The sequence below is a fragment of the Micromys minutus genome, assembly GCF_963924665.1.
Source record: "Micromys minutus genome assembly, chromosome: 9".
In the NCBI taxonomy this organism is placed as follows: Eukaryota; Metazoa; Chordata; class Mammalia; order Rodentia; family Muridae; genus Micromys; species Micromys minutus.
The window spans coordinates 67,465,396-67,523,636 of NC_137978.1; the positions used below are offsets into that span (position 1 = coordinate 67,465,396).

General features: G+C 44.2%; 4 protein-coding genes across 10 annotated transcripts in view; 3 read left to right on the forward strand and 1 right to left on the reverse strand.

Annotated features, from left to right (window-relative positions):
- The first annotated feature begins 998 nt into the window (after nucleotides 1-998).
- On the forward strand, nucleotides 999-16,022 carry UBE2J2 (ubiquitin conjugating enzyme E2 J2). 4 transcript variants are annotated; one of them, XM_080920933.1, is made up of 8 exons: nucleotides 999-1,301; nucleotides 3,221-3,383; nucleotides 5,863-5,993; nucleotides 8,391-8,431; nucleotides 11,922-12,024; nucleotides 12,110-12,248; nucleotides 13,089-13,169; nucleotides 13,874-16,021. In XM_080920933.1, the coding sequence occupies exons 2-8, from the start codon at nucleotides 3,348-3,350 to the stop codon at nucleotides 14,156-14,158; spliced, it is 816 nt and encodes a 271-aa protein (XP_080777059.1). In that variant the 5' UTR covers nucleotides 999-1,301; nucleotides 3,221-3,347; the 3' UTR covers nucleotides 14,159-16,021. The 4 variants fall into 4 exon arrangements, with proteins under 4 accessions (XP_080777059.1, XP_080777060.1, XP_080777061.1 ...); XM_080920934.1 differs by having other exon boundaries at nucleotides 999-1,151; XM_080920935.1 differs by lacking the exon at nucleotides 3,221-3,383 and having other exon boundaries at nucleotides 13,874-16,022.
- A 1,385-nt stretch (nucleotides 16,023-17,407) lies between these two features.
- Nucleotides 17,408-22,272, forward strand: C1QTNF12 (C1q and TNF related 12). Of its 4 annotated transcripts, none has more exons than XM_080922185.1 (8): nucleotides 17,408-17,544; nucleotides 20,181-20,297; nucleotides 20,411-20,540; nucleotides 20,632-20,783; nucleotides 21,245-21,353; nucleotides 21,526-21,616; nucleotides 21,742-21,831; nucleotides 22,064-22,272. In XM_080922185.1, exons 2-8 carry the CDS (start codon nucleotides 20,220-20,222, stop codon nucleotides 22,188-22,190), a joined length of 777 nt encoding a protein of 258 aa, XP_080778311.1. In that variant the 5' UTR covers nucleotides 17,408-17,544; nucleotides 20,181-20,219; the 3' UTR covers nucleotides 22,191-22,272. The 4 variants fall into 4 exon arrangements, with proteins under 4 accessions (XP_080778311.1, XP_080778312.1, XP_080778309.1 ...); XM_080922186.1 differs by having other exon boundaries at nucleotides 17,463-17,535; XM_080922183.1 differs by lacking the exon at nucleotides 17,408-17,544 and adding an exon at nucleotides 17,957-18,348.
- A 22,705-nt stretch (nucleotides 22,273-44,977) lies between these two features.
- B3GALT6 (beta-1,3-galactosyltransferase 6) lies at nucleotides 44,978-48,152 on the reverse strand (the record flags this gene model as incomplete). Its single annotated transcript, XM_080921636.1, has 1 exon — nucleotides 44,978-48,152. One exon carries the CDS (start codon nucleotides 48,150-48,152, stop codon nucleotides 47,175-47,177), a length of 978 nt encoding a protein of 325 aa, XP_080777762.1. The 3' UTR covers nucleotides 44,978-47,174.
- Nucleotides 48,153-48,471: 319 nt separating this feature from the next.
- SDF4 (stromal cell derived factor 4) overlaps nucleotides 48,472-58,241 on the forward strand; it is a 16,451-nt gene continuing 6,681 nt past the window's right edge. Inside the window, exons 1-4 of the mRNA XM_080922026.1 lie at nucleotides 48,472-48,578; nucleotides 51,589-51,921; nucleotides 54,405-54,541; nucleotides 55,663-55,776. Of these exons, the coding sequence (XP_080778152.1) occupies nucleotides 51,599-51,921; nucleotides 54,405-54,541; nucleotides 55,663-55,776 (574 nt within the window). The 5' untranslated portion in view covers nucleotides 48,472-48,578; nucleotides 51,589-51,598. The remainder of the gene's footprint in view (nucleotides 48,579-51,588; nucleotides 51,922-54,404; nucleotides 54,542-55,662; nucleotides 55,777-58,241) is intronic.

A 58,241-nucleotide genomic window follows, 5' to 3' on the forward strand; every position in this document is an offset into this window, starting at 1 on the left:
TGTGTGTGTGTGTGTGTGTGTGTGATTTATCTCACCAACATGAGAACAAACTTTAGCATTCCAGGAATACATCAGTGAGGCAGGAGTGTGTGAATGGAAAACTGGAGCAGTCTGGATATCTATCAGCCTCCTCAGCCCAGATTCTCCAGCTGTCAGGGTCCAAACTAGTATTCAAAACATCCCTACTGGCAGCCTCCTGTTTCAGCACAAGCCAGATAGTCTGGCCAAATGACCAAGCTGTACCGCCTCCCCTCCCCAGGGCCAGGAAGGAGGTTGAGGGAGAGGGAAAACCCGTCTTAGAGCAATGTCCTCGAGCATAATGATGGTATTCAGGAAGGAACTGAGTGGAAAACTTGGTTCGGAAACACAGGAACTATTTTTATAAGGACGGCTGCCCCCAGGGCTTGGGGGCTGTTGCGGGTTTGGAGTGCGGCATACGCCTATGCTCATCAATTGCGCTGTACAGAGGGGTCTTCGTGGCTAGAGGGGCAGCGAGGGAGGGTTGAGTGAAACCCCAGGACCGGAGTTTAACTGCGTAAAGAGCAGAGAAGAGTGAATCCTGGGCCAGAAAGTGGCCGGTGGTCCTAATCCGTGGTGAACCCATGGGTCATATTTTCTCTGGGCCTGTCCTCCCAGACTGGCCCGAGATTTGGGGTCCGGAGCACTGCAGGATTTTTGCAGCCACTTACTAGTTCCTGGAGTGCCGGCCGGACAGTATTAAGTCTCGGGAGCGTCTTGGAGGGATGAGGCAATACTAGCTCAGTTCCCTGAAACAGGAGCCACAAAGCTCCCGGAGCTATTCTCCAGTGCGCACGCGTCAGCAACCCTTTGCGCAGTAGCGGGACGCAACTATAGCCTTAAATCCCAGACTAACCCGATACACCTAGGAACTGACAGTGGAGCCCGCCACCAAGCTGTCTGGAGAAGTGCTTCCACCAGCAAACAGCGTACCGGAAGCGGAAGCGGGCCTAAGCCGACCCTTGAGCGGCCATCTTGGAAGCTGAGCGGCTGTAGCAGGGGAGAGGCTGCGGCGGGTGCGGTGGGGCTAAGTCCCAGAGCGGGTGCGGCTCACGGCGCGGGGCCCACTCTTCCGCACCCTGCTCTGGCCTCGGCCACGGCTAACCTGAACGCTGCAGCGGCCTCAGGGAGAGGTGAGCGCTCGCGGGCAGCGCGGGGCCTTGGGCCGCTCGTTCGCCCCGCCGGAGCCGGCTGCAGCGGCGGGCGGGGACTCCACACGTCGGGTCCTGTTCGTTACGTCGCCGGCTGTGCCCGGACCCCGAGCGTCCCTGCGCGGACCCGAGGTCGGTTACCGAGGGCGCTTGGGGTTCCTGGCTGTGGTTGGTCCATCGGGCAGGTTAGGGATTTGGTTTGCTACGCGGCAGAATCTCCCACGAAGAGGCCTTTTGGTTGGTGCACTTGAAGTACTTTGAGGAGGAGCCAGGCTTGATCTTTAAAAACGTATCCCGTGAGTTTGTGTTGTGCGGTGGTAGCCGTTGAGTGTTTCCTTTCATCTTGAACAGTTAGAATCTCAGACTGCTTAATAAACCTCAACAGGAACGAGTATGTCCACAGTTATGCCCTTGAGGGTAATATAACAAAACCTTTGGCAGTAAGAGTGGGACGTGGGCCTGGAACAAGACCTTGCCCGTTTCGGGGGTCCGGGTGAGGACGGTCGATGCTTACTGTTCACCTTTGCTTATGCGGACTCTCAGCCAATGACCTCACTTCCTTTTTAGTGTACATCACTTAGGTGTATGTTTAACCTAAGTCAAGTTGTCAACATTTTATCAGATCCAGATAGACCGACTAGGAAGAGATAAGGTTACACAGTCCATTGTAAGTTCACAAGTGCATAAGCATATACCTTTTTGTAAGTAGTGGTACAAGGCTTTATTCGTGCCAGGTGTGTGTAATGGTAATGTAGCTTTAGGAAGAAAAAGAAATTTTAGGATTTTATTTAATTAGAAAACCCTGCGTATGTATGATCCTCAGCCAGAGATAGGTCAAGGTCCTAGAACTTGAAGTCATTACTCTACACATCATGGTCTCCCTGTACTCAGTGTCAGTTCAGTTATCACATGTGTGTAAGAAAGTGGTGTTGTGGCTGTTTTTATGAGCCTCTGGCCTCCTCCAGCCAATGAAGTAATCCTAGAGAAGGTAATACTCCCTGAAAATCCTGGCCTTTTGTGTGTCATGTACCCTTCTGATTAGCCAGGCCAAGGTCTTATTCCACACCTAACCTAACCTGTGTGTCCAAAAGAAAAAAGAACTACCACCTTGGCACAGTGATGAGGGACTGAAAAAAGACTGTTAACCCTGCTGGTGACTGGCTGCTTCCTGTCACCTTCCATCCCCTAGGAGAGCCATGAAAAATATTGCTGTTCTGCCTGAGGTAAAGGAGGAGCAGTTAGGGCAACAGAATCATAAGTATGAATTTATGAATTAGAAGGATGATTTTATGAATCATAAATATGATTTTATGTGCTTAACAGCAAGTTTGAGTCTGGAGATGCAGCTTAGTGATAAAGTTTAATTTCCAGTGCTGAAAGGAAAAACAAGTTAATTGGATGCCTTTAATATCAGTACTTGGGAGGCAGAGGCAGAGGCAGGAGGATCTTTGAGTTTAAAGTCAGCCTGGTCTACACAGTGAATTCCAGGATAGCCAGAGCTATGCAGTGAGACCTTGTCTCAAATAAAAAAGGTAGTTTCTCTATGTAACCCTGGCTCTCCTGGACCTCACACCTGTCTCTGCCTCCTAAATGCCAGGATTAAAGGTGTATTATTCCACTACACTAAGCTATTTTTTTTAAGACAGGAAGATGTATGATATTCCTGGCTATCAGGCTGTATAGCCTAGGATGGCTTTGAGTTTATAATCTGCTTCTACCTGCTGGGATTATAGATAAACACCAACCATGCTTTACTTAGGTGGTGCCAGGGATTAAACCCAGGTCTTCATGCATTTCAGGCAAGCACTTGACCAGCTGTGTCACATTTATAACCTGGCACAACTAACTGCTGGCTTCCTGTGTACATCCACTGACTTTGATTATGCATCCAATCTGGTCACTTAGCTGAATCAAATACTGTTGTGTTGGAATTACTCAATGAAGTTACTTTTTACATGTTTGGAGTATTCACTTCAGGGGTGAACATAAGAGAAAGAAAAGGCTTGTAGTTTTGCTTGTGGATCATTGGATATTGCTTTGTTTCTTACTAGGTGCTGGGCAAGTTGAGCTCTCTGGCCCACATGGCATCTGAAGCTAAGAACTTGGGGACAATGCTTTCTGGAAGCATTTCTTGGCCATGCTGGACTGTAACCTTGTTCCTGGTGTGAGCATTCTTGGATGCATCAGGCAAAAGCCCTTGATTCTGCCAGAAAGGTTTTTGTGCACTACACTCTTAGACCATGGGGGGGGTGGTGGGGCTGTGGGTGGTGTGGTGGTTGGTGGTGGTGGTGGTGGTGCGGTTGTGAGGTTGTAAAGGATAGGAAAGGAGGCATTTGAATAGGGAAATCAGAGAGGCTCTTGATGGATATAGCTCAGAATAGGTAGGGAAGGATGTAGGTGTATTTTCCACCAGTCCAAATTGGACTGGGAAGGTTGGGTTTTGTTAGGTGCTTTGAAAACTAGGTCTAGGTGGGTTTATTTTTTTAAGGGTTTGGCAGAAAAACTGTTGCCATTTATCTGCTGTCTTTGTTGGGGAGTAGATGGTAAAGTGCATTGATATTAGTGTGCAAGAAGAACTGAAGTGTGAGGAGCTTGGAGGGTCTTGTAGTTGACAGGAAAGCTTGTGTTCTTATGGTTATTGGGATGAAAGGACATGAATAAGTCATTGGGACTCTTTCAAACATTCCCTCCCCTGTTGAGAGGCCACATGGGCACCTTTGCTGAGACTGTCCATGAGGGATTGTGGTAGATAACCCTAACCAAGCCATTCCCTCTGTAAGCCCTGAGGGTACAGAGTAAGCACATACCTTGCAAGCCCTGGTAGTCATGAGATATCAGTATTGGTGGAGGAGGCAGATACAGCAGTCTGTGGTGATGGTGTCTACTAAGAAAAGTTAAATGTTGTTAACTCTCAAATAATATGTATAAGCAAATATTGAAGAAAGTGAAAGAACATATGGCTATTTGCTGGGAATAATTCATACAAAGGCTAGGTTTATCTAGCTGGGAGATCATTAGCTGTTATTGATGCTTGATGTTGTCTAGAGTCATGGTTAAAATGATCAGACAGCACTGTGTGAGACAAGTTAGGATAGGCTGACCTGGTGATGGTGGGAGGAGGCGCAATGGAGAAGTCTGGGCGTCCAGTGTCACAAAATAAAGCTATCAGTGTCTGCCCATGTCCAACTGCTCTGTTATAGCCAAGCTCATCTATTTTTTATTTAAATTTAAAATAAATATATTTATTTTGGCAGTGGGAGGTATATGCCAACGCACATGCATAGAAGTCAGAGAAAAGCTTGTAATGACAGCTTTCCTTCTGCCATATAGATCCTGGGAACTGAATTCAGGTCATCAAACTTGGCAACAAGTGTCTTTACCCACTGGACCATCTCACCAGCCTATTGTCTTTTTTCTAATTTGTATATCCCCAAATGTCCCCATCAGTCATTTTAGACTAGTAGTGTTCACACTTGTAGAATTGTGTGTGTGTGTGTGTGTGTGTGTGTGTGTGTGTGTGTGTTTCTGTCTTAAACTATGAGGAAAGAGAACAAATAGGAGCTCTTCTGATTCTGGCCTAGTCCCTTCACACTGTCTTTGCCTCATCTTCTGGGGTAGAGCTGAGGGGTCTGAGTTTGTCTCTATCTCACTATGTAGACTGGGCTGGCCTCAAACTCAGATATGCCTGCCTTTGCCTTCCATGCTTTACGATTAAAGATGTACACTGCCACATCTAGGTGGTCTCTTCAACAATTTTTGAGTTTTATTTATTTATTGTTTGTGGATGCACGTGTTCATGTCTGTGGACACATGTGTGAAGGTCAGAGGACAACTTGCAGCACTTATTTCTTTTCCTTCTGCTATGTGGGTTCCGTGGAACAAGCTACTTTCATCAGTCTTGCCTGGCAAGCACTTGGACTTATTTCCTGGGATACCTTCAAAGCTGCAGTCCCTTCTTTTTAGCATTTTCATGGTTTCCCTCCCTGTATATATTCTTCACTGCTGCCCTATGTTGAGACTCCAGAGTGACCTTCTTAATAGAACGTCCTAAGTACTTTAAGGCTGGTGCCTAAAACTCTTGAGATTCTGGAAGTTTGGCCTTGTCTCTCTGGCTACTCTTGTCTTTATGTCCTTTATTGTGTTTGAACTCCTACTTTACATGTGATTAAAACATGCCTTCTCTGCCTAGTCCATGTATCTAGATCTCTGAAAGTTCTTATTATTTAATTTCTTTAGCCTCACATTGTCTCTGCCCCCACCATTGTTACTTGTGACCAATGATAAATGTATAACAGGGCCAGAAGGGCCAGTGGTATTCACTAATTTTCTGCATGAAATGTCCATCATTGAGGTGTTGCTGATCTTTGGAGCTTGTGCAAGCTGGCTTTAGTATGCCTACCCAGGTCCCACTTGAATGAAATGTCCCATGTAAATTCTTGGAGGACTGTAATGTAGTTTCATGGTTCTTTCTACCTTGCATCTGTGTTAGATGCTTGGTATCGTGTTACATAAATGAAAGTGGTGGTGGTGGTAGGGGCATTTAGACAAAGAACTGAGGGAAGGACTTGATGGTGGGTTGGCTGCAGAAAGGGAAGCAGAGGTCATCTCAGTTGTTTATAGTAAGGAAACCATGTGTCTGTTTTGTTCTTTGTAAATAGAGATGCCCTTTTTTTCTTTTTTCTTTTTTAAATAGATGAGCAATAACAGCAATAAGAGAGCTCCAACAACAGCAACACAAAGGTTGAGACAGGACTACCTTCGAATTAAGAAAGATCCAGTGCCTTACATCTGTGCGGAGCCCCTCCCTTCAAATATTCTCGAATGGTAAGACTACATTCCTGCTCACCCTGCACTGTAGTCACTCTTGCAGGTTCTATAGTGGCAGATTCAGTCTGGTAACTCCTCAGCTGTGGATGGATACTTGAAAGGCCTGTCAATACCTTGGGCTTTGCAATGAATGTCATGTCAAGAATATTAGAGAGTCTTGCTTGACTTAGGTTAGTGCTAAAAGGAGAAATCTTCTACTCTGGAGTAGTACTTATTGTAGGCTTTGGGTATATAAATCTCTCAGATGATGCTCAGGTACATTAGGGTTAGGCTGCGTTTTGCTTTTTGACACTGGGAATTAGCTGTCTAACCTGGGAACATCAGTAACAACATTGACATTAACCCTTGACTCTGGTCTAGGCTGAGTGCTCCTAACTCTTGAGCTAACAGTGATAGAGCTTGTGGAAAACATTTGGTGCATGGTAGTTCTTTTGGTCCATTAAAAATGTAAAGTCTCAGGCATGGTGGCACACATTAATCCCAGGACTTGGGAGGCAGGTAGATCTCTGAATCTCTGAGTTTGAGGCTAGCCTGGCCTACAGAGTAAGTTCTAGGACAGCTGGAGCAACACAGAAACCTTGTCTTGAAAAACCAAAACAAAACAAAAAGGGTAGAGAGTCAAGAGATTTTATGTTCTCCGTAGAGATACTCATTACCAGCTTTGAGAAATGCAGTACAAGATTTGACTCACCAGAAAGAATTTCTTACTGGGTGTGGCACATATCTTTAATCTCAGCATTTAGATGGCAGAGACCAGTAGATCTCTTGAGTTCTGGGCCAGCCAATACTGTGTAGTGAGGTCCTATTTTTTGTTTGTTTGCTTGTTTGATTTTAAGAAGATATTTCTCTTGCTTTGATGGATTTGATCTTTTTAAAAAATGCTTTAATACTTTTAGAATTTTCCAAATCCAGAGGAAAAAGTTTTTCTGATTTAAAAAGAAATATTTTGCAGTTTGGATGTTATTGATAGAGAAAATGCGGGAGGGACCTTTTCAGTGGCATTAGAACTAACCTTGTTCCAAAGATGAAAATTATTAGATATGTGCCACACCCTAGGAGATAGTTGGCTGATATGGGGACAAGTTTCATTGATGGGTTACTGTTACCTGGTTTGTGGTAATGAAACCTTTTTTTAAAACTGTATTTATTTAATGTACATGAGTACGCTGTCGCTGTCTTCAGACACACCACAAGAGGGCATCAGATCCCATTACAGATGGTTGTGAGCCACCATGTGGTTTCTAGGAAACTCAGGACCTTTGGGAGAGTAGTCAGTGCTCTTAACTGCTGAGCCATCTCTCCAACCCAGGAATATCTTTGTTGTATGTAGAATACCTCTTTATGTGCTGGTTATAGGTCTCTTAAGTCCAGCCTTCAATTTGATTATGTGCTAGGAAGGACTTGCTTGAGATTTAAATTAAATCAATTTTTTATTGCACTTATTGTGTTTATGGGGTGGGCACATGTGTGCCAACACATGCGGGGAGGTCAGAGAATGGTTTGGGGAGTCGGTTCTCTTGTTCTACCTTATAGGATTCTGGGAATTAAACTCAGGTCATCAGATTGGCAGTATGTGCCTTTACCCACTAATCCATCTCAGCAACTCTCACTTAAGATTTGCTAGAATGAACAGATCAAAAAAGCAACAAAGGGAAAGAGTTATGTGGGGGGAAGTTCATAGGAGTGCAGACAGAAGCATTTGGATTTCTGACCCTGGGCATTTGCTTAAAGCATACTTAGCTCCCCAAAACTAAGCTTGGACAGCACATGTGATATGTCACTGAAGAGGGTCATTAGGCACTTACTGTTCAGGTTTGTAACTTTGGTTTTTCACTCTAGCCTCTTTGTTCCCAGAAAAAATGAATCTGAAATTGAACTATTATTGAATAAATGGCTAGACCGATTACTAGCTAACTAGCTCATATCTTAGTAACCCAGTTTATTCTAGTCTAAGTTCTATAGGTTAGATACTTACTTTTACTTCTCAGGTTTATGTATCTGTCTCCTCCAGTATTAGGGCGAATTTACCTTGCCTGTCTCTTTCCCAGGATTTCCCTCCTTTGGGAACTCTCACCTATTTCCTGCTTCAGTCCATTGGCCATGGACTTTTTTTTTTTTTTTTTTTTTTTTTAATTGACCAGTGATGCTTCCACACAGCATATAAAGATTCTCTCTACACAGGTTCTGTTTGAGTGGCCATTAGTGTGTGCCACTCACTAAAACACCAAATCCTAGGAGAGGGATTCAGCATGAGCTATGATGTGTTTGTCCTCTTTTTATTAGGATTGTGGGCATTGCCCCCAAACTGCAATGTCAGGTCTTTTGTGAGAATTCTGTACTTTTAGAGAATTTATGGTACACAAATCAAGTAATTTGCTTCTCTCTCTGTGTTAGGCATTATGTTGTCCGAGGCCCTGAGATGACTCCTTATGAAGGTTAGTAGAAAATATCAATCATTTCCTTCAATGTAAATGACAGCCTATTTTGGTTATGTAGTCGTTAAATTATATTTACTTGAATCTCATCCTCTTAAGTCCTAGAAATGTTTGCTTGTTTTGGTTTTGTTAGACTGTTTGTAACCATCTGCATTTCACCAGCCTCTTATGTTGGTTAGAAATGGAGAAAGATTTTTTTTTTAATGAATATGGGTATTTGCTTGTGTATCATGTGTGTGCCTGGAACCCATAGAAAAGGGGGTCAGTTTCTGGAGTGCTAGATGATTGTGATCCACTATGTAGTTGCTGGGAATTGAACCTAGGTCCTTTTGCAAGAAGAGAGTGCTCTTAATTGCTGTGCCATCTCTCCAGCCCAGAGAAAAACGGATTGGAATAGACATCCTTCTGTTTCCAAGGCCAAACCCCACCAAAGAAATTTTTTTCTACATACTTTTTAATGTCAGAGTAGACTTTGAGCTAAACAGAGGCATGTGAGGCTTAGGATGGTCCTAAGAGTCTTTATAGGACCTATCAGGGCCTTACTTCTCTTTGTTGCTTTCTAATGTTGACTTGGTGGCCTGATCCCTCAGGTTATCAGATACCACTAGAGTCCTCAGTGATTTTGACAGATCAGTCCTTGAAACTGTCAGCCAACAGATTTCTAGGGTCTTATGGCAAGATTGACGTCTCAAGTCAAGCCCAGGGTGGAGTGCTGACCAGATGGGTATTACCTCTGCTTCTAACCATCAGACCTAACTTCAGATGGCAAAAGCAGTAGGCCTTCACCTAGTGGAAATCTTGTAGAACACTGAAATCCGGGTCTGTGAGGCTCTGGGTTACATTCTTAGCACAAACAAAAAGAAAAAAAATAAACCTATTGTTTGGAACATTTGATTGAGTGCTTGGGTGGTGGTTGAGAATAAAAAGGGTAAACTCTTTCAGGTTAGTTCTTTAACAGGTTTTTCTTTGGACCAGGAACCCAAGTTTTGGGGTAATTTGTTTTGGAGAATGAGTCTGCAGGGAGTATGGGGGAGATCTTCGTGTGCATCTCATGATGATGGTGCTGACACCTGAATTTGCCTGTGCCCCATAGCAGCAGGGTGTGGGTGAAGTGAGGAAGGCATACAGGCTATGAGTTTCTAGGAGTCCTTGAAATTCCTTTTGGTCAGTCTCTAAGAGACAGATGGGCTTCCAAATAGTTGGTAAAAAAATAAATAAATAAAACGCTTTTGTGTTTGATATGCATGCATATATAGAAATGAGTCATGGTTATCTCTAGTGGGATACTATGGTTATTACTTTGAGTTTTGAAATTATTTTGGGTTTTGTTTTTAATTTTTAAATATGTTTCAGTATGTGTGTATGCACACATAAGTATATGTATGTGGCACTGTTTATATACAGGAGCTCATAGAGGTCAGTAGAAGTGTTGGATTCTCTGTAACTAGAGTTATAGACGGTTTTTAATAGGTATATAACCAAACCCAGGTCCTTTGCAAAAGCAGTAGGTACTTTTAACTGCTGAACCATCTCTAGCCTGCTTTTAAATTTTAAACTAAATAGCATTTAAACACTATGTGACAAGATCTCTTGTAGCACCAGATCAACCAAGGTTTGCTGATGTGGGAATGGGCTAGAGAGAGTAGCTCAAATCTGTATTAGCAGAAAGCCTTGGCAATTACCAGATCTTGCCAACTCAACCCTGGCCTATTTCCTAGTCTTTAGCTCTAGTGTCTTAGCTGTCAATGCTGGTAACCCCTATTTTTCCATCTTTTTATCCTCTTCTGTATCATATGTAGGTATGGTCCCTCAAGGCTGCCAGTTTACAGAACCTCTTTTCTGCATCTCCTCAGCTGTCCTTTCTCAATGGGACTTATCTTTGGTAGGAGTATAAGGAATCCTTGTCTTGGTCAAGAGCTTTGATCAGTCCTCAGTTTCTTGTCCTCCGGTATGTGTTGCTGTTGATAACTGCTTTTCTGATGTGCTCTTTATTCTTAGTTTTTGAGCTATTCTGTCTCTTCCTCCTTGTCTTCCTAGTGGCTCCTCTGCAACTCCACATTTTTGTCCTGAGTTCTATGGCAGTCCTATACCTAGTGCTCTTGGACATACCCATCCCAAGAATATAAAATTGACATCCTATGGAAAATTTGTTAAAAATTTACCACAAATTGTGGAGTTAATGTGATCCTATTCATGTTTTAGGAATGTTAAAGGCTTACTCTAAATTTTACAGGAATGGACAAAGGACCTAAAGTAGATTTTAAAAAAAAATGCATCTATGGTTTTGTGTTCTCTGGGTTTCTGTTTCTAGACTTGGGCCATGGCTATGCTTGTGGCCCCTCCCTCATAGATTCTTTGTGCTCTTCTTGGGTAGGCTTGTAGAGGTCCTTTTACTGACTGTCCCATGGCAAGAATGGCCAGTCGTGATTTGATTTCTGCGTGGAGGGTCTGTTTTGCTGTGATCATTTGTTGAAAATATTCCTTATGCTTTCAAGGTGAGACCTTTGGCTACTCATAAACACTGGGTATTCTTTGTAATTTAACCTGTGTCTTAAGTTAGGGATATATATCTCAGTGGTAGACTTCTTGCCTTAGCATGTGCAAAAGGCTCTAGGTCTAATCACCAGCATAACCTATCAGAAAATAAAAAATGTGTATTTATACACAAAGCATCACGTGTGTGGAAGCTAGAAAAGGGTGTAAGGTCTCTCTTCCATTTGAGACAGGGTCTCCCTGACCCTAGAATTCTAGTTTTTCTGCTAGACTAGTAGCCAACTAGCCCCAGCAACCTTCATTGCTGGAGTTGCAGGCATACATGAAACTATACCATCTTGTTTTGTGGGTTCTAGAATGAAAACTCTGATCTTAATACTTGCATAGCTGGTTCTTAATTTCTGATTCATCTCTTCAATCTTCATTTGTGTTCTGTGAGCAGTTATCTGATGTCCAGTGGCTTGTTGTTTCCTTATCTAATTTGCACTATGATATATGTTGTGTATATGTCACCAAGCTCACACCTGACATCTGTTCTTGTGGTCCTTTTCTCTGAAATGCAAGTGGTGCTTCTCACTTTTCACTCTTGGAGACAAATGCCAGTGCTAGGGACCAAGTGAAGTGGTGGAGAAGGCAGGGACCTGTAGCAAGTTGTCTTCTGATGACTCAGTTCTCAGTAAGGGAAGAACATGAAGAGCTATATTTGCTCTACAGCTGTAGTGGGACAAGTGATAGTTATAGACTCCTTGGGTATAGGTGTAATAGATGAAGAGTTAGATATTGGGGACAGGCTGGACAATATGTGTTGGACAATAGCATAAGCCCTGGAGAATAAAGTCAGTAGTTGGTTGAGCCTGTAAGTCAGCATAGGAAGAGGGTAGTGAGAGACTATGGGCTTAGGATACCAGCTAGAAACTGGGTAAGGTTGGTGGGAGTTGAGAAACAGTTGTACTGGATATTGACAAGGCTAATACATTTTATTTTTCTTTTGGTATAGGTGGCTATTATCATGGAAAACTAATTTTTCCCAGAGAATTTCCATTTAAGCCTCCTAGTATTTACATGATAACCCCCAATGGAAGATTTAAGTGCAACACAAGGTAAGCTTCCTGGTGATGCAATGCTTTGAGCTGTCTGTGCTCATGGGAAATGTGCATTCTTGCTTACAAAATCACTTTCTTTCAGGCTGTGTCTCTCCATCACAGATTTCCACCCAGATACATGGAATCCAGCGTGGTCTGTCTCCACCATTCTAACGGGGCTCCTGAGCTTTATGGTGGAGAAAGGCCCCACCCTGGGGAGCATAGAGACGTCGGACTTCACGGTGAGGTGTGGCAGCGCCTCGCCCGGGGCCTTGTGGCACTGTGGCCTTTAACCTTTCATCCTGGGTGGATTCTGTCCTAAGACATGGGACAGTTTTCTCTTGAGCAGGTGGAGGCTATATTGGCCTTTTACCAACCAGTTCCCTGTTCCTGGGCACATTGTAGAAATATTTCTGCTTTGGCTGCCTCAGACCATTGCTCTTGGCCTCATCTGTGTCCAACTCTGCTTTTGTTTTTTTGCTAAGCATCACTGATACTCCTGTACTCCTCAGGAGACTTTGTAAGGCTTGATGAGGGGACATAGAACACTGCTTCTTTTATTTCTCTAATGTTTAATGTTAACTGATAAGAAAATATCAGTAGCCTTCATAAGTAAATAGCCTTCATAAGACTAATTTTTGGGAAAAGAAGTATTTTTAAGTGTTTTCTATAAATATTGACTACATGAGTCTGTTTTGAGATTTTGTTTTGCTTCAAAATTAGGCTGTTAGGATCTCATTATTAGCATAGGGTGTCTGTAGAACAGGCTGGCATTGAATCTGTAGTGATTCTCTTACCTCACCCTCCTACATGCTGGGGTTACAGGTGTGTACCACCACATCCAGCTCTTTAGATTTTTTTTTTTTTTTTAAAGTAAAGTTAGCTGGGCAATGCTGGCTTTAATCTCAGCACCCAGGAGACAGAGGCAGGTGGATCTCTGAGTTTGACGACAGCCTGGTCTACAGAGTGTGTTCCAGGACAGCCAGGACTATATACAGACAAATTCTGTCTGAAAAAACAAGCAAAACAAATTAAAATTAGCTTTGTGGCTGATAATTCCCTTTTTTTTTTTTTCTTCCTAGAAAAAACAGCTGGCAGCACAGAGTCTAGTGTTTAATTTAAAAGATAAAGTCTTTTGTGAATTATTTCCTGAAGTTGTGGAGGTAAGAAAGCAAAAGTTGGAACTTAGTTTTGTCTTCCTTTATGTTAAAAAACACTTCCAGTTTTGATTGTTTCCAAAGAGAAACTGTTTCTGTGTCTACTGCTGTGTTCCTGTAAGTGTTGTAGAGGGATTGTAGGTGCTCCTGGTTGCTGTAGGACATAGAGGGGTCTGTGCTGGGCATGCCTCCAGATGTGCACACTATTGAAAGACAGAACTAGCTCTTCTCCAGGACCCTACAGTGCAGGAAAGACAGAGCCTAGGGCTGGGGGAAGACTCTGAGGAACATATACAAGTGTTAAGGACTGAGTCGGTTCCCACAGAGGTATGAAGCTTGCTAATCAGTGGCCATCCCTCAAGGGATCCACTATCAGTGGCCAGGAGGTATATCAGTTGCCTCCTACAACTGCTGGGCATGTACTGTGTCACAAGTGTTCTCTGGTCTGGGCTGGACAGTGGTGTAATCCTTGATTGCTCATCATTACTCAGCATTGCTGCCACTTGGCTCAGGCACAAAATAGTAATTTTAATACCTTGCTTGGTTTCTTTACCTGTAAAATGGGATGAAAGGCTATTTTCAGATTAGGATGTCATACAGAGGAATGGAGAAATATGTTCTGGGTGGTAGATCTGAGCTTATAAAAACTTGAGTTCTGCTCCTAAATGAACAGGTTAAGACAACTGAGGGTTTTTGTGTTTTTCTCTCAGGAAATTAAACAGAAACAGAAAGCACAAGATGAACTAAGTAACAGGCCCCAGAATCTTCCTTTGCCAGACGTGGTTCCTGATGGGGAGATGCACCGTGGCCAGAATGGGATCCAGCTCCTCAATGGGCATGCACCTGCTGCTGGCCCAAACCTTGCTGGGCTCCCACAGGCCAACAGGCATCACGGACTCCTGGGCGGCGCTTTGGCGAACTTGTTTGTTATAGTTGGGTTTGCGGCCTTTGCCTATACAGTCAAGTACGTGCTGAGAAGCATAGCACAGGAGTGAGGTTCACAAGCCACAACCTACAGTTGCTGCTGAGGGACACAGGGGCCAGAGCTTGATGCAGGCGTAATGGACAATGCTGCTGAGCACAGGGTGGCCTGCCGGACTCCTGGGCTTCACTTTTTAAAAACCTTAAAAAGAAAGCAAAAACCAAAATGTGATCTGGAGGAGATTGGAGGTTCTTAACTTCCACTTGAGGTTGATGTGGACTGTGCCACTCATGCTTTGGTTTTATTGCTTATCTCCTGTGTTGTCTTTTGAACCTGTTTTGTTTGTTTTGTTTTGTTTTGTTTTTCATCTTATTAGATTTGGTCACTTAAAAATATAAAACTTTAATGCCTATCAAATACTCTGCGTGTGTTCTTAGTGGAGGAGCTGAAGGCCTCCTGGTGGGGCTAGTGCTGCAAATCTCCAGTGGGGCTAAGTGGTCTGGCTGGTAGTGGCTGTAGGTGGGAGGGTCTAGGAGAGAACTGGTTTGGTCTCATTGTAAAACTTATAAGAGAGAAAGGACCCACACAAAGTGCTAGTTCTGTTTTCTGTTAAGGCAGAAGAATCAACTTGTTCTCTGACCACAAAGTGTTACACTTAGAACAGTGGCTGAGGACTGCAGTGAAGGCTTGGATGTTGGCTCAGTTCTCTGTTCTTTCAGCTCCTTTGAGTGACTGAAAAGGCCAGAAGCCAACCTCCTATGTTGGCAGACAGTGGAGAATTCAAGACTCAGTGAACTGGGTCTATGAATTTTGATGCTTCTCCAAGTTCTTTCATTTATCTCAAGGTAGACTACACCATCCTTTCCAGGTGACCTATGTTAGATGTTGATCTCTATAGATCATGGAAAGGGAAACTGCCCAGAAAACACACCAGATTTAAGTAAGCTGGTAAGCTTTCAGCTTTTAGTCACTTGCCTCCCTTATGGCTCTCCTCTCTTTGGTATTGTGCTTAATGTATCTGCAGTTGTTATTTGGGAGAGCTGGTATTTGTAAGGCACCAGGTAGAGTTGGTGACATTGTTTGTATTGGGCATCAGTCATCACCAGGAGCTCCAAAAAGGTTTCTAAGCCCACCTCCTTTCAGGGGTCAATGGTAAAGCTGAAGTGCACTCATGTGATCATCTTTAATTTAGCTCTGTAATTTATAACTCTCTCCTGAAATGTGAATAATGTAGCTGTCCTGAAAATTCTTTAGTTATACCTTTGTTCTTAATTCCACGTTGTGTTAATGTTCCTTCCCTGGTAGGGTCATTCCCAAGGGTCATGCCTGAATCGAGGGGAGATTATGATGCTGATTTCAAAAGGTGGATTGACAACCTATGGCTGGACCTGTGCAGCCTTTGGCTAACGGCTGAGAGGTGTCTATGCATGGTTGTAATGGGTGGAACTCTAAAGACATTAGTTCCTGGAGTTCTCCGTTGCATTTAGGTAACTTCAGTATCAGTTCCCAATTCTTGTTTTCTGAAGTTCTTGTAAGACAGAAAATTATCAAATCTAATTCTCTGAACTTTCAGCTTCCCCCATCCCCTACACACACTTTTGTGGGAGTTTGGGGGTTTCAAGACCGGGTTTCTCTGTGTATCCCTGGCTGTCCTGGAACTCAATTTATAGATCAGGCTGGCTTCCATCTCAGATCATGCCTTTGCCCTTCAAGAGCTAGAGTCCAAGGTATGGGCCTCCACTGTTCAGCTGAAATCTCAACTTTTAACAACACAGAATGAAAGAGAAAAATCTTAGAAAGTGCTTGTTCTCAGGGTAGGAGTAAAAAGCGGCCCGTTCTTTGACCACAAGGTGTCGCACTTGGTGTATGACTGAAGAGTGCTGTGAAGGCTTGGCAGGTTAGCCCCAACACTCCTCCCCTCTTACCCTACAGTATTCACAGTGTGTTGCGTGCGGTGACCCCAAATAAAAGGTGACCTTTTTTCCCCATTGGCTCAAATATGTCTGACCTTATTGCCATTTTTGGGGGGGAAGTCGCTGATGGGGGTGATTGGCACCTTGGTCTGCCCCCTCTATTAGATCTTCCTTGTATAGATGAAAAGTCTCTTCCAAAGCTCACATTCTATTGCTATTTAGAGAGGGGCATCTTGGAAGGAAACTTATCCACTTGGCCACCTTTGTTCTCTCCTGAGAAAAGGAACTCTCAGGTAGACTTTGGGAATTTTTTAACAGGGCCTCATGTAATTCAGGCTGGCCTGAACTTACTGTGTAGCTGAGGCTGGCCTTTACTACTCCTTCTGCCTCCTAGATGCTATTATTTTAGGCCCCAGTGGCCTTTGGGAATTTAATTATAGAATGGGTGAGAAGGAGGAGCATCCATGCATAGTGAGCCAGTAGGTTCCTATTGAGCTGTTTTCTTCAGGGCTGATCCTCCTGGGGGCCACCTTGGTCAGGGTTTTTGTGAAACAAAGTAGGATCCTTTTGCTTATTTTCCAAGTTGTTTTTGGGAGGGAGATGTTGAAGCTGGAAAACTGGAAACTTGAGTCAAACTCTAGCCACAAAATGAGGTCCACACTGTGGTATCTCTGACAGGGCAAGTCTGCTTTTAAACTGCCTGAAAGACAGAGCTGGGGAATCTTATCACTCACACACACACACCCTCATACAGGTGTATCAAATCCTATCAGGGATCAAATGCTGCTACTCCTCATCATTCAAAGTGATCTCACAAGTAAACATAAAGACCAGAGGCCCTTTTGAGGGCATACATTGACAGTATATGTGAAACACTCCCAAGATTAGCTCCCGTTATTCCTGGAGGTGACAAGTTGCCTGGAGCCAGGGGCAGAGGGATGAATACTTCCCTTACATTCTCCCCTACCCCTGCTTTATTTGCTAGGCTTTTCTGACTGTGTGTGGCCTGGAGCTGGGATGGCTTGCTTGATTACCTTTCACACTTTTTTTGGTATGAGAATTGAGGAGCTCTATTCTAGAACATTCATTCTGTTTACCAGGACCCATACCCACTGGGACCAACCAGTGTGTTTTGGGGATGCAGCTCCAGTTCCTTTATAGAGGAGTTGGAACCACTGCCTGGCTGTTTTTAGCCTCTGCTTTTACCAGTTGGAGGTCATCTGGTCATTGGGAATCCTGGCCCAGTCTCACAGGGCCATAATCACTGAGTCCAAGGTACTCATTGGCTTGGCTTGTTCTTAGCTAAACAACTTGCAACTTGAAGGTGATTCAGAAGGACCTTTCTCTGGAGACCTGACAAATGTCACTCATGAGTACTGGAGAGGGACCAGTTCTCCCTTGCAGTGTAACCTGGGCCTGTGCTAACCGTAGAGGACAGGCCTAAGGGACTGACAGTAGAGTGACAGACTGTAGAAGTTGGCCCTGTGTCTGTCGAAGAGTCAAGATAGCACCAGCCTCTCCATGCTGTGCCTAGTAGGTCAGCCTAGTAAGTTGGGAGTGGGTAAGGAACCAGGTAATGAAGATGTCCTACTTTTCCAGGGCCCTTTGTTGTGGCTTAAGGTAGGGGCTGCTTCTGGGCCTGAATGAGATATGGGAGAAAGTCTGAGAGATTTTATACAGCTTCCTAAATTGAAGGAATCACTTGGATTCACTTCCCTGGAGGTGTGGGTATGAGGGATGCCACAGAGAGTTAACAACTCCCAGCTCCCACTGCCAGCTTAACTAAATAGAAATCCTGCTGAGAGGAGACCAGAGACTGGGCTGAGAAGATGCAGCCCAGCTCCTCCCATTTCCTTAGGGATGATGGAATAACTGGTCATAGGGGTCCCGCCCCTGTCCCGCCCTGCCCCGCCTTCCATGCAGTGTCTGAGTCCTCCCTTTGGAGCCTGAGAGGCCTAGGAAGGAAGGAGGTCTCTTTTGGTGGCAGGGTTGCCGGCAAGGGCACACTGAGCAGGAGGATAGGTCGGCAAAGACGAAAAGTTCTGGCTCCTCCTGCAGACATGCACCAGCGGCTGCTGGGCTCGTCCCTGGGCCTCGCCCCCGCGCAGAGGCTCTAAATGCCTGCCGCTGCCCCCATGAGAACACTGGCCGGGGCTCCTATCCCTAAGCCTCTGTTTGCGGAGACTGAGCCATGTGGGCCTGGGGCTGGACCGCTGCAGCCCTCCTCTGGCTACAGACTGCAGGAGTCGAGGCACGGCAGGATCTCAAGAAGCCTCGGCAGCTGGTTGTGCGAGTGGATTCCCCCAATATTACCACATCCAACCATGAGGGATTCCCAGGCTCCATCAAGGTAGGCAGAGGCTGGGAAGCATGTAGGTGTGCAGCTTCTAGGCACAGCGTCAAAGCTCAGACTGTCCTCCTACCTCGACAGCTCTGCTCTCCTCTTTCCAGGTTGCACTGCATAAGACCTTGACCACTGGTCGTGGCTTAGAATTTGCTGCAGTCAGGACAGGGCCTGGTCTGTGGGGGAACCTCTCTCTGGTGGGTCTGAGAAGAGGGACACCTAGTGGGGCAACAGTTAACCCTTTGAAGCCTCAGTGTGCTTTTTAGCAGTCTGATGTCATTACATATAATTGCTATCTCCGGTGAGGGTGGAAAAGGACTTCGGGAATCCTGGTAAATGAATGGGTTACCTTATGTATCTTAACTCCTAAGTAGGCAGTAGCCTGATTAGCCTGTCCCCTGTGCTTTCCATGAGTTCTGTGGTAGTGTCATCTGCTGTGGCATCTTGCATGCAAAGCACCCTGTTTTTAGAGTCCTTTAGAGACAGAAATCTCCTGAACACTAGTCTCAGAACCCCTACTGCTGCCATCCTATGGGCCCCCAGGACAGGAAGGGAAACGGCTCTTACCCAAACAGGATTCTCCTGGCTCTGAATCTTTGGCCCTTGCATCCCTCCTTCCTAGGGTGTCTGCGTTGGCTAGCTTGGCTGCCTCTCAGCCCACATCAAAGCACATCAACCCTGAGGCCCCATTTTCCTGATAGGCAGAGTGAGCAGAGCTGAGGGAGTGTAAGATGTGGGCTGGTTCCTGGGCGGGCAGAGGGGAGATTATGACCACTCATAGTAGGAACTCCTGCAGGTGTTGGGTCCTGACTAACCCTCCTTAGAGATACTAAGAAAGGGAGGTTGTGTCCACCTAGTTGATTGGAGGCAGTTTTTTCACTCCTGCCCTGGGTTGTCTTTCCCAGTATATAGGAGGACAGCAGAGTTTGAGAAGACATTGGCAGGGATAGAGCCTCTGTGAACTCACTTTGCAGGTGCCCCTGCTATTTGTGCTGAGGTGGGGCTTGTTCTGCATCTCCTGCAGCCTTTGCCCTTGGCTCAGCAGTGTCTGACTATGTTCTCAGTGCTAAGGGGTCAGACACCCGATAGAGAATTGTGGTGCATTCATTCATATGTTCTTGCAGCTGTCCCTGGATGGGACCTGAGGCGGAAGCAGTGTTTGCAAGTCCTTTCTAGCCTACTAACCTATCTGGAAGAGAACATCTTTGTTTCTGATTAGGATCTCCAGTAGCCACTCTAGTTTTACGGCTGACCCTTGTCTTACTCCTGTCAATGAAGGCAGGAACACTTGGAACAATCAGTCTGTCACAGCTAGGCTAGTGGCTGCTACACTCCTGTACATTCCACACACTGCTGACCTGACATACAGAGCTTCACATCCTACTTGTCCCCAGACACCAGGCATACTCTCTCCAGCCATATCTGTGTGTCTATAGCTGCCTAACCTTATTTAAAGCCATCCTCTTGTTAGAGATACATCAGGCTTGCCCCAGGAGTACATTATGCTCTTCTTCATGGGAGCAGGGCCAGAGGGGTCATGGTCATTTTCACAAAGGCCCAAGGTACTTTAGTATCAGATTCTTACTTTCACAGAGGCCCAGACCTCACCTTTCTATTCCCCTCCCCTGCCCCCAACACTGACACTCCTGGGGACATCTAGATTCTGATTAGGGAGAGTCCCTTTGGGCCATGACCTGAGTTATTCCAGTGATGTCTTCCTGTGTGCCTGAATCTCCTACTAGCTTGAAGTTCACAGACATCTGTCAGGTAGGTATATTAGGATAGAGACCAGGGGGCCTAGTGGTCGATACACTAGCCTTGCTTCTCTGGCTTTTCAGCCACCAGAAGCCTCTGGACCTGAGCTCTCAGATGCCCACATGACATGGTTGAACTTTGTCCGCCGGCCAGATGATGGGGCCTCTAGAAAACGGTGCCGTGGTCGGGACAAGAAGTCGGTAAGGCCCTGAGCTATGTAAGACCAGCCCTGAATGGGTTCCTTCAGGTTCTCAGCACAGGGAAGGGGGGCAGGGGGCTCCTATTCAGATTCACTTTCTTTTACCTCTTCTAGCGAGGCCTCTCAGGTCTCCCAGGACTCCCAGGACCCCCAGGACCCCCTGGCCCTCCTGGTCCTCCTGGCTCCCCTGGTATGGAAGTTACCCCAGAGGCCTTGCTACAGGAATTTCAAGAGATGCTGAAAGGTAAGATTGCCCTGTACCCAGCCTCTGTCGGAAGCCCAGGAAGCTCTTACAGGACTAGAATGGACCTAACCCAAAGTGGCCCTCTCCACAGAGGCCACAGAACTTCGATTCTCAGGGCTACCAGACACATTGTTACCCCAGGAACCCAGCCAGCGGCTGGTGGTTGAGGCCTTCCACTGCCGTTTGAAAGGCCCTGTGCTAGTGGACAAGAAGACTCTGGTGGAACTGCAAGGATTCCAGGCTGTGAGTGGGATACAAATAATACTGATATCTTTGGGGATTATGTACCAAAAGGACAGGATACAGGAGTAGTCCCTTATTGGTAAGATGGGCCCACAGATACCGGGACAACTGTTGCTAAACACATACTTGCCAACCCTAGAGATACTATTGTAGCAGGTAAAAGCCTTTGTTAAAGTTAGCTCCAGTGTGCCTCACCTGTACTAAGACAAAAGTGGAGCCTAGAATTGTCATCCCTTATGATATAGCTTTTGGGATCCTATCTACCCACTGGAGCCTGGAACCTGTGCTCTAAGGCCCACATGGGTGTAGACATACAGGTCAGCCCTGTCCTTTCCATAAAGAGAACGAGACCCAGGAAAGATCTGTTTTGGGTTGGGCTATATAGGTACCTCACTTAGCTAAAGTGTGCAAGGTGAGGATCTAGGCCCTGGATGCAGCCTGTCACCTCCTAATTTCCACAGCCTACTACCCAGGGTGCCTTCCTGCGGGGATCTGGCCTGAGCCTGTCCTTGGGCCGATTCACAGCCCCAGTCTCTGCCATCTTCCAGTTTTCTGCCAGCCTGCACGTGGGTGAGCCAGTCTCTATATGCAGTATGGGTGGTGGGTAGGTTATCCCTTGAGGGTAGGTACCTCAGAGATGCCATCTACTCTGCTTGGGGCCAACCACCCTCAACCCTGGCCGACACTTGAGCCTGTTCTGGGCAGTGTCCTGAAGCCCCACTAACTGGTGCTCTCTTCATAGACCACAGTGAACTGCAGGGCAGGGGCCGGTTGCGTACCCGAGACATGGTTCGTGTCCTTATCTGTATTGAGTCCTTGTGTCATCGTCATACGTAAGTCCCACCACAGTCCTCTGGGGTCTGTCCTTGGACTGAGATTTCAAGTAGCCACCTGGAGGGGTGTCTGGGCACCATGGGCCAGTGGCCTCAACACTGTTGCCCTGTGGTGCTATGCCTAGGTCCCTGGAGGCTGTATCTGGCCTGGAGAGCAACAGCAGGGTCTTCACAGTGCAGGTTCAGGGGCTGCTGCATCTACAGGTAAACAACAGGTGGGTGGGCTTCTCTGGTCTGGGAGGGCCTTACAGCTTAGTGCAAGTAGTTGCTCTGGACATCTGAACCCTTGTGTCTAGGAGGATGCTGCCTGGTCAAGGTGTTTTTAGATCTGTGTAGCTAGTGCTTCAACTGTTGGGTAGTATTGGCTCCAAATGCTATCCCTATGGGTGGGTAGGCTTCTAGGTTGGGGCCACCCACTAATGATGATGTCCACCATAATCTCTGTAGTCTGGACAGTATGTCTCTGTGTTCGTGGACAACAGTTCTGGGGCAGTCCTTACAATCCAGAACAGCTCCAGCTTCTCCGGAATGCTTTTGGGTACATAGAGGAGCTGAAGAGATGATTGAGGATTGAGGAGCCAGCACCTTGCTTCTTCGAGGAGCTGAAAAGGACTACTTTCTGTTAATAGTTTTCATAGCAATAAAGAACTCCAAACTTCTTTATCACTCTTGGGTGCTATCTGGTTATTGTGTTGGTAGAAATGGCAACTGAGTGGACAAGATATGAGCAGGAGATGTACGGCAAGCAGAGGATGTCCACTTGTGATCCCAGAGCAGAGTGTAGCTCCAAAGAGGGACCAGAATCAAGTCCTCTCACATGGTCTCCAGATAAACTTCCAGCCAGTGGTGGGAGCAAAGCTTCCTGGTGGCTTCCTTACCTGCTGGGGATTGAGTTGACCCTGAGGCAGAAGCAGGCAGATGTCCAAGTTTGAGACCATTCTTGTCTACAGAGTGAGTTCCAACAGAAACCCTGTCTCGAAAAATAAAACAAAAACTCCAAATCTCTTTTAAAGTACAAAGTTTCTTTAAAATAGCCAAAACCTCATAACTGAGTTTCTATAAAATCAACAAAACAAAACAACAACAATGAACCACCCAAGTTAAATGCTTTATTATTTCAAGAGAAAAGAACCAGATTATAGCCACAGTCCAAAAGAATAAAAAGTCCAGTGCTTCATGTCTGGGATCCATTCATCATCTTCTCCAAAGGGTCTTAGCAGTTCCACTTCAATTTTGCCATCCACAGCACAGACAGCTTGTTTCATAGGCTCAGGATGGCTCCCTTACCTGTTGCTGTCCTTGGTGATCACCCTATGATGCTGGCATCTTCAAAATGCTGGGTCCTCTGCAGCCACTGGGCTCTCCTTAGGGAGCCACATTCTCCATGGCCCCTTCAGTCCTGGAGCTTTTATTGCAACTGAGTCTTTACCTTTATCAATGGCCCTTCATGCCTTCAAAACCAGTATCACCTGGGGAAACTGTTACATGTTCCCAAGTTCAGCAGCTAGCAGGAGCAGCAAGGAGAGCTAGCTTTGGCTACTTCTGGATCACAGCTTCCGTGTGCTGACTCAGAGGAATGCTTTCCAAAAGATTTTTCCTCAGTAATGGCAGTCTCTTCTTAATCACAACTGATTCCTCAGCCCCAGCTCACCTGTATCAATTATCCCAGTAACCAAAGACTTCAATTTAGTGGTTATAGTCTCTTGTTAATAACAGCCAATTCTTCAGCCCTAGCTGACCAGAATCGAAGATTTTTAATTCAAAAAAAGCAAATAGCTGATAATAATCTTTTAGGGACACTCAAACTTCCCTCTGAAACTTCACAAACCAGGTCTCCATCATCTGAACTGCTCTCAGCATTATCTTGTAAGTTATCATGATAGCTCATTAAACTCTGGGCTATCTAGCCCCAAGTTTCAAAGTCCTTTCATAATTCTCCCCAGAACACATTGTGGTCAGGCCTGTCACAATAGCATCCCACTCCTAGTACCAATTTCTGTCTCAGGGCTTCTATTGCTGTGATAAAACACTATAATCAAAAGAAATTTGGGGGAGAAATGGTTTATTTCAGCTTATAATTCTCATATCACATTCCACCAATAAGAAAAGTCAGGACCGCAACTCAAGGCAGAAATCTAGAGGCAGGAAATAAAGCCAAGGTCACAGAGGAGTGATTGGCTTGCTCCTTGTGGCTTGCTTAACCTGCATCTCTCTCTCTTTCTCTCCCTCCCCCTCCCTTCTTCTCTCCCTTCCTCCCTCCATATTTCCCCCCATCTCCATCCTTCCATTCTTTCTTTTTTCTTTTTTCTCCCTTCAGGATCTGTCTATATAGCGCTGATTGTCCTAGAACTCAGATCTGCAATTGAATTTCTCTCCTCTCAGATGACTCTAGCTGTGTCAAATTGACAAAACAAAACCTAATCAGCACAGGAGCCCTGTGGGGCCTGTATCCTATGAGGAGGGGTCCATACACAGTCTGGGGAGCAAAAGGGAACTTAAATGTATATAAGCAATATACAAGGCTGCCCACTTCTTAGGCAGCTATGTGCCATACTGGAGAGTACTTGCAGGCCCAAGTGTGGTAAGACAAAATTTGGGCTAGGGAAAACCCGCCCAGGTTGAGGCAGGAGTTCCCCTTTTCCACTTTCCCCAGTAGTGGCAACCACTTTTCAAAGAGGTGTGGAGGGTAGATCTAGCAGCCCATCCACTGGGGTCTTCAAGGTAGGAGCAATGACTAATGTGAGACCCCTCCAGTCCTACACTATTTTGACTCTGGCAAACTCCAGTCAAGGAATAAAATATTAGCTTCAGGGTGTCCCAGCTGGCTAACTTTACAAGATCCTATCTCTAGTTGGCATCTGGGCCATCAAGAGGTGGTGGTAAGTTTTCAGCCTCTGACTTCTCTCAGGATAAAATCATGGCAGGCCTTTAGTATTCTGTCTTCAAGACTGAGCAGGGGAGAATCTTTCTTACTCTAGAACAATTTCCCAAAGGGAAATATACAGCAGAGGAGAGGAGTGTACTCATAGGCCTGTGGGCAGCATGTAAGGTGAGGCAGTAAAAACTGGAAGAGGGCAAAGTATGTGGGCTGTAATCTATCACCCAAGACCTTGACCCTCCTTGAGGTACAATAGGAGAGCCCCTCCATAGGATCTTGCTGGGCAGTGAGGCAGGTCAATTAAGCCAGGCACTGAGGTGGTGTGGATGGCGCCAGTCTTTGTGGTAGTATGCTTGGCCACTGACCCATCTCCACCTTTCTTCTGGACCCCCACTCCCAACCCCCATTGTGGCGTCGGGCTGGGGCTGTCTGGATAGATCTGTGTTTCACTTGACTGCAGTTTCAATGCCAGCTACTTTGATGGGGGATGGTGCAAAGCTTACTAGGGTCCTTACCCTAGTAGGAGCATACCAAGGTCACTATTGAGTAAATAGAAAGGGGCCCAAGGAAGGAGTAACTTTCCTCCCACTTGCCAATTTCTGCGGTCCTGACAGACCTGGGAGTCCAGGCCAGATTTAAAAACCTATTCTCAGGGAACCCTTTTCCCTTTCTGCTCTCAGCACCCTTGTTGGGCAATCTACCTGCTAGACCAAGGTCTGAGACTCTCAGGTCTTTATTCTAGAGGCCCAGCCCCTTGGGCTGTGGTTCAATGGATCCTCACCCTCAGGAAAGCAGGGCCTCCACATACACAATAGTAGGGAAAATAGTTTGCCCACAGAGCAACTTTTCAGGGTCCATTGGTGGGAGATACTAAGAGTCAAGGTTCTATGAGAAGGCAGTGCAGGGATTAGAAAGGGGGTGGCACAGAAGTATGGTTCGAATATCTACACCTGCAGATCCATAACCACCTCACATTATTAGGGTTTTCAAGGGCTACTCCTCTGCATGGCCAGGCCTGTAACTCCTCTGCTCTACTAGTAGCAGCATTACTCTGTGCAGATCAGGCTGAGGCTGGAAACCAACTACCCAGTATGGAGGACAGCACCAGCCAGACTCTCCTGAGTCACATATAGGGCCTTCCTGCCCAGGGTAATGGTCTCTCAGCTTTGTTCTTTAGTCTTGTTGGCTGCTGTAGGGGCTGTAATCCCCCCAGATGGAGACTCAAGAGAATGGGACTTAGGGCTCCACAAAGAGACAGATGGAGATGAGGAGATGAGAGATGAGGAGACACAGTGATCATGGTCCAGCTCTGCAGAGCAATGCCTGGGCAGGTGGCCAGGATCAGGGTGGGCCTTGTCTGGGCGCCTGACTCCACCTGCGTCTGTCTGTCTGCTCTTCCTCCCCATTTCTGCCCCTAATCGGAGGTCATTAGCCACTTAGCCGTAATTTCCTTGGAATGTGCTGTCTCCAGATGAGCCCTAGTGGCTGGGGGCCCAGGAGCAAGGGAGTGGTGTTTAAAGTGGAGTGGAAGAAGGCTCCTGCTAAGGGTCCCAGTAACAGATACAGAAAAACACATGCAACCTGCCCAGAAGACAGAGAATAGCAGTTATGTTTTGTTTTGTTGATTTGTTTTCTTTGCTTTTACCCATCTGTACCATATGGTTTTCTCAATTCTCACATGGTCTTAGGTTCTGATATTCTAGAGGTTCATGGAAGACACCTAGCATATTTACCCAGTTGGGGCTGTGTGGAGCAGAGAAATTATAGGCCTGGCCATGCACCCAGCCTGTGCATGGCATGCTATATAAGGCAGATAGGCTGGAGCTGCTAATATTCAGGTGGGAGCTAGCTTGAGGGTCCCAAGAGTGGGGAGACATCAGGGGAAGGTAATTTTCTTCTACATTCTCCCATTTTGAAACTGGTTTGTGAAGTGATCAAAGTATCTAGATAATTGGCTGGCAACAGAGAAAGGATGGCCAGTGCTTGCCTGACAGCCTTGGTTTGGCTCCTGATCCCAAGCCCTTGTTTTAGAGCAGCTGGAGGTGCTGGCTGGCCTTGCTAACCCCTTTGTTAGGCTGACTTCCCACAACTTCAGTCTGACCCTTCTGCCTGCCAGGCTTGGGCTTGGAGGTAGGGAATGCCCATTGCCAAGAGCTCCTGACCATCCTGGGAGGCCATACCCAACATGGAAATACTTGATCCAAAAAAAAAAAAAAAAAACCTTTTTGAGTCTGGTTTTGGGCCAAAGTCTAGTTAAACCTGGCCAGCCTCTCCTTGGAGGAATGTCCACCCAGGTTTTGGAGGTGTGTTGTAGTGTTTAGTCAGAGCCTGATCCCTTAGTATCCTTGCCACTTCTTGTTCTGGGCTGGAGCACAAAGAAGAACATGGTCCTCATGCTCTGAATGGCTAGAAAGCCCTTTTAGGATGCATGTCAAGCTAGGACTTGGAAGGGATAGGCAGGGTTAGGGTCTTCTTTTGGTCACAAACAAGGCTCCACAACCTACATTTTAGGGTTTTTTTTTTTTTTTTAAGATTTATTTATTACATATAAATACACTGTAGCTGTCTTCAGACACACCAGAAGAGGACATCAGATCTCATTACAAATGGTTGTGAGCCACCATGTGGTTGCTGGGATTTGAACTCAGGACCTCTGGAAGAGCAGTCAGTGCTCTTAACTGCTGAGCCATTTCTCCAGCCCTACATTTTAGGTGTTATGTGGCTTTTCCAGTGCCAGTCCCCACACATGCCTACCTTCAATATATGGAAGAGGGCTGTTCATATCAACCTATACATGGGACCTTAGACTATAGCTAGGCAGTCTTTGACTTTTGCTCTAAAGATTCTTTGGGATATTTGCCAGCTACTGGGCTCCTGAGTTTGGAAGCAGTGTATCATCCTTAGGCCCAAATCCAGACTACTTATTCTGCAGAAAACCAAGAGTGCCTGGTTAGCATTGTGGGTGCTCTCTTTGGAGGTGTTTCTTTCGCACATCTGTGTATACTTGTGAACCTATGGCAACTTAATGTCTGTATAGGTGATGTCAAAAGAGTGTGTGGGTATGTCTTGGTATGCTTCTACAGAAGCACCCTGAATGTGCACGTTAATTTGTAGTAGAGGGAAATACTTTGTAGTGGAGGGAAAGGGTATCTGTGTCTCCAGAAATCTCTGCTCTGAATTCAGGAAGAACCATGGGGCAGGTGTTCAGCTAATTGCAGCTCTCCACAAGCAAGTGGTCAATCTCAGGAGTGGACATAGTTCTTGTCCTTGGTGCTGGAAAGACCCAGTAGCATTAGTTCTTCAGAAGTCAGCTAGGCACTCCAGCATAGGATGTGTGGCTGCTCAGGGCCTCACACTAGCTTACTGTGAGTACAACCCTGGTATCTGAGATTCCCTGGGTGGGAAAAAGTAGGTGAAGAGGTCATGGGAGAGAGGTTTCCCAGCCCAAAAGTAGCTCCTGGCCTGAAAAGAGGATTCTAGGTTACAGTGGGAACTTTGTGTGGACTCTGTGTTGCCCCCAGAAAACTGGCTTCAGGCTGAAAATTTCATGGCTGACTATGGCTTAGAGCAGAACATAAAGTTCTGGGTTTGGGGGGCAGTGCTCATGGACTGGGCTTAGCCAGTCTGACCTTGGACTCCCAACTAAAGCCACTATGGGTTCTAAGATCTCATGGCTCTACTCTTCACAGGACTGTTGCTGAGGCCTCCTGCAGCCAACCTCCAAATCTTCCATGCTTAGTTCTGAAAGTCGAGGCAGGTAGGCTGAGAAAATCACTCAGGTATGGAAAATAGCTTTGATTCTACTTGCACTGGCTGCCTCCATTGGCACGTCTGTCTGCCTGTGTGTCTGGCCGTTGTTCACGTGGGCCTGGATGAGTGGGTTTAGGAACAAAGGGTCTTTGTTTGGGAGGATTTGGGGCACAGCCCCTAGCTCTGGGGCAGTGATTCACAGGCTCTTCGAGGAGATAACATCAGTTTTGCAACAGCCAGCATGCACACATGTAGCCCAGCCCCAGCAAGACTCCAGCTTCACCTGCACCCACATCCCGGAGACAACTCTGCTGAAACCTGGTGATACGAGGTGGCAGCCAGAACTAGAGTAAACAGGAGCCATGTGTTGGAGCCACACAAACTCCATTTTAACCACTGAAGTATCTCTCCCAAACAGCTGATCAGTCTCAAGCCCCAGCCACTTTCTGGCCTTTCCAGATACCTCCATAGTGGCCCAGAGATAATGGAATTTGTATCCCTAGGCTTGTCCCTGTCACTGCCACAGGAATATATCTCAGGAACAGGACACTGATGCCCTACTCTCCATAGCATTTGTAGAGAATTATAAAGGATTCTTCTTCTAGTAAAGGCCTGACAAGGCTAGGTAGGGCCCATCTGGTATGCTGGAGGGTAAGATTGACCTGCCACTACCACAGGGACTTGAGCTGACACTATCATTTCCTCTCATGAAATGAGACTATAGGAGACTGTGAGGATGGCCCATAGTAAAGGCTGGGTCAGCCAAGTCCAGACACCACAGGAGGGAGTAGCTGGGTATTAGGTTTCCTTCTTTGTGGGTCACTGAGCATGGTAAGTCAGGTCCTGGCTTTGTAAAGAGGCAGAGCTTGATGCAGGATCACATGGCCTGCTGTTATACCAGGCCTGGCCTCAAAGAGGCAGTTGCTACCTACTCTACAGTATGTGTTTACTCTATAGTATGAAGCTGATATGGCCATACACTATGACTCTTGGCTTTACCCCAACTGGAACAGCATTCATCACAAACACCAGCTTGGCTGAGACCAGCTCCACAGTGTTGTTGGAAAGCTTTCAAACAGTAGTCTTCCTCTGCAGCCCTGTCATAAAAGGGTGCTACTCTCCATTGGGAATACTGCTGAGGGCACATTACACATGGCCACATCTCGAGCAGGGGCCTGAGCCTAACTAGGACATAAGACACAGATGAGGCTCAGGTAAGCTACGTCTTCTGAGTGCTTTGGCACTTGCCACCTCTCCCTTTCCCCAAAGTCTTGTTGGTTCTCATTTTCATGCCTCTCTTACCTGCCATGCAAAATATCAAGGGGTGAAGCAACCCTAGAGTGTGTCAGGAGATAAGTAGGCCAGTGATAGGGCACTGTGCTGGCTTGTTTTAGGTCAGCTTGACACAAATTAGAATCACTGGAAAAGAGTGAACCTCTATAAACATTTGGGCTTTTCTATCTCTGTCCCACTTCCTAAATAATGACATAGAGGGTTATTTATTAATAAGTGAATGCCTAGGCCTTAAGGTAGTCTTGTTCTCAACTAGCTTGTAAGCCAATTATCTCATTTATACTAATCTAAGTTCTGCCACATTGTTGGTTACCTTGTCTCAGTTTTATACATCCAAATTGCCCCATGTCTCCATGGTAAATCTTTGAACATCTGAATTTTCACCAGAGTTTCTACCTCTTTAGAATTCCCACCTTCTACTTCCTGCCTTTGATATAGGCCATCAGAGTTGTAATGAACCGATCAGAAAGTGAGAGAGGGAGTGTTTTCAAAACACTGAGACAAGTGATGCTAAACAATACCAAAGTCTGGTCTGTAATCAGATCTCTGCCACTTCATAAATCAGCATTTGTATAATACACAGACAATTTTTACACAGTACAGAAAAACGCCATTCAAACAAACCTCAGTTGAGAAAATGCCTCCATACAATCTGGTTGTAAAGCACTTTCTTAATTAGTGATTGATGGAGAGCCCAGCCCCTTATAGGTGGTGCCATCCTTGGGCTGATTGTAACTTTAATTCTTTCAAAACCTATTTTTAATGATGGTTCTTAAACCTCGCCACCTGAGGTAGTGGAAAAGAAAGGATACAGGGGAAATGGACCTGTTTAGAAAGGTTCTTTGGAACAATTCCCTTCTATGTTGTCTGGAAATCAGCAGTTCAGTTCATAGGTTCACTTGCAAACACCTCACTGATACACCAGCAGTGCAGTTCAGTAGAGTTGGGTTAGCAACAGTGGTGACATGACCTAGCATGGACAGGCCTCAGCTTCAGCACAAGTTATCAGGAGGGACCAACAGGAACACCAGAAGTTCTCAGCTGTGCCTCTCTCAGGGAAGCAAAGATCTGAGAAGACCCGAGACCTAAAAGCATTGCACAGCTAGCTGTACCAGCAAGTCAAGCTTTGTCTCTGTCACTCTGTGGAATCCTATTTATACTATCCAAACATTACGTGTTCTCCACATATCTTGCCTCAGCACATGCAACAAACTGCAGTAAACCACCAGAAGTTTTTTGGTACGTTTCTTGTTATGGCATCCCAACAAATGGAGCTCAACTATGTAATGTAAAGTGGACCAATACATGCGTGTCATTAGCAAAGAATCTTTCATCACATGTCCTTTCATGTGCTTGCTTTAGCAGAACAGCTCTCCTTAGTCTGCTTCAGCAAAATGTTCCTTCACGAGTTGGCCTTAGCCTTTCTCACTTTAACAAAACGTTCCTTCATGTGTTTGCCCCAGCAAAACACCAACCGACTTTCCAAAGAACCCTTAAGTTTCCACTTCAGCTGATGGTTCTGAATTCTATAAGGAAGCAAGCTGAGCAAGCCATGAAGAGCAAACCAGTAAGCAGCTTCATTCCAATGGCCTTTGGATCAGCTCCTGCCTCCCTTGCCCTGTTTGAGTTAATATCCTGACTTCTTTTGAAGATAAACCATGATATCGAAGTATAAGCCTGATAAACCCTTCCCAACTTGCTTTTTCATTATTGTTTTTCATTATTGCTTTTTCTTCACATCAATTAGTAACCCTTAATTAGTATCCCTAAGACAAGCGGGGATCCTGTAAAAGTAACTTTTAGTCACCTGTTGTAATTATCATTTCCAAGGAAAACTACTGAATAAGCTCATCCTTTCTAGCTCTTTCTGAATTCTGGCTCGCTGTTTCAACTCAACTATTCTGGTTCAAACTCCTCTCCAGACTGATTCAAACTGGCTTCTCTCAGCTTCTGACTGAATTATTCTTCTTGGCTTCAAACTAACTCTAGCAATCTGTCTTAAACTTCTGGCTTCTTCTCATTCTCTGGCTCACTCTGTCTTCACCTGTATCTAACTGGTTCTCTCTGCAACCTGTCTGTAAAATTGTTCCTGTAAAACTGTCTCTAAACTCCAGGAACTGAATGGCCACCAACCAAACTGTCACATATAACAACTCCATTATATTCCTCTCCACTGACTGCTGAGTGCCAGGATTAAAGAAAGGTGTGTACCACTATACCTGTACCTCAGTTTTTCTGTACCAGGCTGGCCTTGACCTCAGAGATCTGCTTGCTCCTAGGATTAAAAATGTGTCTGTATTCCAACCAGAGTTGCTGGATTAAATTCCCCCCTCCCTTCCTGTTCAAGCTAAAAATTGTACACTATTTAACTATTACAACAGAAGCAATTATCAAACCCATAAACCTAACTTCTGAAGATCAGTTGATATGATGATCCTTTATAACGGCAGCATGCTAGTTGCTGTCCCCAGCGATTGTGTTACCTGTTGATTCTAAACTAAATTTGTGTGGTGTTTTCCTTCACTCGGAGACTCAACTGGGTTCCAGAGAGAAAGGTACTGTGGCAAAGCGTGGGTTTGCAAGAAGTACACCCCAACCAGCAGTGGAAATTTGAAAGTGTGGGGCTATTGTGGCAGCAACTCCCCATGAGAACTTAGAGAGCTAGGTGGAGAGATTTCAGAGCTCTAGGTCAGAGAGTCTGCCTGGCTGATAACAGGGTAGGTCTGCCTGTTTACCTGTGGGATTCATAGTTTTAATTTCACACAACACAAAACCTCTTCCCCAACATAACACACTCCCTGACTTTCATTCTGATGTTGAAACAGCTATAAAGTATACAGGTTGGTCTAATTCAGGAGTTTTCTATCACCTAGTGTCTTTCATCAGCTGTTTTTCCTGCCTCATTAGCATTCAAAAAGTTAAAGTTAATAAGGCATTATTCCATTTATTTCTGGGAGTTCTTATTTCTCTCTCTACTTATTAAACATCTCCTTTAAGCTAGGATTAGATTTATCTATAACTGCTAAACCTGTTAGATTGTATGGTATACCTGTAATATATTTTGTTATAATAAATTTAAAATTTTTTGTTTTACTAGCAAACTTATGCAGGGATGTTATCAACCTTAGTTCATAAAGGTATCCCTATGATAGCCATCTTTCAACAAAGGTACAATCACAGAATCAGCTTTATTCAGAACTCAAAGCAGAAGCCATTGAAATCCTGAATATGTATAAATTGAATGATTTTACAAATTCTACTTTCCCAAATTCTGCAGAGTGAAACACACCCATCTGCTAAATTTAATTTCGTTGGGCACTTTTAGGGTTAGTAATGGAACTTGATTATACAAAGAATAAGTAAAACTCTTTTTTTTTCCTTTTCTTCTTCTTTTTTTTTAAAATAATTTATTTGACTTGTTGCCAAGTAATGGAAAATTTTTCTTTAAACCTTTGCTCTTAACATGATGTTTTTAGGGCTGGAGAGATGGCTCAAGGTTAAGAGGTCCTGAGTTCAAATCCCAGCAACCACATGGTGGCTCACAACCATCTTTAATGGGATCTGATGCCCTCTTCTGGTGTGTCTGAAGACAGCTACAGTGTACTTATATATAATAAATAAATCTTTTAAAAATGTTTTTAACAAAATTCTGAGGCTTGTAGCACATTTTCTATTAATAATTGGTCAATCTTTTCATTTTCTTGTGTCAATAGACTAGGCAGTCCCATATGATATTTCAATCCTGGGGAATATATAATGGATAATTTCTGTTTCTAATTGTTTGTTGCATTTCTATAATGATGTCAATTCTGAATTATCAGGAATAAATTTATTCAGTCTATATGTAACACAACCCTCTATGCATATTGTGAGTCATTAATTATATTGATCAGTTCAGAAAAATCTAATAAAACCATAAGAATTGTTTATAAATTCTCCGATTTTTGAACCGCAGCATATGGCTTTGAATTACTTTATAGTTCCTGACTTATAACCTGCCATTCAGTATAAAAAGTAGGAGCTTCGGTAATCAGTGTCCCATTTACTATATGAGGAGAATCGAAATAGTTATTTTTATGGACTGGAGTTGCTTGTTTTGAGAATATTTGTTGTTAATTTCTCCCAAATAATTGCTATAAACCTTTTGACAATCTATTAATTACCCATAATGAGGTAATTTCAGCATTAGTGTAAGGTATTATGATTTCTGCTGGGTCTGTTTGTTCCTGAAAATTGAACAAGTTTTATTCTTCCTTTTACAATTAGATTAAAAACTTTTTCAATATAGTTTTTAGTTTTTTACTGTATTAATGTGGTAAGAAGATCCATTCTAAAATACTGTCTTCTTTTTGCATAATGAGTCCCATCGGGGAATAAGTAGAAGGCAAGAAACTAGAATACAGTCAAGTTTGGAATCTAGGTGGTTCACATGTACTTCCTGCAATTTTTGCTCTACCTGAGTCAACTTTTCTCCACTTCAGCTGTTAATTGTCAAGGATGTTAAGTCTGAATTATCTTGTAAAGTTTGAAACAAATTACTCAACTCTTGAGTTGTAGTAGTTAAAGTAGTAGGCTATAACCTGTTGTGATGGTTTGTATATTCTTTGCCCAGGGAATGGCACTTGGGTGTAGCCTTGCTGGAGTAGGTGTGTTACTGTGGGTGTGGGCTTTAAGACCCTTATCCTAGGTGCCTAAAAGCAAGTCTACTTCTAGCTGCCTACAGATGAAGGTATAGAATTCTCAGCTCCTCCTGTACCATGCCTGCCTAGAAGCTGCCATGTTCCTGACTTAATGATAATGGAGTGAACCTTTGAACCTGTAAGCCAGCCCCAATTAAACGTTGTCCTTCTAAGAGTTATCTTAGTTGTAGTGTCTGTTCACTGCAGTAAAACCCTAAGACACCTGTTAATATCTCCCAATAGATTTTGAAAGTCATTAAGAGTTTGTAACTGGGGCTAGAGAGATGGCTCCGTGATTAAGAGCACTGACTGTTCTTCCAGACGTCCTGAGTTCAATTCCCAGCAACCACATGGTGGCTCACAACCATCTGTAATGGGATCTGATGCCCTCTTCTGGTGTGTCTGAAGACAGTGACAGTGTACTCACATACATTAAATAAATAAATAAATAAATAAATAAATAAATAAATCTTTCTTTTTTTTTTAAGTTTGTAATTGATCTCTTCTGATCTGTATTTTTTTTTTTTTTTTTTTTTTTTTTTTGTGGTCAAATCTTTTGTTGACTTAATTTAACCCTAGATAGCTGATAGAATCTCTTCTCTGTATTTTTTTCAGGAGTAATCTGTAAACTCCAACTAGGTGAAATCCTTTTTGATTCATTAAACATTCTAATGTATTTGCATTAGAATCAGCCAAAAAGGTTTCATCCACATAAAGGTAAATTATGGGTCTCAGAAATTGTTTATGAATTATTTCTAGAAGCTGTTGTACAAAATATTTCATAGAGCTGAACTATTTAGCAATCCTTGAAGAAGAACTTTTCATCGGTATCTTTTCACAGGTTGAACATTGTTATAAGTACTGAAAAAGCAAACTTTTCTCTATTTTGCTCTTGTAGTGCTTCTAATTCTTCTTTATTCATGGGCCACTACTCTACATGCAAAGGCTTGTCAGTCAACCACTTTAAAGGTAGGGCTGTTTGTTTCCCAATATCTCCAGAATTATTTATTCCCTCTAGTGGAGCTATTCTGCCCTTGATTGATAGGCTAATTGTTACAGCGTAATGTTGCCTTCTGTAGTAGGCCTTAGTTCTCCAATACCGAGTTTAAATTAGCTGTTTTATTGATGACAGGAAATGCCTGGCTTGTGTTGTTTGTTGCCAAGTACAAGCTAAGCCCTTTAGGAAGTTTCCCCTACTTACAGGATTATTTTGTGGGGATTTTCCCATCAGTAAGGAATTTCCTTGCATATCTCTTGTATTCATTAGTCCAATGCCTACCTTACCACAGCTTCTACAAACCTGAGAAGGGTGGAGCTTTCTTGCCTACAATCTCTTTTCAAGTGACCTCATCTCCCACAGAAAAGAACAGTGGACATTTTGATATCTAGGATTATTGGCCATTGCTTGTCCAATTATATAGTTATTGTGGCCAATATCTGCAGTAGTTCTAATCCATTCATCCATGAATGTTGACCTAACTTTCAAAGGTCTAGGATCTTTATTACACTCTGCATGTGCATTGTGGAAGCTAAAGTTTCAATTAATAACTTTTGTATTTGGATCTGATATTGCCCTGTTTGCAGTGGATGTTAATATAAGAAGTTAGTAAAAGTCTGGAGTTTTCTCTTCTGCAAAGTTTCTGTCAGATGTCCTCTGCTTTTTGCAATGTTGGTGAGTTTTCTGCTTAACTTTGAAAACATAAATGAACTAAGCTAGTACCTAACACAACTACTAACTTATATTTCTTAGTTACCCTAAACAGTTTACAATAGCAGTTTTCATAGGACCAGGACTTTACATTTTTAAATGAGTTGCATTCAATTTATATGTACAGTAAAAAAGGAAATACAATAAATGTGTTTATTTTGTTATCAATACTTAGTTGCAGTTTTTCTGCCTGCTTTTTATCTCCTGGCTGACCAGGGGCAACTTGGCTCTTTTTTGCTTCAAATCCTGGAGCTGGCAGGCCCTCCATTTCAGTTTCCAGATGGCAAGAGATTACCTTTTATGTTCCTCTTGGACTTGCACTCGTTACTCCAATGATATATCTTGCCACAGTGTCTGCAAATCCTGGGAAGCCTAGGTGTTCTTTAGGAAACCTCATTGCCACCAGAAAGGCTTGTTTGCTTCTCTGGTAGAAAGTACTATATTTCTCACAGTTAACGCACCAACCTTTTCAATATCTGAAATTTTTAGTGGCTTGGTCCACTAAAATATTAAAGCACCAGGTATCTAGTGACCTCTAGCTGTAGCTTGTCAACTAGGACTGTTCATACGTTTACATTTGGTATGCACATTCTCAAACACTAAGATCTCTGTCAACACCTGTCTTTAATCAGGGTCTTGTGTGGCTTTGTTTACAGCTGAAACAATCTTTGCAAGAAATCTGTGAAGCCTTCCCCCAGAACCTTATACAATCACATTAAATGAGTGGGATTGTTTCTTGGGCTCCTCAAACTTGTCCCAACCTCTTCAAAACAACATTGCTCTATAAAGGCATCACCAAATGGAATCTGTTCTTGTAGGTCGGAATACCACCCTTCACTAAGTGATTGGTCTTTAATGATATTTGTATTCCTTGCTCATTTTCATTGTTCAATATTTTCACTTCCTCCCTCCACCAGTTAACCATCGTAACTGCTGACCAGCCTCTAGCACAGCTGTTATCAAACCTTTCCAGACTTGGGGAATAACTCTATTTTGGGTAGCTTAGTTACATAGTAGTTGTTTAACATAAGGATAATGCATTCTGTAGAAAATAATAGCCTCTTTAAAATACCTCAGATCTATCGTTTCTATAGGATCACATTATCTCATCATAATCATGGTCAGCACCATTGATAGGCATATGCTGCAGAATTACTGGGAAAACCAGTGGTGATTTTTTTAATCCCAAGTCCCTTCTCTGGTGGTGTACTTGGTTCAAGATTAAGATTGAGACTGGCTGTTTTTCTTTAACTCTGTCACCCTGCACAGCCTCCTTGCTTCTTCCATCTTCTCATCCCACCAGGAGCTGTGGGGACTTGAAACTAAAAGTGTGCAGTATAGGGCAGGAGCATGATCTGCCTTCTAGCCCAGCTTGCTTCCCTCTTTCATCCTGTGGGAAGTTCACCAGGTCTGAACCTCTTTCTGGCACTATTTGCTTTCCAAGAATACCCATAATCTCTGCAGTTCCACAGCCAATTCTGCAACCCATTTAAAAATGAGGGGATAGAGTGACCCTTTTGATTTTCCCACTTTACCCATTTTTTTCTCAGACCTCTCGATATCTACTCACAAGTTTTCCAATTGTTTATTTATTCTCCCAACCTTTTTTGAGACAGAATAGAGGAGAAGGAGAGGAGGAGGAGAAATAGAAAATCCCTTCTGGAGGCACAGAAGGAGGAAGAAGAATAGAAATGATAGAAAAAAATTAATATAAATAGAAGAAAGAATAGAAAGGGGGTGGGGAGATTGAAAATCCCCTTTGGGGCTGGAGAGCTGACTGCTCTTCCAGATGTCCTGAGTTCAATTCCCAGCAACCACGTGGTGGCTCACAACCATCTGTAATGAGATCTGATGCCCTCTTATGGTGTGTCTGAAGATAGTTACAGTGTACTCATATAAATAAATCTTTAAAAATAAAATAAAGCATATCATTAAAAAAAAGAAAACAGACACAAATTTTTAAAAAAAGCTAAGAAAAAGAAAGAAAGAAAATCTTCTCTGGAAGAAACCAAGAGATAGGCTAGAGGCAGCAGCTGCAATAAACTGTGTAGAAATAATAATTTCTGGTGGCTTGTTGGTTTGCTACCTGCCTCAAGGTCTAGATTCCCAGATGAAAGATACACACCCAGCCTTCAAATTTAATATGTCTTAAACAGCACAATAACTGGCCCACTACCTAACCTCTATGTGTTAACCCAGAGTTCTACCTTGGCTGCCCTGGACCCGGCAGGGTAGCCTTCTGGGCCATACTGTCCTGGCTCCTTCACATGGCAGCTATGCTTCTCTGTCCTGCACTCTTCTCAGACATGGTGTCTCTCCTCTCTTCCACACTCTCCCTGCAGGGCAGATCTCCACCTTATCTCCCTCCTCCAGGTCCAAAGCCTAGAAACCAGAAAATCTTGCCTAGGTCTCCCCTCTACAGCTAATGGCTGTTGGCATCTTTATTTACCAATCAGAACCAACTGGAGGTGGGTTCCCAGAAACTACATACAGATATTCTAGTGCAAACAGTTTTTGGGGGAACATAATTAGCATTTGAATACAAGCAGCTAAAGTTCTGAAACAGAATATCCATTCCTTTGTACCCTGCTGTCTCCTCTGTGGGTTTAGACCCCCCCAGTTTCCCATTCTCCTAGCTCCTTGTCTGGGTACCATTTATAGGTGTATTTTTTTTTTTTGGACTACTTATTATATATACCACCCTTCTCCATCCATTTCCTTCCAATCCCCCAACATTAGAAAGAAGGTTAGAACAGAAGTGGGCATAAATCTCTTTAGACTACTTCCTGCTGGTTAATTCCTAGAGACACATTTATTTTCAGGATATTAAATTTCTTCTTTGTTCACAACTGTTGCAGTAAATATTAAAAAATAAAAATAGTTTATCTTTCTATTGGTCCTGAGATCTCACTCCTCAGGCCCGGTTTTGTTCAGAGCTGCATGCACCTCTGTTGCCCCGTCTGAGCCGCCCTTACGGCACAACCCTGTCCATGCAACTCCCTTCCCAGGCGGTTTTCTACTGCCTATTCTCTGCCTCTGTCCCGGGGTGTTTCTCTACCCCAAAATCCCACATAAATACAACTCTACAGCTGATAGCTTTTCATATAGGTTTATATATTCAACTCTCAATCCACAAACCCTCTACACAACAAGATTACATCAAATAGACAAAGATACAAACTGCCCTTCTATATGAGATATTAGACCTATAATATCCTTAATGTTCATAGCTATTTAATGCCAATCAATCCCACCTGGGTCTAGCAGGTCTCAGAAAACTCCATGTTGCCACGACCTTCACCCTCCTTCCTCTGACCTCTGAGACCTCTCCTTTGATCCACCTCCCTTATCCTGCCCAGTCACTGGCTTTCCTTTATTTTACTAATTAAAGTTGGAAGGTTCAGATGAAGCCACCTCTTGAGTATGTGACTGGGCAGCCCTTCTTGGGGAAGTGGAATTAACATTAAAATACAAACAGTTTCAGGACAATCTACATACAACCACTTGACAAACCACAGAAGGATCAGCAACTTCCATGGGTCTGCTCAGGGCTCTCCTACTTATACCTTCTCAAAAGTCCCAGTAACTCCAAATGTAAATTATCTGCAGCTAGCAAAATTCATGCCCTTCCTAGCGCATGAGACAAATCATAGTGGCCGTGAGCAATCTGTAGCAGTCCCATATTCCACACCTGGGGGACTAAAACAAAAACATAATCATGTAAAATAACTGAGTTAAAAAAATTCCCACTACAGGGCTTGTTTACAGTTTCAGAAGTTAATCCATTATTATTATTGTAGGAGCATGGTGACATATAGGCATACATGGTGCTGGAGAAGTAGCTGAGAAGTCTACATCCTGATCTGTAGGCTGGGAGAAAGACTTTTGGCCTTGCATGGGCTTTTGAAACCTCAAAACCCATCCCTGGTAACTAAGCATCTAAATATATGAGTCTCTCTCTCTCTCTCTCTGTCCAGGTCCAGTTCCCTCCCCCGACCCCATGCCATACCTACCTGCTGCCACACTCCCCACCATAATCACTCTGTAACTGTAAGCAAGCACTCAATAAAATACTTTATTTTATTCATTGCCTTGGTCATGGTGTTTTGTTACACAATAGAACATATACAGAGATCACCTGGGATGACTGTTACCTACCAGGATGTGACACTTTATCTTACAAGTCTTCTTAAAAAATAATTATTTTATGTGCGTACACTGTAGCTGTCTTCAGACACACCAGAAGAGGGCATCAGATCCCATTAAAGATGGTTGTGAGCCACCATGTGGTTGCTGGGACTTGATCTCAGGACCTCTAGGAAGAGCAGTCAGTGCTGAGCCATCTCTCCAGCCCTGTCTTACAAGTCTTAAGAGGTTGTGGCTAGTACCATGACAGGTAATAAAATAACCTGAAATCAAGGCAAAGGTGTTATTGGAAGGCAGCCTGGGCTCTGAAATTTAGCCTGCTAGCTCCAGGACCACAAAACGTAGATGACTGTAAGTCACAGAGGGATGATCTTTAACTTTGAAGTATCCTTTCAATTATGACATCATGTTGCCCACGGCACGGATGGGAAAATTTAGCAAGGTTGTACTTTACTCGGCTTTAAATTTTAATGCTTTATGTGGGAGGTATGGAGGTCCTTGTGTTCACAGATAAGAATTTGGAGAACCAGGAATGTTAAACACAGGATTATTCCTTCAAACGGAGGGATGCATAATCTGTTATCTGCCCAAAAGCTGGGAACAGACAGGGTTAGTAGCCTGTTGTCCTTTGTGCTGTCTATCTGAGGGCCACCAGATCCTTCCCAGACAATTATTGTGAGATTGTTAATCTATAGAACCTATCTGTGGGAAGATGTCACATTTAGTCAATTTATAGAACAAAGGCTTTTTTTTTTTTTTTTTGTCTGATTGGTTTGGTTTTTGATGTTGAGACAGGTTTTCTTTATAGTCTTGGCTGATCTAGAACTCTGTAGACCAGTCTAGCCTTGAATTCACAGAGATCTACCTGCTTCTGCCTCTTTTGAATAAAGGTGTGCTCCAGCATTGCTGATCTATAGAACCTATCTTCATGGAAGACATCACATGTATAGCCACGTTTTATTGTAGACATGGGTTTGAGTAAATTATTACCAGGAAATTTCTCACCAAATTGTGCTGTCTTTAAATATACATAAAATAAACTACTGGAGTCAGATTCCCAAAGTTTGAACCAACACTGTTTACTTAGTTGTGTTGAACTACCTTCTTGCCTTCTTTGGATTGTTACCCTGCTGACAACTGTACTCACAATGATCTTTGCAGTTTTAGAGGTGAACATGGTGGCTGATGTCCATAATTACAGAATGCAAATGCTGAGGCAGAAAGTCAAGACTAACCCAGACTACATACTGAGTCTAAGGACAGTCTGGTGAAACTCTGTGGCTCAAAAACAAAAAATTAGGGGCTGGAGAGATGGCTCAGCAGTTAAGAGCACTGACTACTCTTCCAGAGGTCCTGAGTTCAAGTCTCAGCAACCACATGGTGGCTCACAACCATCTGTGATGGGATCTGATGCCCTCTTCTGGTATATCTGAAGACAGCTATAGTGTACTTGCATAAAATAAATAAATAAATCTTAAAAAAATTTAAAACACCATGGGCTTAAATTCTTCTCAGCTCCTATTTTAATAAAGGCTCTTCAATGCTTTAACCTCTCTTCTAGCCCACCATTCTCCAGAGGTAGTAGAAAAGAAAGGTTACTAGGATGTGGGGGAAGTAGACCTGTTTTGAAATTGTTTTTTGGAGCAAATCTAATAATCTGTGTTGTCAGGAAACCAGAAGTTCAGCTTACAGGAATCAGTAGCAGCAGCTCGATCCATTTGCAAACACTTTACAAATATATCAGCAGTCTAGTTTAGTAGTGTCAGGAGAGCAAATACATATCAGCAGCGGTGGCATGACCTAGCAGACACAGCCAGGTCTCTCAAATTGGCACAAGCCAGCAGAAGCCACCAGGACCAGCAGGGATGCCAGAAATTCTTTGCCATGCCTTTCTTAATGAAGTGATGATTAGTGAAAATGAAGATGCAGACCAGGATGTTGTGATATCCTTTTCAACCAAATCACCAATATGTTGCATTTTCCTCTTCAAACTCCCCCCCCCCCCAAAAAAAAAACCGATTCAATGAAGACACAACTCAGTAATTAAGAAAACAAGCTGGGAGTCTATTTTTGGCAGATTTACCAATACATTCTCTATTCCCCTCCTAGGAGATCCCTTCTCACTTGCCCTCCTGTTCCAGTTCATTTTTTCTCCTTTCTCCTCTGACTCCTCCCCTTCTGCTTCCTCTCCTTTTTCCCACCTCCTTTCCCCGTCCAATTATGTATTGCCTTAACATAAATCTACACCAGGAAGTGTTACAAGCCTAGCTATGTAAGCATACCACCATTGTACATTGGGTCCTATTTATACTTTCCAAACACCATGTGTCCTCCCATGGGTCTTGTCTCACCATGTGAGTCTGTCTTAGCAAAACTCTATGTAGTCTGTATCAGCTGACATCACTCTGTCACTCAGCCCAAGTCCTCAGAAGCAGCAAGAAGCCACCAGAGGTTTGTTTTTTTTTGGTTTTTTTTTTTTTTTTTTTGATGTATTTCTTTCTCTGGCATCACCATATCACCGTAAGTAGAACTTAGTAATATAAGGCGAACCAATACATGTGTGTCATTAGGATCTTTCAACATGCGTTCTTTCACATTATTTGCTTTAGTAATATCTTTTCATCTGTGTCTGCTTCAGGAAAACATTTCTTTATGTGTCTGCCACAGGAAAACACCATCTGACACAAATGAGACTTTCCTAAAGGTATGTACTGGGCTAAGGCCATAGATTTTGTTACACACTTAACATTTGTGTCTGGATGGTGTGTATGTGTGTGTGTGAGCATGCTTGTGCTTTTGGTAATCAGAGAACAATGTTTGGAAGTCAATTCTCACCTTCCATCTTGTTGTCTGTGAACTTCTAGTGGTTCTTCTTGCTTTACCTCCCTTTTTGCCACAGAGTGCCACAATTACAAATGTGCACTGCCACATCTAGCTTCCTGCTTGTGTTCAGGTGGTTGTCAGGTTTACATGGACAACACTTTTACTTACTAGAAGTCTCTGGGTTCAGTTTAAAGGCTTTCCCTGTGTTGGTTAGCAGTTTCCTCTCTTTTAAAACATTTCATCTTGGAGGAAAGCTCTTTAAAATGGAGGATATTCTGAGGGGAGATAAAACTTTGCAACCTGTAAGGAAACTGGTTAAACCTGGAAATTAGCAACTCCAAAGCTTTCGGAAGTCACTCTAACTGACTAGATTCATTAGGCCCCTCCTGCCCCAAGCATATGTAAGGTATAAGGACTAGCTGAGCTACCTAGAAGAGACAAAGAGGCTGAGACCAACTGAGCTAGGGGTGGGGGAAGGTCCCTCCAGCCAACTTAACTATGCTTGGAAAGACACTCTCTAACCTGTTGAACTGCCTATAAGTTTTGCAGTGTACTTCCGATTTTCAACTTTCATAAGCTATCACCTATGCTGAGCTGAGGTAAGCTGCTGGTGATGCAGCTGTTTTTGAGTGATGTCTGATTCTGTAAATAACCCTTCACTCATATATTCCTATTAACCCCACCACTTCATTGGTTCACCAAGTTGGATTTTAGTGGCACTTTGGTTTGTCACTGTTTTTATTTTTTGGTGGTGGTGGGGGAAGTAGATGTCTTCCTAGGTACAGTACCATACAACACCCTGAACAGTTAGAAAAAATAAATGTGGGGTTTGTTGTTGTGTGTGTGTGTCAGTGTGCACATGTTTGGAGGCTAGAGGTCAACTTTGAGTATTCCTCAGATGACGACCAACTTGTTTTGACACAGGGTCTTATATTGGAACCTGGGGATCACTGATAGCCTGGCTGGACAATCTTGTTTCTGCCTCCCCTGTACTGGGATTACAAGCTCCTATTAATTACCACACCTAGCTTTTTACATGGGTGCCAGGGGGAGAGATCAAACTATGGTTGACTGAATCATCTCTACAGCTTACATAAATTGTGGATTTTTGGCACCTGTGCTGTTTTCTGTGCAGTTTTCTAGAGCCCTTAGCTTGAGTCCTGGTTGCCTATGGCCATATGGTCTTTCATATTGTTTAGTCTTTTCAAGCACATTCTGAAAGGCAGAGACCTAACTATTCCTTAAGTAATTCCAACGTTCAGGTGAAACATCCTAGGCAAAAGTGATTGGTATGAATCTTGGTCTTGTTATCAACATCCCTAAAAAATCACCAGTCCTGTGAGGTCATGGTGCCTTTAAGCACCATTGGATCTCACACTCTTCTCTACTAACAATGTGTATATCAGACAGTTCATCCTCTCTACAGGAGCCCAGAAAAGTGTATTGGATCTCCTAATCTGACTCTTATATGTCTCAAGAATTGACTACCTCACATTATGAAGATAGGAGAATCAGTCGATGATAAGAACACCCTTCTTTCAGGCCCAGGGCTTAATAGGCCTGAATATTCTAAAACTAAAATAAAACAAACAAAAAGAAACCCAACTGGTCAAAGTTTAAAACAACAGGGGTGGGAGGAAAACAAATAAAAGGAAAAGGAAGAATCCAAACACGTTCAAGTTTACAGGCTGAAAATTTAAAAGCAAATTAGTGTCAGGCAATCAGGATCTATCTTTCCCCATTCGGTTCCACAAACGGGAGGGCAAAGGCCTAGCAGGAATGCTCCCAGGTTATACAGACCAAACAAACAAAAAGCTAATGTAAACTAGGTTTGGTAGTTTATGCCTGTAATCTCAGTAGTCAGATTAGGAAGGATTGAGTTCAAGTTTAGTTAGTCTAGGCTACATATATAGACCCTGTCTCATAAAAACAAAACCCCAAACATCAGTCCCATTAAAATAGCAGAGATTGCAACATCATCCAAAGCTGGAGGTTAAGGCCAGCTCAGATTAGCCACTTTATTATATTTTTCTAAGTATACTCTCAATTTTTTTTTTTTTTTTACATTAAAAGGGGGTATGTAATATTTTTAAAGTTTGTATGGTCAGGGTGCTATGTTAAATAGCTGTCTTAGTCAGGGTTTCTATTCCTGCACAAAACATCATGACCATGAAGCAAGTTGGGGAGGAAAGGATTTATGTAGCTTACACTTCCACACTGCCGTTCATCACCAAAGGAAGTCAGGACTGGAACTCAAGCAGGTCAGGAAGCAGGAGCTGATGCAGAGGCCATGGAGAGATGTTACTTACTTACTCACTTGCTTCCCCTGCCTTGCTCAGCCTGCTTTCTTATAGAACCCAGGACCACCAGCCCAGGGATGGCACCACCACAATGGGCTGAGCCCTCCCCACTTGATCACTAGTTAAGAAAATGCCTTACAGCTGGATCTCATGGAGGCATTTCCTCAACGAAGGCTCATTTCTCTATGTTGATTCCAGCTTGTGTCAAGCAGACACACAAAACCAGCCAGTACAATAGCAAATATTATTTCCTTAAGAGAGAATCTCAACTCAGGTGTGGATTCCTGGAATTTTGCTGAGAAACAAGAAATCTGAAGATCTTTGTGGAAGCTTGTATGGAACAAAGCTTAAAAACCGTGTTGTGTAACTCAAAAGCCTTTTTGTGTGACTTGAAATAACATGCTTGAGTTTGCCACCAGGTAACTTTGATAAGAGCTATGCCTCAGAAGCCCACTGGCAGCCCACTCTGCAGCTCACTAGGAGCCTAGTCCAGGATAGGCCTTGATATGATAATGAACTAACCCCAAGGTGGTAGTGATGTGGGAATGAACCATTCCAAAGCTGCTGCCCAATGAAATGATACAAAAATGAGAATGTTGGGGATGGTCTCCAGGATCATACTGTCAATACTCCTGTGAAAAGGCTTCTATAGCCTCCGTGTTGATATCAAGAAGACTTGAGACTCTCTTGGTGGCTCTGGCTTCAGTCACCCCCAAACTTCCGGGGGCTATTACTTGGCCCACTTAAGCCCAACATTGACTAGCTACTGGCTCACACTCTCAAGGACCTCCTTTCAGTCTACCACAATTGACAACTCAAGGACTTCACAGTGGGCAGTGGCTGAGATGCTTCTGAAATGTATGCACTGGAGATTACCTGGTGCAACTAGCAGCAGCATTTTCTGTTCTCAGCTTGGTGACATATCTGTTTAACTTTTATATTAGCATGATATTGTAAGGAATGTTGGTGTGAATAAACCACTTTGAAAGACAAACTTTGAGTAGACATTCTAATCACCAAGGACCTCACAGTCCATAAACTCAAGCTCCCTGAAAAGCTTTAAGAGTAATGTCTGTTCAGGAACAAACACACAAAGGGATTGGCTTATGTGTAAACCTGAAAGAGAAATGAACAGTTTAAACATTCTTCTACATTTTAAACACACCCTGCAGTGGGGTTGGTCTCTTAGGCAGTTGACAGATTGATCCACAGATACAAATTCTGACACAAGTATTTTTCTTAAGGAGTTAAAAATAAATTAAGACTTGAATTCTTAAATTTCTTTTTAAGGATTTCTCTGTGTAGTCCTGGCTGTCCTGGACTCACTTTGTAGACCAGGCTGGCCTTGAACCCAGAGATTTGCCTGCCTTTATAAATTTTTATCATTATAAGCCTACAATATTTATAAATAGGTTCTAAACAAACTGCATCATATTTACCAAACTCTATCCAGAGACAGAAATTCTAAGCTAGTTGACTTGAAGACCAAGTCAAACCTCACACTTGTCCATGACCAAAGATAAAAAACAGGAGACACGACAGAATGGAACTTTGTCCAAACACACAAAGACAACTTTGACAAGTAACATTTTGAGATGAATTCAACAGTCTGCAGGTCAGGCTGTGCAGGAACATTCAAGATGAGCAGTGAACTGCAGAGTGCAGAATGAGGGCTCATCAAGTGAAGAGGCCCTTGGCCTCACACTCCAGATGGCTGATAGGTGGCCTTATACAGGCCAGGGAGTGTATATGTGGTGCAGATGCAATCTCCACATCCATAACCAGATGCCCTTGGGTAGGCCTTACACAAGACCACTAATAATGAGCACACCCAATGGACTAGACATTGTTAGCTGTCTCTGGCCATCAGCCCCAAGGCCTCAACAGTAAATGGATAAACCATGCTCACCCCAAATAATTTGACCAGATTGTTCAGGCAGCTTGGCCTGTGACTGGAGAGGCCACAGCACCCGAAATGACATCAGGGAATGCCCTCCTTGCGCTGGCAGCACTGGGAGGGTGGTGCTGACCAGTCATAGACATAAGAGAGGCGCAACTGCACCTCATGCTTGCACAACCGGCCCTCCTGCAGCAACGTCTGTTGCTTCTCCAACATGTCCTCTGGGCTTTGTTTGTGTGTCACCAAATATTGATTGCTGCATCCTCGAGATTTGTACTCCGTGTCGAAGCGTGGGTCGTGCTCCCGTTGCACATCCACTGGTGCCAGCCAGGCGCCCAGTGATACATCTTCACTGTGCCATGCGCGCAGGTATTCACGGCTGAGGCGCAGATAGTGCACCAGGTCCGCAGAAAGGACATACCCACCGCCCAAAGCGTAGGGTAGGTAGTAGTCGCAGAGTTGCCAGGCAGCTTCTCGCCAGCGACCTCCTGGCTTGACACGTCCGCGCCCAGAAAAGAAACCCCAATAGAGGCGCCGGCGACGTAGGGGCTCACGTGAACGTAGCTCCACCAGTATAGCGTCCAGGCGCGCAAAAGAGTCGTCATCCGCCTTGAGCACGAACTCGAAATCCACGTGCTCATCCAGCCAGGTTAGCATGGCCAGAACCTTAGCCGTGAGGTTTTCGTAGGCATCGCGCAAGGCGGGCAGCAGCAGCAGGTCCCCGTGCTGTGCTTGCTCGAGCTCAAGAGTACGCCGCTCCTCTGCGCCTAGGCCGCTAGTGCCCACAGCAAAGCGCGCCCACACGTCCTTGGGTCCACCACGCCTCTCTTGTGCCAGCCACGTGCTGCGCACTGCTGTGCGACGCTCAACCGCGCGGGGCGCACTGGCCACTAGCACTGCCAAGAAGGCCTTAGCGCGGGGTCGAGAGGCTCCAGAGGCGGAGGGCGTTTCGCCCTCAGAAGCGCAGCGCGCCAAGTACAACAGAGTGGTGCTGCAAAACGCCAAGCCGCCTAGGCCCAGCACCACCCGGTGCCGCCAAGCGCGCCTAAGTACCTTCATGCTGCGGGCGGAAGGTCGCCGAGTCGCGCAGGCGCGGAAGCTGGAAGGCGCCTGCGCGACTCGGAGACCGGCGTGTCAGGTTAGTTCTTGTAACCGTGGGAGGAGCCCCAAGGCACACGGAGGCTAGCGTTTAGACTCCCTGGAGCTGAAATCCAGGGCGGCTCTGAAGGCTAAGGCCGGTCCAAGGATGATTGACACGTGACCCCGCGTGCCATTTCTATTGGTTGTTTTTCAGATCTGCTTCCGCCCGTAAGAAAGATGGTGGCTTCGAGATTCACGCCCGAGGCTATGCTTTTTCTCACGGTTCCCGGTTGTCTTATTCGCCCCTTCCCGGAAGAAAGATGGCGGCGGCCTGAGCCAAGTTCCGCGTACGACTTTGCGGGCGCCCAACTGCGCTCCCCAGACCCGGCGCAACAAAAAGCCGGGGTGAGTGAGGGGGTCTCTGCAATCGCTTATGAGGGGCGGGCTTTGAAGGCCATTCGTCTAGCGTTTGGGTCCTGTCAGGTCTGAGTCGGCTTGACCCCGCGGGCTGCCCTTTTAAGAGTGCGCCCGCCCTCTTGTCCCATTGCTTCTTCCCTCTTCCGGAACTCACTGTGCAGCGGGGAAACTGATGCTTGGGCTCTGTTACCGGCTGACGTTGTGACCTCAACTGTGGTCCAGCATCTCTGCCTCGGTTTCCTCTTTGGTAAAATATGCGCCATGAATTCTAGTAGTACGAGTTGGAAATTGAAGGCCTGTGCAAAACCTTCATACCTGGCCCGGTTTAGTGTTAATTGTCTCTGGTACTATTGAGGGTAGTACTTAAATCGACAGAGCTTTTACTTACTTTTTTTTGTTGGCATTTTTTGAGACGCGGTTTCTCTGTGTAGCTCTGGCTGTCTTAGACCTCACTCTGTAGACCAGAGTAGCTGCACTGTAACTCAGGTTAGCCTGCTGCCTCCCCAGTGCTACAATTAAAAGCGTTTTCACTTCACTTTTTTTACAGTAAGGCTTTATTTACATTCCTATCTAATCCAGCACCTTAAATGCTGGTCAAATGCTCTACTACTGAGCTAGTCACCAGCCCCCTAATAGCTTTTGGACTGTTTTAAACTGTTGTTTTTTAGACTTTGATGGCTTCTTTTCTTCTTCTTTTGTTATTAGTTTCGAGACAGGGTTTCGTTTAGCCTGCCTGAACTTACTATGTAGCTGAGGCTGGCCTTGAACTATTGATTCTCCTGCCTGTAATTGCCATACTTTCAAAGCCAGTCTAGTCTACTTGGCAAGTTCCTGGCCAAGCAAGGCTACACAGTGAGACCTTGTCTCAAAACAAAAACAGAAGCAAACAAACAAAATATATAGTCTGGTTTTATCAGAATTTAAAGATGGCAAAGAAAGTGCAGGTATTTCCCCCAACCACCCTGTGTATGCCTGAAACCTAGGTGAAACTAAGTCCTGAGTGGACTGTTTATACATAGGTACAGCAAAGTTTAATTTAGAAATTAGGCCCAGGCAGGGATTAGCAACTAATTATGCAATAGAACAGTTGTGACTTACTTTGACACATATAATGTCATTTGACCATGATTGTTGGCAGGTCAGGGGTACCTTTGTTGCTTTCATTGCAGGTGCCCCTAGCTTTCCTTTTGACTACTTTTTGGGAACCGATGTGTATGGGAGCTATGACAAGATGAAACTCTTGAAATCCTGACCTAGGAGCACAGGCTACTGATTGTACTTCCCAAGGCACACCTTAACTACTGTTCCAATGGCTTTACTCTATGCTTTTGAGTAGTTCTTCCAGAGTTTAGTGTCTCTGGAGACATCACTGGTTGAGTGTCTTTTATATTCTGATTGGCAGTGTTGGGATAAAGAAGCTAAGTCAGACAGGGTCCTTTTGGGGGGAGACAGCTGTACCAGGAAGTCCAGAAAATTGACAGATTTTTGGAAAAAGTAAATGTGATTTCCATGTTCTGTGCTCAAATAGACTTCCTGAGCACTTCAAGTTTGCTAGTATTCTTTGGTGGCTGTGACTGAAGACAAATGTTGGTACAGGCACAAGTGTAGTTGTTTGTTGTCTTGCTAGTTTGGTGCAAGTGTTTGCTAGTGACCATAGTTCAGTTATTCAGCACAGAGTATACAAAGGTCCTGAACCCACACAAAATTCTGAGGTGGAAAATAGGGTAGCTCATGAGAAATAGACACCACCAAATGTTAAAAAAAAAAAAAAAAAGTAAGTTTTTCTTCCTTACTACTTTGTTCCCTGAAATAACAACTCTGAGACTAATCAGTTATTAATAAATGCCTAGGCTATAAGCTTTTGTTTCTTCTCTGACTTGCTCTTAACTTATTATCCGTTTTATTTTTACCTGGGTTCAGTTACGTGCCTGGTTTCCTCTCCTGGTCTCCTCAGCATTCCAGAACAAATCCTTGAGCACTCCCCAAAATTTTCTTTACCCCTGCCAGATGTCCCACCTCCTATTTTCTGCCTCAGCTCATTGGCCATAGCTCTTTTATTGACAGGTGATGCTGATAAGAGGTTCTCTCTACAGCAAAGATCAGATGACTTAACCAAGGTCACAGAGCTCTGATCAAGTTGGGATCTGGAGAGTGAGTGATCACAGCCATATAGTAAACACTGTAATAGTAATTAGGGAGGGATAGAGTAAGATTTGCTTTGTTGTATTGTTGGTATGTGGGGTTAGGGTACAACAGTCCAGTAACTTTTCAAATGGGTTTATATGATAGATTCTCAATTCACAAACCCTCTACACAGTAAGATTACATCCAATAGACAAAGATATGCCCTTCCATATGAGATAAAGACCTATAGAATCCCTTTAAATGTTTATATCTACCTATGTCTGATTACAGCCACCATGATCTAAGTCTGCTTTCCCTGGCTCCATCTTGATTTTTTTTTTTTTTCAATCCCTCTCCACCTACCTCCACTGTCCAATCACATATCAACTTAACATAAATCTACAGATAGTTTCTGCAATTGTGTGACGTTGGAATTCTGGGAACTTTTCAAAGGATATGTAAATGCTAGGGCCTGGAGAGGTGTGGTTGGTAGTTTTTCAGGGGGGTTGATTTTGGTTTGTTAGTAGTTGTGCTTAAAGAAGAAACAAGAAGAAAGAAATTAGATTCAGAGATTTCCTTTTCTATCCCCTCTATCCTCTCTCTCCTATCTAGTGATAGGGGTTGTGACCAGGGGGGATAAAGGATGAGCAAAATAAGAACCCACCAAGTAGCAAAAACTAGCTACAAAGGAATGTGCCATCATCACCCCTGGCCTGGTCTGTCTTCTTTGTAGACTCTTAGGTTGTGGAGCCTGCTATCATCTGCCTCAATTTTCTTGGCAAGTGCTAGGAACCTAGAGCCTAGGGCTCTAGTTGGAGGTGTGATTCCCTTTCTTCTTGGCCACTATCTCCTGTTCTTGGTTCGCACCTTGCAGGAGGAGTCCCATGGTCTGGCTGGTGGCAATGACATCCAGGCAGAATTCCCTTTGTGGTCTGGCTGCTCATAGCCTCTGGTTCTTGGGCCTTGTCCTATTGATGGATGCAAATGCTAGACCTGCCAACCACTCACTTACTCGGGAAAGAGCGGCCAACAGGGAGGAAAATGAGATCATACCCCCAGACCACTTGAATGGGGTGAAGCTGGAGATGGATGGACACCTCAACAAGGACTTCCATCAGGAGGTTTTCCTGGGAAAGGACATGGATGGGTTTGATGAGGACTCAGAGCCACGGAGAAGCCGGCGGAAGCTGATGGTCATCTTTTCCAAGTAAGTGTCTCACGTGTCCCCTGCAAATGCATGCTAAGGGATCCAGCATTTGAGATAATTCAATTGCCATAAGTTATTCTTCTAGCACAGCAGAGTCATGACTCCTTTTGAGGATGGATGACTCTTTTACAGGGGTGGCCTAAGACTCTTGGAAAACACAGATATTTACGTTATGATTCATAACAGTAGCAAAATTACAGTCATGAAGTAGCAATAAAAATAATGTTATGGTTGAGGGTTACCACAGCACGAGGAACCATATTAAAGGGTTGCAGCATGGGGAAAGTTGACAACCACTGTTTTAGTACCTTGTACTTTGATGGGACTTAGAAGGCCTTAGATGGCCAGGTGGGCCTCAGGGTGGACTTCTGCCCCTGCCCCAAATATTAAGGACTTTCTTTGTGCATGACTGTTCCAACTATAGATTTTATCAATTGAAAAGCATAAAGTCAGGCCAAATGGAAAGTAAAATAGTCCTAGCAGGTTATAATTTCAGGTACAAGAGGTCTGACCAGGCTGGAAAGATGGCTCAGTGGTTAAGAGCACTGACTGCTCTTCCAGAGGTCCTGAGTTCAATTCCCAGCAACCACATGGTGGCTCACAACCATCTGTAATGAGATCTGATGCCCTCTTCTGGAGTGTCTGAAAACAGCTACAGTGTACTTATATATAATAAATAAATTTAAAATTTGTTATTTAAAAAAAAAAAAAGAGGTCTGACCTAGGGCCACCTACGAAAAGGTCTAACAAATCAGTAGATTAAGAGATGATGAGGGGAGGGGGGACACAGGCTGGTTTGCTTGGGTACCTATGTTCCCTCCCTCCCTTCCTTCTTTCTTCTTCTCTGAGATAAAGATCTCACTGTGTAACTCTGGCCTTGTACTCACAACTGGTCCATCTGCTTCTGCTTGTCTGCTTGCTTGTACGATTGCTTGCTTGCTTGCTTTGTGGTTTTTTTGAGACATGATCTCTCTATTATATAGCTCTGGCTATCCTAGAATTCACTATGTAGACCAGCAGGCCTCTATCTCCCAAATCCTGGGATTGAAAATGTGCAACATCACCTGGCTCTATCACTGTTTTCTCAGTGCTAGGATAAAAGTTTCTGCAACCATGTCTACCCTTTTTTGTCTTTGTAGTTTTTACATTTAAGTATTTTTTGAAACTCAAGGACAATTTTGTTAGAGTTTAAAAGAAAAATAGCCCAGGGAGGACAAGATGTAAATCTCAGCAGCTGCCCTAACCGTAATCCTGAAGCAGAACATGTAAGGAAGGAAAAAAGCCATGCCATTTGAGTTACTGGCAGGGAGATCTACCACATGGCAACAGGCAGCCACATAACAGCCACAGGGAGGAAAGGTGTAAGGAGAGGTTCTGATGTTAATCTTGTTTCTCATTTGGTCCTTGATTTCTCACTAAAGGTTGGGGGCCAATTGTTGGGCAGAGGGTTTAGGTGGGATTTCTGGGTCTCAGGAGGAAAAGGCAGATGTAAGGAAGGAGAGGGGCTTTTTCGTCACGTTTTGGAGGAAGAATGACATAACTGTCATGTAAGGCCTTGGGGAGAGCCTGTGGCCTCTGCTATGGGCGAGTAGCTAAGGGGCTAGGTGGCATAAGCCCTTAAGTTTAGGGCAGAAGGAGATAATAAATTGTTAAGGACACAGTGGATAGTAAGGACATGGGGGGGGGGGGCACAGATGAATGGAAATAGACAGCTTGCATAAGGTGTTGCTCTTCTTCTACCATGTGCTTTCCTGGCATAAAACGCAGATCGTCAGGCTTGGTGGCAAGGGCCTTTTCTCACGGAGCCATTTTACTAGTTTAGACGAAGATTCTTTTTGATATTCCCTCTGTGTTTTGTTTTGGAATTCCTGTAATCTGTCCCCAAGTTTCAAGATTGCTGTCACTAGGAGCTGGGTTCTATTCTTGGACAAAATGTTAGGTTTCCAAAGGGTCTTTGTTATACATTTGTTGCATGTGAAGGTGTTTGTATGGTTTAGCTGAAGTATGTAAACTGCTATGGTTAGAAGGGTTATGAGTCGGGTATGGTCATGCCTTTAATCTCAGTACTCAGGAGGCAGAGGTAGGTGTGTCTCTGAGTTCAAGGTTAGTTTGTTCAACAGGACAACCAGGGCTACATAGAGAAACTCTGACTTGAAAACCCAACTAAACAAACAAATAAATGAACAAAAGGTTATAATTCTGTCTACCCTACCTCAAGTAGGAGAGTTTTTTTCCCCCCAGTGATGATCTATTTTGTCCTCAAGTAGCAGTTCCTGATTTAACTGCTCTCGCACAATTTTCCTTACTGCCCCTGGTCCTCTCTCGTGGCCCCTAGTGAGCTCCCAGCCTCTGAGTTTTCTATAACACTTCAAATGAAATGTGAGTTTGTGGCTACTTGTGTGTAATTCTTGAAACCAGAAGCATTTGTTTTTCTGTGAGTCCTAGAGCCTGATTGGATGCTTGCCTTTTTTGTCTGCTTATAGGGTAGATGTGAACACTGACCGGAAGATCAGCGCTAAGGAGATGCAGCACTGGATTATGGAGAAAACAGCAGAGCACTTCCAGGAGGCTGTCAAGGAAAACAAACTACACTTCAGGGCTGTGGACCCTGATGGTGATGGTACAGTGGGCCCAATTGGCAGAGCCGGGTGAAGTGGGTGAAGTCAGGCAGGAGACCCCAGCCTTAAGGGTAGAACAGTGGAGAGGTCCCCAGGCCAAGGAGCAGAAAAGCACAAGAGGACACAGTAGGGCTAGGGATGCTCAAGATTTGAGGTAGTTTCTGATGGTAGCTGTGTGTTTGTTGAAACAAAAGGACTCAGCAAGTACTACATTGATATAAGTGGTTTTTTTTTTTTTTTTTTTGTTTTTTTTTTTTTGTAAAATTCCATGTATATGTGTATTCATGTGTACACATGCCTGTGGAGGCTGAGATTAACATTGGGTATTTTGAGTCCAGAGCTCACTGATTTCATTAGTCTAAATAACCAGCTTGTGCCAGTGATTCCCTGTATCTACCTCTTAGTGTTGGGATAAGATGAGCCTCCACATCTGTGCAGCTGTTATATAGATGTTGGGGACTCAAATTCTGGCCCTCATGCCAATGTTTCCTCTGGGAGTCATCTCCCTAGCTATGGCCCAAATATTTTAATTGAAAAATATTATTAGGCTATGCGGTATGGCCCATGCTTTTAATCTCAGTACACAGGAGGTAGAGGCAGGTGGATCTCTAAGTTGCAGGTCAGCCTGGTCCATAGAGTGAGTTTCAGGATAGCTGAGGTTAGACAGAGAAACCCTGTTTTGAAAAAAAGAAGAAGAAAGAAAGAAAATACCAGAATCTTAATAATTCAGGGCCACCCTACATACTAAAACTACTTCTCAATAAACTATAACCACCCAATATCTCTCAAAATTTTGGGGTCCTTTCTGGTGTTCTTCCATCACATGCTGCCAGCCAGTATCTCTCTTGGCCCTGAAAATTCCAGCTGATTCTGCTGGTGAAGTTGGTACAGGATACTGGCTAAAGCTGTGGGCTGGGTATTGATGCCTCTGAATGCCATCCTGGCAAGATATCTGGAGCTGCACACATCCTCAGCCTCCTATAGTACTAGACAAACACAGAGGAGTTTTTACCCTCTGCCCTATGGCTGCCTGTGGCTCAGGATTTCTAGCAGGTGTCCTAAAATAACTGTCTTTTTCATGATTTTTCTGCCAAGTGTCTTGACAGAGGTGATCTCTTTTTAGGCCATGTGTCCTGGGATGAATATAAAGTGAAGTTTTTGGCAAGCAAAGGCCACAATGAGAGGGAGATTGCTGAGGCCATCAAGAACCATGAGGAGCTCAAAGTGGATGAGGAGAGTGAGTGCTGGGTACCAGCCAGCTGGATATGAGGTCACTGTGCTGGTATAGGGTGGGCTGGCTAAGAGTGGAGGGCTGACTCTGTCCTGACTTGAGACTTGGGATCTGGTGCTTTAAAGTAGAGACAGGGAGGACCTGAATCCAACTAGAGAGGTCTTTAGTAGAAGGAGCAGCCTTTGTCAAGGTCTTGAGTCACGAAAGCTGGGCAATGACATCCTACAATCAGTGGTGCCCTGGGACCTCAAGAGTGATGTCACTTCCAGGTGAAATGTGGACAGCCTGGTTTGGAGGTAATGTTAGACATAGTGGTCTTTGGGGTATGGAGCACACAGGACTCGGAGAGAACTAGGAAGCCCTCAGGGGCAATTGTCAGGAAGGGAAGTCTGGATAACTAGTTTGTAAAACATAAATAAAGGCCCTTGTTACTGTCTCTAGTCCTAGACCTCTTCCCCCTTACCTCTTTCCTTGGCCCTATCCAGTGATTCATTCACAGGGCTTTTCTGGCAAGTTAGGACTTGTGGTGTCCTATAATTCTCCATATTTCACTCATGGTTAGTCACGTTACATATAGTTCTTGGCATATGTGCATATTGTAACACCTGTGCTCTACTGTTTCAGTCTGTCTGTGCAGCTGACCTCAGTAGAAGCCAGTCTGCAAAGTAGCACCTCATACCTTTGTAGCAGCACAGAAATCATGGAAATGTACTGACCATGATGACCCACATCAAGAGCAATGATGACTAGTGTTTTAGTTCTGTACTTTTCTTTTATTCTCTAGTTTTTTCTCTTGTCTACTAGACTGGCCTCAAACTCAGAGACTGATCTACCTCTGATCCCTGAGGCAGTCAAGGTGTGTGCACCACTGTCTAATTAATATCACACTGTAGGTGAAGTTGGCCTTGACTTTGCTGCAGTTTTCTTGCCTCAGCTTCCCCAGTACTGGGCTCGTTGGTTAGAGGAACCCTGAATGACCAAGTTTTATCCTTTCTTAAATTTCTTCAGTTATGCTCTTCCTAAAACAGTTGTCTGCTTTTTCCTACCTTATTGTGCTTTGGGTTTCCATTAATTGTCCTTCATTGGAGGGTCCTGAGGGCCCTTGTCCTGTTCCTCCAGTGGGACTAGTATGCGCCTATCCAGGATGTTGGCAGTTTTGAAGGTGCTCTTCAGAGCCTCAGAGAGCTTGGTGCCCTCACAGCACTCCCTCTGTGACTTCTTTGGGGTGTAGTCTCACTCTGGCCATTTTACTTTGGTAATGAACAGTGACATGGGAATAAACCTTTATAAACCCTTCCATTCCTAACCTGCTTTTTGGTCATGGTGTTTCATTTGCAGCAACAGAAACCCTAAGACAACTATCAAAGGTTTTCATGCTTGAGGTCCCTACACAGCCACATCTGATCTTGAGCCTGTGTGTATTAGTTGGTTTTCTATTGCGATAAAACACCAAAGGTGGGGGGTGGGGGAAAAAAAAAAAACACCAAAGGCAACTTAAACTTTATTTGAGCTATGGTTCCAGAGGGTCAGAGTCCAGAATGGTAACAGGCAGTAAGCAAGGCAACAGTAAGTAGAGAGCTCACATCTTGAACTACAGGTATAAAGCAGAGAATGAACTGGAAGTGGGCAAGACTATAAATACTCAAAAGCTCACTCTCAGTGAGGCTTCAGCAAGGCCTCACCTCCAAAACCTCCTTGTCTCAGTTAGGGTTTCATTGCTGTGAAAAGATACCATGACCAATGCAACTCTTATAAAGGACAATGTTTAATTCAGGCAAGTGGGAAGCAAGGCAACATGCAGGCGGATGTGGTGTTGGAGAAGGAGCTAAGAGTTTCACATCTTGATCTAAAGGCACCAGAAGGGTGTTTCTTGAGCACTAGGAGACCTGGAAGCCCATCTACACAGGAACATACTTCCTCCAACTAGGCCACACCTCCTCCAGTCAGGCCACACCCCCTAATAGAGTCAATCTGTGTGGCCAAGGATTTAAATATATGAATCTATGGGGACCAAACCTATTCAGACCACTACATTCCATAACAGTGTCATCAACTGAGGATTGCATGTTTAAATGCCTAGACTATGAGAGGCACTTGTAAAAGAATTACCTTTCATAAAAATGAATTAATCGATGACTGTATTTCTTTACTTTATGCTAGTCCCCAGTGACCACACAGAGAAGCTACGATTTATTTAAAACTGCACTTCAGTAGTTGAGCAGTTCAGTGATCTACTTTAACCTCATATGCCAAGCTAGCTCCCTCCCAGCCCATCCCATGGTACTTGTATATTATTATTGATCTGACTCTTTGAGCTTCAGGTATATTTCCATGGTCTTTCTCCAGACCCCTTCTTCTTGGCTTCAATTCCTCCATCCTCTTGGCTGACCTGATCTCCCTCTGTCCTTCCTGAACTGGCAGACGTCCTGCCCTATTCTTTATTCTGATCACTTTATTTTTTATTATCACTT

Bases quoted from the DNA above. Each gene is read 5' to 3' on its own strand.
- UBE2J2 (XM_080920933.1), top strand. From the start codon at position 3,348: ATGCATCAGGCAAAAGCCCTTGATTCTGCCAGAAAG. The intron at 5,994-8,390 runs GTAAGACTACAT...TCTCTGTGTTAG, and splicing joins CCTTCAAATATTCTCGAATG to GCATTATGTTGTCCGAGGCC. The intron at 13,170-13,873 runs GTAAGAAAGCAA...TTTTTCTCTCAG, and splicing joins TATTTCCTGAAGTTGTGGAG to GAAATTAAACAGAAACAGAA.
- C1QTNF12 (XM_080922183.1), top strand. From the start codon at position 18,190: ATGTGGGCCTGGGGCTGGACCGCTGCAGCCCTCCTCTGGCTACAGACT. The intron at 18,349-20,180 runs GTAGGCAGAGGC...CTGGCTTTTCAG, and splicing joins GATTCCCAGGCTCCATCAAG to CCACCAGAAGCCTCTGGACC. The intron at 20,784-21,244 runs GTGAGTGGGATA...TAATTTCCACAG, and splicing joins AACTGCAAGGATTCCAGGCT to CCTACTACCCAGGGTGCCTT.